Source organism: Pseudonaja textilis, chromosome 1 (assembly GCF_049901715.1).
Source record: "Pseudonaja textilis isolate UNSWEBS1 chromosome 1, rPseTex1.2, whole genome shotgun sequence".
Classification (NCBI taxonomy): Eukaryota; Metazoa; Chordata; class Lepidosauria; order Squamata; family Elapidae; genus Pseudonaja; species Pseudonaja textilis.
Window position 1 is genome coordinate 17,236,511 of NC_141990.1, and position 72,089 is coordinate 17,308,599.

The 72,089-nt window shown below is 41.9% G+C and overlaps 1 protein-coding gene across 2 annotated transcripts; it reads left to right on the forward strand.

The window, feature by feature from the left end:
* Positions 1-427: 427 nt before the first annotated feature.
* MYL10 (myosin light chain 10) lies at positions 428-46,297 on the forward strand. Of its 2 annotated transcripts, none has more exons than XM_087926837.1 (7): positions 428-560; positions 20,730-20,814; positions 24,002-24,079; positions 24,748-24,852; positions 34,226-34,304; positions 43,328-43,376; positions 45,483-46,297. In XM_087926837.1, the coding sequence occupies exons 1-7, from the start codon at positions 558-560 to the stop codon at positions 45,579-45,581; spliced, it is 498 nt and encodes a 165-aa protein (XP_087782963.1). In that variant the 5' UTR covers positions 428-557; the 3' UTR covers positions 45,582-46,297. The 2 variants fall into 2 exon arrangements, with proteins under 2 accessions (XP_087782963.1, XP_026564343.2); XM_026708558.2 differs by having other exon boundaries at positions 434-560; positions 20,730-20,819; positions 24,004-24,079.
* The last annotated feature ends 25,792 nt before the right edge of the window (positions 46,298-72,089 follow it).

Sequence of the window (72,089 nt, forward strand, 5' to 3'; positions counted from 1 at the left end):
CAGAACCGGTAGTTATTTTTTTTGAATTGCACCACTGCTGCGGCTAGTCCATCGCAGTCATGATTGACTTGACAGAGAGTTTAATTTTTGTCTCTTTAGTTTAATAGCAGGAAAATATGATTAATCCTAGATCCAATCGACCAGCCGGAATGTATAGATTCATGGTTGAAAATAATCCAGTTTCACTTAGTGTCCTCTGTTATTTTATTTTAGTGTCCTGTGATAATCCTTCTGTTCTGGAAATCCGGGTGGTTAAAAAAAATACCAGAAGGATTGATGCACCTGGAAAAGATTTTCAGCCTCTCTCTCTCCCCCTGTGGTCTCAGCTTTCCTGTTCTACTTACATGCTGAGTTAATTTGAGGAAAACAAAGCTCCCAACAAGTGGGATATGTGTGGAATGATGCTGAGATCCAATTGCAACCGTCTCTAATCTTGCATCTATTGTCTAAACTTGGAGTGGGCATATTTTTACTCCAGAATAATGCTATATATAAAAACACAATAGGCATTTGGTGGGTTGGTTGTCAAGTTGTCAGAGAAAGGGAAGACATTCATTATGGTAAGATCCTTGTTTCCTTCCCCTTCCCTTCTGCATGATCTTCTTTTTCCCACAAGCAATTTCCTTCCTTCCTTCCTTCCTTCCTTCCTTCCTTCCTTCCTTCCTTCCTTCCTTCCTTCCTTCCTTCCTTCCTTATGGAATCATATAGGGGTACTTCAGGCTACCTTCTGGACTTTTCAGCTTCCTGGATGAGTTAGAAATCACCAGGATTTCAATTCATGTAGGCAGGATTTTTACTTGTTCCTTGCTGTGAATTTCACTTTTCACTATGACAGCCAAAGTATGTATATTTATTTATTTAGTATATGGAAAATACATGGACTTGTAGTGGTTCAAATGTTAATGTCCAGTCCACCCAGCCTATTCAAGGACATTCAAGTATGTATGCATAGATCCTGGGATGATAGACAAGTTCTAGGCATTGCTTTTGAATTAAAGAGGGTAAAGAATTTCTTTTATTGAATGAATTACAATGATCCTAAATATGAAAACGGCTTTATTAATATGAGTGCACTGCAATCATTCTAAATATATTAGCTACAGCTGTAATGTAAAGATAGTATTTAGTAATGCTAATTTTAATTGAAAGAAGAATGCAATCTATTTCATCTTAGTGCAAGAATGTGCTTTTAAGCAGCATGCCACATTGGTAGGAACCATTTAAGGGTTGGAAGGGACAGGCTTCAGAATTCTTTCGTGGTTGGTGTGAAGGGAATATTGGTGGTTTGTTCTTTGTATTTCCCATTGTTCACTCCCATCATTGATCTACTTGCTTGACCTCTATCCAGAATTCAGATGGCTGTAATTTAGTGCATTACAATATTACCTGAATGCTTTTGGGGAAGGAGGTTAAAAGAAAAATGGAAAATGGTAAGCTTGAAGAAAGAATTTACAGAAGGTCATGAAGATGCTTGCCTAATGATTGTGAGAACTAGGATTAATAGTGCCCTGCTGAACACATCTCCAGCAGAGGTGGTATTCAGCAGGTTCTGACCAGTTCTTGAGAACAGGTAGCGGAAATTTTGAGTAGTTCAGAGAACCAGCAAATATCACCTCTGACTGGAGATTTTACAGTATCCACCAAGCCATGGCCACAGAACTGGTAGTAAAAATATTTGAATCCCACCACTGCTCCCCAGGCTCCAGAGGTTTTCCTCAAGCCTCCGGGAGGGTGAAAATGGCCTCCCCCGGGCTCCAGAGGCCCTCTGGAGGCTGGAAATGCCCATTTCCATTCTTCTGGAGCCTCTGGGAGGCCCGTTTTTCACCCTCCCCGAGCCTCTGTGTGGGGCCTGTACTTACCCGGCATCCAAAACAAGCTGTGTGGGGACTCCTTGGCAGGGTGGGGTTGAACAGGACAGGGTTGGGTAGAGTGGGACGGGCCCAGCCAGGAGAGGGATTTGCTGGTTCATCGAACTGCATAGAATCTTAGCTAGAGGATTACGTGAACCTGTGCGAACCTTTAGCAGCCTATCCCTGGCAAGAATCCAAGGCTAATCTAAAATAGTTTTCTTATTTGAGCTTGAAGGAACAAAGTCTCCCCTCCCTTACAGTCCCCCAAATCACCTAACCTCTGATGTGGAGAAGCCCACAGACCTGTATATGACTTTCAACAATTCCATACTTAAAAGCAGGGGTGGGATTCTACCGGTTCAGCTCGGTTCAGCCAAACTGGTAACTTCAAGGATCATCTGTGAGCAAACTGGTTGGTTCCGATGATCAGCTGTTGGGCACGCCCATCTGCCCCAGCTCTATTCTGACCTTTATTTCCGGGTTTTCAAGCTCAGCTGCTTCGCGTGGCACAGCGGATTGCCACATGTCGACTGTTTAACACACAGGGAGGTTGCAGGATTTCAGGAGAAGGTCAGTAGCAAGCCCTCTGCACACATGCAAAGCACGTGTTTGGCGTGCACACGCACAAAATGCGCACTCACCAAACCAGTTGTTACACTGGTTGAATCACACCCCTGCTTAAAAGTAGTGTATTTTTCATGATATAGAAATCCGTCGCCTTCCACCTTATCCTGCATAATAGCAGGTCTTCTCCTGCAACTACAGTTTCCAATTACAATATGTTAAAAAGCACATTCTTTGTTCTGATTAGTTACAAGCAAACATTATGTACTTGCACCTGATAACCATGGCCTTGCTTCTGCATTTGGGTGATAAAAAATATGAACCTTCCAAGCCTGGGAGATTGGCATCAGCAGCTACTTCTTATCACATCATCACAGATGTCAGATGGGTGGAAATCAAAAGAAACCAGATCTGTTAACTATTGGCATCAAGGCTGTGCAATCTTGTTCCCTCTTGTGCTACCTTTGCTATTAATAGATATTCTACTTTTCTTCCAACAAGCTCAAAAAACATTCTTATAATAATGCTTAAAGAAAGAAAGCAACTTTCTCAGGAAGTCTCTTGATTGTTTGAATCTGGAATTCTGCATTACTTGCCAGGCAGGGCAATTACTATACCTTGCTAATCTTTTGCTTTAATCTAGAAGTCTCCAAACTCTACATCTTATTAACCCCCTTCGTGAAGTATAATATGAAATAATTTAGGGTCTCATACTTCATGAAATACTTCATGAAATATTATAGGGTCTCCTGCCTGAGAAGGGGGTTGGACTAGAAGACTTATATTTGAGGGGCTGCCACAGAGAGGAAAGGGGTCAAGCTATTTTCCAAGGCACCTGAAGGCCAGACAAGGAATAATGGGTAGAAATGAATCAAGGAGAGATTCAACCTGGAAATAAGGAGAAACTTTTTGACACAACAATCAACCAGTGGAACAGAAGTTTCCTTCAGAGGTTGTGGGAGCTTCATCACTGGAGGCTTTCAAGAAGAGATTGGACTGCCATCTGTCAGAAATGGTGTAGGGTTTCCTGCTTGGGCGGGGCGGGGGAGGGTTGGACTAGATGACCTACAAGGTCCCTTCCAACTCTGTTGATCTGTTAAATCTATTAAACTTCCAAGGTCCCCTCCTACTCAGATTCTATTCTGTTCTGTTTGTTTTAGTTTATTAACCCTCAAACCAGAGGTGGTATTCAGTAGGTTCTGACTTGCTCTGGAGAACCAATAGAAGAAATTTTGAGTAGTTTGGAGACCCGGTAAATCCCACCTTTGATTGGAGATTTTACAGTATCCCTTCCCTGCCATGCTCAGTTACCAGTAGTAAAAAAAAAATTGAATCCTATCACAACCTCAAATGTTTATTATATGCAAATAATTTAATAAATATTATTTTAATTAATGGTCTATGAATAATAATGATCAACCTCTTGGATGATCCCATCACCTCTGTTTTAAACATTCGTATCATTGCTTCATGTTTTATTTTCTTTCCAGTTTTACATTAAATTTCATCTTTGTTCCTTTGGCTTTGGAACCACTGTTACGGTTTTAATTAATATACGGACATCTATACATACAGGCAGTCCTTGCTTAACAACTACTTGATTAGTGACCAACTCAAGTTATGACATGGATTCAAAGTTCTGGTGGCTGCTGGCACCCACATCCCACATTCACACAATTGCATTCTGGGTATTTGGCAATCAGCCTGCATTTGGTGGCACAGTGATTAGAATGCAGTATTGCAGGCTGACTCTGCCCACTGCCAGGAGTTCAATCCTGACCGGCGCAAGCCCTCCATCCTTCCAAGGTCAGTAGAATGAGGACCCAGATTGTCGGGGGCAATAGGCTAACTCTATAAACCACTCAGGTCTGAAAAGCACTATGGAGTACTATATAAGTCTAAGTGCTATTGCTATTTACAGCCGTTTGCAGCATCCTTCAGTTATATGATCACGATTTATGACTTTTTTGCTGGAAATCAATGCTTAATTCTTGTTTCTGGCAAAAAAAAACCAACAGTGGACAGTAGGTTCATTTAATGACTATGGTGTTCACTTAACAACAATCGTGTTTACTTAATGACTCCTGTGGTTGTTTAATGATCACCGGTAAAAAATTGGTCATGTGATGATGACCCACTTAATGACTGGCATGATGTCCTGATTCCAGGCTCCAATACAATTATAAGTCTAGAACTAATTGTAGATGGAGAGGACAAGTCAAAAAAATCAAGACAGCGGATAAAAAAGAGGTGAGGCTTCAAATGCACCGTTGAATTCCTATCCTGACTTCTTCACATCCTCCACACACAACCTCCCTAGCTCTAATAGAAAGGTGGCATAGCAAAATTTTTAGACTTCTCAGTGGTTTAGCGCATCTTACTGTCAACCTTCACTTCCAAGTTGGTGGTATGTAGATAACAATATACTGGCTTGCATGGTTGTGTCTATATGAGAAATGCTAGCTTGCAACAGAAGAACTTGTCCAGTAAAACTGGGTTTTGGCCGCATTTGTGGCGTATTGGCCAAGCTGATGGGTCCTGTTCTCGCTGGTCGTGGAGAAGGTTGTGTGTGGCAGAGATACGCTTTCTCTATTCTACTGTGAAAACCTGAATGGGTCAAAGCCATGATGGACAGTGGAGGTCCATATCTCGGAGCCGATCTGATAAAGAATATACCAAATGGAAGAGTATGTCTTGGAATGTCAGAGAAGTCAGAATAACAGAATAACAGGGTTGGAAGGGAACTTGGAAGTTTTCTATCTAGTCCAACTCCCTGTTCAGGCAGGAAAACTCTACACTATTCCAGACAAATGATTGCCTAATCTCCTCTTAAAAACCTCCAGTGTTGGAGCACCCACAACCTTTGGAGGCAGGTTAATGATAAAGAACATGAATTCATAAAAAAAATGAAAAATAATATAGAGAGGAATGGTGCATGAAGATGGTGATTATGCTTCTTTTTCTTTTTTTAAATCGTATGCCTCTCATTCCCTCGCCTTATTTATCAGTCCTTTCTTGTACTCTGCAAAACATTCTAAAGAGAAATAACTATGTATATAGGTAAGTATGTTTGGATGATGACTGCCTAGATTGATGATGATGATCATCGTCTGAAATACCTCTGAGAAGCATTAGAAGGAATTTAAAATAGCGGAAGGGAAGGGGGTGGCTGGGTGGGTGGGAGCAAACAGACCTAACCTCAAATAATGATGGCAATATCCTTAATGAAAGCAACTGAGATTGTCTACACATAAGAAACCGTGCAATTATGCTAAATGAACTCTGCAGAAAAGCTGTGCCCCATCCCTTACCTTTTTATGATGTCTTTAAAAATGTATTAAAATTATGGAGGTTCAATAACAGTAGCATCATTAATGGTTTACTGGAGACAATGTGCTACAGTCAGGAATAATATAGCCATAATTACAAGGGAATAGTCACTCACAAGACAGAAAAGCGCATGGGAAAATAATAGCAGACTACATAAATACAGGTAGTCCTTCACTTACAGCCATTCATTTAGCAACCATTCAAAGTTACAAAGTCACTGAAAATAGTGACTTATGACTAGTCTTTCCGCTTAAGAGCTATGGTGTCACACATTGGTTAGAAGTAGTATTGCAAGCTAACTCTGCCCACAGCCTGGAGTTCGATCCTGATAGGCTTGAGGTTGACTCAGCCCTCTGTTCTTCTAAAGTGGGTAAAATGAAGAGCAGATTGTTGGGGGAAATATGCTGACATTGTAAACCACTGAGAGAGTGCTGTAAAATGGTGGCCCCCAAACCTTTTGGGCACCAGAGACCAGTTCTGTGGAGAGAGATTTTTCTGCAGACTGGAGGGAGTATGGTTTCATAGGCTGCCGGTTCATGGACCAGGGATTGGGGACCCCTGCGGTAAAGCACTATGAAATGGTATATAAATGTAAGTGCTATTGCTGTTAATGACTGCTACAGCATCCTCATGGTCAGGTGATCAAAATTTGGGTGCTTGGCAACCTGCAGGTATTTACAGCAGTTGCAGCATCCCAGGGTCACATTATCACCATTTGTGATTTTCTCAGATGGCTTTGAACAAGCAAAGTCAATGTGGGAGGCCCAATTTCTTAACAACCATGTGAATCTCTTAACAACAATGGTGATTTGCTTGGAATTGTGGCAAAAGAGTTGTAAAATTGGGCATGGATCACTTAACCTCCAGGCTTATCAATGGAGGTTCTGGTCTCAATTGCAGATGTAGGTTGAGAACTACCTGTTTTGGTATGTCAGGCTGAATGGTACAATACAGGCCTGGTCTTTCCCAAGAATATCTTCCTTTTCTTCTGGAAAAGTTCTGGAAGAAACCAGGATGTATACCTGTGCTTCTTCTTTCCAGGCTTAGAGTGAATTAAGGGTACCCTAATGGAATTTTAGCATTCCCACATCACACAGCTATTGCTTTTCGGATCATCCTTGCTGAAAGCTCTTTCCACTTTCATGCTGGGATAACTATTAGCTGAATATGCAGCTAAAGTAAGATGTCAAGAAATCATCTCAAGATGTCATGAGAATAAAACTCTCTGAACAGTGGTACCTCGTTATTCATCATTAATTGGTCCTGGGAGGCACAATGAGTACCAAAAATGATAAGTACCAAATGTACTCAAGGAAAAACTAAGTCCAGTTGCCTTTTGGAAAAGCACCTTTGGAACAACCTTGACCTGGGTGACTGAGAATCTCCATAGACGATAAGTACCAAACACATTTTTCTCATAAGGAATAATGTAGTGAGTCACAAGGCAGCCAACACCAACAAATTCTAGCTTGTGCATTGAGTACCAAACAAACAATCAGTACTGGGATAAAATGTTCATGTCAAAATGCATTGAGTATCAAATTTGATGAATTTCAAAGCTGTCAAATACCAAGGGACCACTGGATTAGCAATATTATGTAGGCCAGGTTCCTAACACCACTTTCTAGAGAACAGAGGTGTCTTAAGTGTTGTCCCTGCAATCAAAGTTCACAGCATGGCAGAACAAATTTATGGAGGAAGTTTGATTTATTACTGGCTACTAAATGTGTAACTTAATGGATTCACCATGTTCTGAGTATTTTAAGTAGTTTTTATATTTGTCTTTGTAACTGTATTCTGGACAACACACGCCGAGAGATCCAGTAGAGCAATGGTGAGATTCAAATAATTTAACAACCAGCTCACCCAGAGTCAGGTTGGTGGTTGTGGGAGGTGTAGCCCATCCCTGTTCTCCAGCTCCGCTGCACATGCGGGACAAGCCTCTTCCAATGGTCAACCTGACCCTGGGTGAACAGATTGTTAAATTATTATCCCCCATCAAAATGGATCCTGGATGCTGTGCTGCTATGGAGAAATGAGAAATGGAGCAGCTGGCATGAGGGAAGGAGGAGGAGCAGGGAGAAGAAAGAGGGAAAGCAGCCTTTTTCTTCCCTCAGGCTGGCCGCTCCATTGCCCGTTTCTCCATTGTAGTGCAGCAGCCAGGATCGACTTTGATAGTGGAGGGAGGGTAATTTAACAACCGGTTCATGTGAACCAGTGTGAACCAGCTGAATCCCACCACTGCAGTAGGGCCTACCTTATGGATCCTTGATTCTATTTTCTGAGAATTTCTGTAAAAATGAATCTTCATTCTAGTGAACAATTCCCTGGTTTCCAGCAAAACTGAAGGATTTTTTTTTCTTTCAGACATCCAAATACCCCCACTTCACCAAGTGCTTTGATGCTGAAAAAATGCTACAGAAATCCCAAAGCAAAACCTTTTTCCAGCCTTGAACACCCATCCGTCACTTCAGAGGAATCTGTTGTGACATCATAAACTGAGACACTCGGATTAGATTTATCATCTAATTATAGCAGGACTGGAAAAAAAAGAAGAACTTTTTTTTTTTCAAAAAATGATCAGAGGTATGGAATGCTGTCCATAAAAGGAAGGCATCAAAGCATGGCAGTGTATTGGATTAAAAAGGAATCCCGTGGGAGAGAAACTCCTAGGTACATTAATGGCATTTTTCTAAGCAGGCACAGAGAGTGCCTGCAAGCCACCAATTGCCTCCCAGAAATCTTGAATCTGGAGCTGCTGAGAATTGTAGTTTTCACAAGCCCCTGGAGAGCCACAAATTGAAAAGGAATACTTTTCAGTTCAGTTTATAAAATAAAATAGTGAAATGCTGGAAAAAAGATGTTGCAGCAGAGAAAAATGTCCACTGGATCAAACTCTAGATGTTATACTCTAGTCCAGTGTTTCTCAACCTTAGCAACTTTTAAGATATTTGGACTTCAACTCCCAGAATTCTTCAGTTAGCATGGCTTCTTCAGCCCGGTCTGGCTGAGGAAATCTGGGAGAAAGTCTTAACTCCCAGAATCTTAAAGTTGCTAAGGTTGAGAAACATTGCTGAGGTCCATCTTCTTCCCTGATGATGTTCTTCAGGAGTACTGAGTGTCGTTTCCCTGTCGCCCCCAGAAAGATGATCTAGTTATCATTTTGCTGCTTGCGGTTGCCAGCCAGATGCTTTCAAGAAATTGATCACCACAACAAGATGGCAAGAAACTCAGCTCTAATGTTCAGTCTTCCGAAATTATAGTTCAGAGATAGTTTCAAGTTTCTCTTGATGCAACCTAAAACTGCGTTTGCCTCCCCCCCAGCTGTATCATACTACATTTGGCTTGCAATTAATTACTAATCCATATATTTTTCATGAATACTCTGAATTGTCATTCATTCTACATACATATACATACATACATTAGCTTCTTAAGAGAAGTCTCTATTAAATATCATTCTTAAATTCCAGCCTTTTCAATATTGTTCCAGATTTTATTTCTGCCTTCTACCACATTTGGCTATACCATTCAAATTTTTTTAGCCATTGTGCCACTGAGACAATGAGCATTTGGCAGTCTCTTTATACAAGCTATTAATAAAAATATTGAAGGTTAAAGAATTCAGACCTGATCCTTGTGTCACCCCACTAAATACTTATTTCCAATTTGATAAGGAACCAATGTGTTGTAGAGCGGTGGAAGGAAGAGGCAAGAGCCAGAGTGAACAACTAACAGGCTTTATTACAGGGAATAAAGGGTTGCCGCCTGCCTTCTAACTAGCAGGTTAGCTGGCGCAACGGGCTGGCTCTGCTCGACAGCTGGCTTTTATAGCCGGCTGTCAAACGGAGCCAGCCAATGGGAGCGGCTGGTGCTCCCGCTCAAACAGCGGACCTGGTTGGGGACTCCAACCAGTTCCAAAGACATAACACCCTTTCCCCCAGCTGGGCACATGCGTAGTCCTTTAGGTAAGTCGGTTGTCTCTGCTGGCGACAAGAACTTCGCAACCCAGGTAAACTGCTGGCTGGCGCCAAGTCCTTGCCCCGGGAATTGCCTCAGAGGTTGTTGGGGAATGGGCTAGGTCAGGTGTGGTGTTCTGCAGGTTCGGTAAGTCCCCCTGTTCGGGCTGACCTTGGCGAGTCGTTAGGTCCGGCTGGCAAACAGGTTCGCTTGGCTGTTGGTTCGTTGTCTCTAGTTGGAAACTCGGGTCCTCCAGCAAACTCTCCTGGTCGACGGGGTAGACTGGGTCCTGCAGGGAGCTTCCGTCTGAGCAGACTGGTACCGGCAGGGAGTCCTTGGTGCTGGAAGGTTGGGCTGGGTCGGCATCAGTTGCACTTCTCCATCGCCTTCTGAGTTGGTCCACGTGTCTACGCCACAAGCGTCCATCCTCCAGGAGGACCCTGTAGGATCTAGGACCTGTGACTGACACAACTTGACCTGGTACCCACAAAGGATCCCTGCATAGTTCCTGGCGTACACCAGGTCATGCAGGACAAAGTCCCTGACCAGACTGTCAGACCCTAAAGGGGCGTCTGGGCAGTAGTGGGATGCAACCTGTCCAGGGTGGTCCTAAGGCGTCTCCTCATCAAGAGTTTGGCAGGGGATTTATTAGTAGCGGTGCATGGCGTCGTATGTTGGCTCAGAAGGTAACGTGACAGTTTAGTGTGCCAGTTTTCCTGGCCAAATCTGGCGAGTGCCTCCTTGGCTGACCTGACTGCCTCTCAGCCATCCCATTGCTAGCGGGTGAAAGGGGGCTGTAAGTATGTGTCTGATGCCCAAGTTAGCAACGCGTATACTGAACTCACATGACGTGAACTGCGGGCTATTGTCAGACACCAGCGTGTCAGGGAGTCCGTGGGTAGCGAATAAGCGGGTCAGAGCCTTAACTATTGCTTGAGTGGTTGTCGAGGGTAGCAGGGCCAAGTCTATCCATTTGGAGTAGAGTCCACTACCACCAAGAAGGTCCTGCCATGCACCGGTCCAGCCAGGTCGATGTGCAGGCGAGACCAAGGGCACTCAGCACTCTCCCACTTGGTGGGCGTGGCAGCTGGTGGGGCAGCCCTGGTTTCTTGGCAAGGTTGGCATGAGCTTACCCAGCTGGCGATTTGGGCATCCATGCCGGGCCACCAAACGTAGCTGCGGGCCAGAGCCTTCATCCTTACGATGCCCGGGTGGCCCTCGTGAAGCACCTTCAGGATGGGTACACGAAGAGTGGCTGGAATGACTACCCTTGTACCCCACAACAGACATCCTTGTAGCTTCGATAGTTCCTGCTTACGGGTTTTAAAAAGGAGCAAAGTCAACGGTACATTGAGTTTCCGGCCACCCCTTCCCACCCAGTCCAGTACCTGGGCAATTATCTTGTCTTTTTTTGAGTGCGCAGCAATGTCCTCGGCTGTAACCGGTAATTTAAGTTCATTAACTTCAAAATGGCGTGAACCAGTGCTGGGTCTTCGACTGGGACTGGTAGGGGGCAGCGACTAAGGGCATCGGGCGTGACTCAAGTTTTTGCCAGGTCGATGCACCAACTTGAATGAGTAAGCGGCCAGGAACAAAGTCCATCTGGTCATTCTAGGTGATAGTACCTGCGGGGTTTGCTTATCCCCTGATAAGAGTCCCAGGAGAGGTTTATGGTCAGTTACAAGTTCAAAATGGTGCCCAAACAAAAATTCGTGAAACTTTTTAACTGCAGCCACCGCAGCCAGGGCCTCTTTATCTATTTGACTGTAGTTCCTTTCTGCCGTAGAGAAGGTCCTAGAGAAGAAGGCAATTGGTGCCTCGGAACCGTTGGGAAGTCTGTGGCTTAGGACAGCCCCAATCCCAAAAGGGGATGCATCAGCCGCTAGGACCAGGGGAAGTCGTTGATCAAATTGAATTAAAACTGCATCCGATGTGAGTAAGGATTTGACTGACTTGAAAGCATGGGCTTCTTTGGGTCCCCAATGCCAGGGGGATTCTTTGTCTAACAGCCTGTGTAAGGGTTCAGCGATAGATGCTTTGTGCAGGAGAAATGAAGCGTAAAAGTTTAGTAGCCCCAGAAAAGCTTGAAGCTCCGTCTTGTTAGTTGGTGTGGCGCCTCATGGATGGCCTTTACCTTGGATTCGATTGGGTGGATGCCAGAGGCGTCTATCCTATAACCCAGAAAGTCCACTTGCCTAGTGGCGATGGCGCACTTCTCCTTTTTTAAGTTTGAGGCCATGCTGCCTAAACTTCTCTAGAACCGCTCTGACCCTCTGTATGAGCTGAGGTCTGTCAATTGCTGAGACTAAGATGTCATCGAAATAAGGGACAACCCTGGGAGACCTTGGAGAATCCTTTCCATGAGTGATTGGAATATACCCGGGCTACACTTACACCGAATTGAAGGCGTTTACACTTGAATGCCCCTCTATGTGTGACTATGGTTTGTAATTCAGCTGTCTGATCATCAACAGGGAACTGTTGGTATGCCTGGGACATATCTAACTTGGCGAAAATGGTGCCGGGTTCAAGGTGTGTAACAGGTGCTGAATAACAGGGACAGGGTATGCGCTGACTTGCAGGTAACGGTTGAGGGTGGTTTTATAGTCTGCGCAGATTCTTAAACTGCCATCTTTCTTGAGTGGGGTGACTATGGGGTCTCCCATTTGGCAAAATCAGTTGGTTCTAACACCCTTGCTTTAGTAATTTATCTAATTCTGCGTCTAACTTGGGACGGATGGCGAAAGGCACCCTGCGCGGCTTAAGGCAAAGAGGAATTGCCTGGGGTCCACAGAGAAGGAGATGGGGGTGCCAGAATAGCAACCCAGCTCGCTGCTAAACACATCAGAGTAATCTGAAAATAGTGCATCTACGTCAGAAGTTGAGACAGCATGGATCCCAGTTACACTAAGCCCGAGGGAGGGGAACCAATCTAGCCCCAACAGACTGGGGAGGGCACCATTAACAACCACTAAAGGCAAATGGCCCTTAAAGGCTTGGAATTGAACTAAAACTTGCCTTTCCCGAGGACAGGGATGTTCTTGCCCTGGTAGTCCCGCAGTGTCAGGTGGCATCTCTGTAGCTGCTTCTTCGACAGTCTGGGCTGGATCTTCTTTAGGGTCTCCCAGGAGATGATTGAAAGTGCAGATCCGTGTCTACCTCCATCCTGCAGGGTTTACCTTCTAAGGAGACAGAAATTTTGATTTTATTAGGAGTCTGGGAAGTATGGTTAGCGTGGTAGCAGGTGTATAGCAGTCCTCCACTTGCCTTTGGGAATTAGAAGGTGGTGGAGGTCTTTGAGGCAAAGTGCGCCCTGCTTGGCAGACTCTAGCGAGGTGACCCTTCTTTTGGCAATTCAGGCAGGTGGCATTCTTAAACCTGCAGGATGCCCTAGAGTGGGAGCCTCGGCAAGTTAGGCAAATGGGAGGTTGAGGGCGAAGTTGTTTCTCTGCCCCGCTCCTACCTGTGAAGGCTTCTGTTGCTTAAGGCGGTTAATATCTGATGAGTCTGTGGGGTCTTCTTCACTGAGCACTTCCTCTGAATGGATGGTGGAACTGCTGGGTTATAACGGAGTACCTTGAATTTCAGCTGCTGATTGGGCAGAGAGCTCAGCAGCTTGGGCTTCCTCCATGGCTAAGGCTAGGTTCAAGTCCTTTTTTGCGAGCAAACGTCTTTGGAGCCTCAGGTCTCTAACCCCACAGACGATCTGGTCCAATAACATGTCTTCTAAGTAGTCTTTGAACCCACACTGCAAGGCAGCTGTCCTCAGAGCTGCCATATACTCGTTGATTGACTCTCCCTCCACCTGTTTTCTAATTCTGAAGGCGTATCTCCTGGCTATCTGAGATGGTTTTGGTGAGTAGTGGTTGGAGAGGATTTCTTGGAGTTCATCCCATGGTACGCTTCTGATAGTGCGAGGGGCGACTAGTGCTGTAGCGGTGTCAAAAACTGCAGCTCCACAATAGCTGAGGAAGTAGGATTTCTTCCTGTGTTCAGCATCGTCTGCTAAACCGATGGCATCGAGGAAATAGCTGAAATGATTTTTGTATGAGTCCCACGTTTCCTCGGTTGGTTTGAATGGTGGGAATGCTGGATTAGCATTCATTTTGAAGATGCAGGGTTCGTCCTCTTCAGTCGATTTAAATTCGCGCTCTTAGAAGAACGCTGACGGTTTGCGCTGACAGGCGGTGACTGTCTCTCTAGGCTACAGAGGCTCTTTGTGAGCGTCGGCGGCTGCGGCTTCAGCGCCCGTGGCTTCGCTCTTCAGTGATCACAGCTCTTTTGAAAAATACGTCTGGCTAGCCTTCGACCATATCCCACCTCGTCGCCAGTGTTGTAGAGCGGTGGAAGGAAGAGGCAAGAGCCAGAGTGAACAACGAACAGGCTTTATTACAGGGAATAAAGGGTTGCCGCGTCTGCCTTCTAACTAGCAGGTTAGCTGGCGGCAACGGGCTGGCTCTGCTCGACAGCCGGCTTTTTATAGCCGGCTGTCAAACGGAGCCAGCCAATGGGAGCGGCTGGTGCTCCCGCTCAAACAGCGGACCTGGTTGGGGACTCCAACCAGTTCCAAAGACATAACACAATGGTTTGTAATTAACCATTTGTGCATGATTTTAAACCTGCTATGATTTTGAAAGTGCTATGTACTTGCACAGAGCCAGTTTAGTGTAGTAGTGAAGGCACTGGCTAGAGGAGTTCTAGTTCTGCCTTAGGCTCAAACCCAACTGGATGACTTTGAATCAGTCATTCCTTTGTAACCCCAAGAATCACTTCTGAAAATCTTGCCAGGAAAACCAAAGGGACTAGTCCAGTGGTGGGATTCAATTTTTTTTACTACCAGTTCTGTGGGCATGGCTTGGTGGGTGTGGTGTGGCTTGGTGGGTGTGGCTTGGTGGGCATGGCAGGGGAAGGGTACTGCAAAATCCCATTCCCTCCCACCCCACTAACCTGCTTTCCAGCTCCGTTCTCCTGTGCAGGGCAACAAAAGAAGAACCAGCCAATCTGCTGGGACTCGGGAGGCAGAGAATAGATGGGGGTGGGGCCAATCAGAGGTGGTATTTCGTACTACTCAAAATTTCCGCTACCGGTTCTCCAGAACTGGTCAGAACCTGCTGAATACCACCTCTGGCCTAGTCCAGGCAGTCTCCAAGAGTCAACAGTGGCTTTAAAGCATTAAAAAAAGTATTGCAGCTACACATAATTGTCATGCCATCCAGTCCTAGCATACTAATTAGAGTGTCATGGAGGGTTTTTTTAAAAAAAAAAATCAAATACACTGCTCAAAATCAAGTTTTATTATGCTTACCATGTTCCCATAATTGTTTAGAATTTATAAGTTCTGTAAATGAGAAAAGGTTAATCTGGCAAGATATGTTCTTGATTAATACAGCCTAGTAATTACTGTATTATTTTTAAGGAGCTTATAGATCATGAAATTTCACTAATTGGCTTCCAGGTTCTAAATCAAAATTAAAAACAAAGATGGAAATCTTGCAGATTTCAAATTCAGTCCATGACATTGTCAGGTAGGACTGGGAAAGTTCTGCTTTGAAAGCTTGCAAAGCCATGGGTGATACTGACTTCGTGTGAAACAGCTCTAACCTATATTCCTCTTTTCTAGATTCTTTCGTAATCCTGATCTTTGAGATATATGTTTAGTCTTGGTAATCAGACCTCTTCTTGTTGTGTCATGAATGACACCTACATGATAAACCTTTGGGGCAAAGTCCCAAAGGTGCTTTTTCAAGAGGCAACTGGACTTTCTGGTTTGTCTTTCAAGACAAATTGAAGAAGCTATTTGGATGAGAAGCAAAATGTCTTCAAAAAAAAACCAAGGAAAGTCCAGTTGCTTCTTGCAAAAGCACCTTTGGGACAACCATGACCTGGATGACTGAGAATCTCCATAGACACTTTGGGGCAAAGGTCAAAATCAGTGGTGGGATTCAATTTTTTTTACTACCGGTTCTGTGGGCATGACTTGATGGGTGTGGTGTGGCTTGGTGGGCGTGGCAGGGGGAGGATACTGCAAAATCTCCATTCCTTTCCCACTCCAGGGGAAGGATACTGTAAAATCCCCATTTTTTCCCCACCTCATTAACCTGCTTTCCAGGCCCATTCTCCTGTGCAGGGTAACAAAAGAAAACCCAGTCGATCAGCTGGGACTCGGGAGGCAGAGAATAGATGGATATGGGGCCAGTCAGAGGTGGTATTCCAAACTACTTAAAATTTCCGCTACCAGTTCTCTGAACTACTCAAAATTTCCGCTACCAGTTCTCCAGAGCTGGTCAGAACCTGTTGAATACCACCTCTGGTCAAAATGGGTTCAGAGCAGTGGCATCCACATGGGGTAGGAGTGGTTATGTCAAATGAGTCAGTCTGACAAAAGCAGTTTTATGCCATCACATTCACAAAGATTTTTGTGCCTCTCTCGTGATTTCACAAGCTCGTGGTCCACCAGTAGAAATCAGAGGTTCTTTGCTTAGAAGGACCATTCTCTTCTAAGCCTTCAGACAACTGGACTCTTTTATAACGGAGTCCTCCTGTATTGTATCTTGGTCTCCAGTGACAGAAAAGTGTGTCCAGCACATTTACTTTTGATCCTTTTTTCTTTCGTACTTGTTCTCACCCAATTTGAAGGCCAGGAACTTGATGGCAAGGGGCATCTCTCTTTCAAAGGAGCAAAGAATTTCAGAGGAATTCTTATGGCAGATGGCATTCTTGTATTTGTTGGGATGTGGTGGCTCAGTGGCTAAGACACTGAGCTTCAGTGGCTAAGACACTGAGCTTGTCAATCAGAAAAGTTGGCAGTTTGGTGGTTCGAATCCCTAGCACTGCGTAATGGAGTGAGCTCCCGTTATTTGTCCCAGCTTCTGCCAACCTAACAGTTCAAAAGCATGTAAAAATACAAATTAGAAAAATAGGGACCACTTTGGTGGGAAGGTAACAGCGTTCCGTGCACCTTTGGCATTTAGTGATGCCATCCACATGACCATGGAAACATCTTTGGACAGCGCTGGCTCTTCGGCTTTGAAACAGAGATGAGCACGGCCCCCTCAACGACTAGCACGTATGTATGTGGGGAACCTTTACCTTCATTCTTGTATTTAGTTCTGTCCACCTCCAAGAACATTATGGGAATGTTCAACCACCTACAGCCTCTGTCACTTCCCATATTTTCATTACAGGTAGTCTTCCTCAACAGTCCATTAAGTGACCATTCAAAGTTACTTTATGACTGTTTTTCACATTTACAACCATTGCAGATCCCCATGGTCACATGACCCAATTCCGATGCTTGGTAACTGACTCCTATTTATGGCGATGGCAGTGTCCCAGGCTCACATGGTCACCTTTTGTGATCTTCTGATAAGTAACATCAGTGGGGAGCCCAGATTCACTTAACAGCCATGTTGCTAACTTAACAACTGCAATGATTCACTTAACAACTACAGTAAGAAAGGTCATAACAATGGGGCAAAACTCACTTAACAAACGTTTCACTTAGCAATGGAAATTTTGGGCTCAATTGTCATAAATCGAGGACTACCTGTAATTCCCCCGCAAAAGACAGGGCAAGACAACTCCTTCAATGAGCTATTCTAACCGTAGTGCTTTTCCTTTGAGAAGTTGTTGGAGAATTCCTTCTTCTCCCCCAAAGTAATTGGGAGAAAGCATTCTAACTTAGTGGAGAATTTTGAAATGCTATTTTTGCTTCTCTCTGAATAACTTTACAAAGGACCCAAACTTTTTTTTGACTGGCAGAAAAATACGTACTGGAGCTTAATTTTAGATATTTAAAGAAATGTCTGCAAAGTGAGCTGGAGGCTAATAGGTCATCATATAAAGGAAATAAAGTTTTGTCTTTTAATGAACTTTTTAAAAAACAATTGTCCGCCTCATTTGGAACCAACTTTGCATTGTGAGAGATGAAATTAAATCCTCCTTTTCTCCTAACTGGAATTAAAGATCTTTTAAAAAATATTCTTTTTGCATAACAAAAAAAGAGAGTAATTAAAAAAAATGGACATCAGAGGGAAAAATGCATCAGAAAAAATAAAATATACAAATGTTCAAAGATATGTTTGTAAATGCATATGAGATCTTGAGAAATACATTTTTATCATCCATGATCAATGTTTCTGTCCAGAATTACATTTAGATCAAAATCATATATTATCAAAACATTTTAATATGCCCAAAATTTATCCTTAGATGGTAGATTTTCCTGAAACAATGCCTTGTTTCAATTTTTCATTCAAAGAACTTTCCACATTTTTAAATGCCAAAGTATAATAAAATATTATTTTATTTTTCCAATGTTATATAATAAATAACCTGGCAGCTGAAAACAGTAACTGTATATATATATATATATATATATATATATATATATATATATAAAATTTAGTTCTGTCTGATGTCACCCATGGATCATCTTCATGACTTGTTGAATTACATTTTTAAAAATTTCTATGGTAAGAAGAGTTCTTGTGAGATTCACACTGAAATCTCACAGATCCCCTTCAAAGTTTTAGACTTTCAGGAGAATCTGTCATGGCTTATTTAAGAAATGTTTCTGATATACTGAATTCCTTGCTATTCATTGAAGAAGACAATGTACCATTATAGATCAAACCAAAACATTTTCTAAAATAATTGATTCAACCTGACTTGAAACAATTTCCATTGCAAATAAGTTCAGTCATTTACATTTGTAATTCTGCCTTTCCTTTCCTTGTAGCGAAAAAATTGACTTTGTGTTTATAAAGATAATAATAATAATAAAAAGATGGGGAGAAGAAAGATCATGAGCCAAGGCTTTTTAGATACTTTCCAAATTGCTGATGTCTGCAACAGAGCAGAACAAGGACTGGCACCATTCTGGAAGTTCTTTATGTGCCTGCAAGTCACAGCATGTTGGAGCATGGCTACCAATATTAGTTGTAACATTGAACGGTCACTAAATGAACTGTTGTAAGTCGAGGACTGCCTGTACTGTATGTTTGTGTGTGTGCGCGCGCTTCTCTATTCAGCATCTGAGTTCTGAACTAATCCTGACTTTCCATGGCTCTGAATGGTAGCCCTGATTTACATTTAGTGCTTCTAGAAGTTCCTCTTTTTTCCTTGACTTCCTGACCTGGAAAAAATGTAAAGAATTCTTGCAAGGAAAACCTAGCCTAAACTTTAAAGGAAAACAAAACAAAACCTTTGGCCAAGATAGTACAGCTTGACTCAGCCTCTGGTTTTATCTTTGCAGGTTGATTTATTATTTTGGTGAGTGGAAATTAAACGCACTCTTAGAGACACATTTAATTTTGAAAAGGAGGCAAGAATTCCAGGGCTGATTCCACCCACAAGAACGGGAAATTCCAGGCTTCATCCATTCTGATGAGGAGGACAATGAATTTGCATTTCACAAATAATCAACCGAGGATAACCTGGTAGTTTCCCTTCTTTATTTGTCTCTAAGAGTTGTGAGGCAGTTCTCAGATCAAACTGAGTATTTGCTCTCCGAAACTGACATAATGTATATATTAATGTTAACAAAAATTATTAATAAAATAATATTTAAAATGCACTCAGATAGAGAAAATTACTTGTTAACCTTCATGCAGATCAAATGGTGCAGAAAATAATGTGTACTGGAGAATATGCCCCTATTGACTTTCATGCATGTTACATTACATTGTTATTTGTAAACCATCCAGAGTTATTTAGGTGAGATAGGCAACGTAGAAATTTGATAAATAAATAAATTAAATAAACTGCTGAAAACAAATTCAGCCTTGGAGAATGAGAAACTGAAAAGACATTAATCATCATTTCTAGACTTCTGCCATCTAATGACTAAACAATGTTATCCGCATCAAGGAGTTTTTAAAATCACTACTACTAGCAATGGAACAGTGTAATGACAACAATAATACATTAATTATGTTGCACTTAAAAACTAATTGTGCAAACAGAAATAGATATCAATAGAAGACAAAACATGTAAAATAGACATTAAAAAGCTAGACTTTTCCAACTCTAATGGCAAAATGGAATCTCAACTAGGTAATTGCTTTATACTAAAATAAATAAATAAAAGAGAACTTATAAAAACTACTAACAATAGATTAACTGTTAGTAATGGTGCTAATTATATCAAGTTATTAAGCAATGTGCTTTATCACTGATAATAACTACCAGGACGTTTGGATTTATGGAAAGTGCTTTTGAGTTGCATTATATTTGATCATAGTTCTGGTTACTGTACATGCTGTTAATTTTGTATTTTCTTATTTAGAATAGAATAACAGAGTTGGAAGGGACCTTGGAGGTCTAGCAGTCCAACCCCCTGCCTAGGCAGAAAACCCTACTTCACTTCAGACAAATGGTTATCCAACATCTTTTTAAAAACTTTCAGTGTTGGAGGATTCACAACTTCTGGGGGCAAGTTGTTCCACTGATTAATTGTTCTAACTGTCAGGAAATTTCTCCTTGGTTCTAAGTTGCTTCTCTCCTTGATTAGTTTCCATCCATTGCTTCTTGTCTTGGAGAATTTAACCTCTTCTATATGGCACGTCAGAGGTAAAAGTAGGGTTGAACTCTGATTTCATGACTACGTCCACAATCTTAACTTTTTTTATTCCTTGCCCCTTAAGCATTGACCTGGTTGAAACAAAATCACACCAATGTAGCAGGGACCTGTTAGTCCTTCTAGACTAGGAAACTAAAGTCATGAATGCTAATAGTTTTGTTATAGGACTACAATAACAGAATCTTGCAAGCCTGAATGTGCCTCCCTCCTCCCTCTCTTTATCTTTATGAGGACTAAGAGGGGTCTGGTCTGAGATGCTTTTTCATGTTACAGTTCTGTCCTCAACTCAAATCCCTTTTATCTGACCAAGGTTGTGGCTCTTCCTCCGGTTCTTCAAGGTGATTCCTTCTGTCCATTACAAGATTATGGCAGGCATTAAGAGCTCCTCAGAAACTTCGAAGGTGGTTTCTGCCTAATGTGGTTCTTCTTGTTTTAATTCATAGGCTCCCAAAATGGCAAAGCAGAGGAAAGAAGAGGGCAGCGCCAATGTTTTGTCCATGTTTGAACAAAGCCAGATTCAGGAATTTAAGGAAGTATATTCCATTTACTGCTTCATTTACTGTTTTAAATTAATTGATTGGAAAGACAAATTAATATGGAGCTTTTTCTTTCTTAAATGGTCCTGTGCAGGGGTGAAATGCTACCGGTTCGGCTGAACCGGTAATAAAAACCAGCTCCAACAATTGGCTGAGAAGAGAAAGAAGAGAAAAGTGCAGGGTCGGCCCTCCCACCTTCCCCCGAGCTTTTCTGTTCTTTATCCTCTCAGCTGATTGATGTGGCAGAGCCTCAGCTGGTGTTTGGAAAGCTGCATGGCAGAGGTGGTATTCAGTAGGTTCTGATCAGCTCTGGAGAACCAGTAGCGGAAATTTTGAGTAGTTCGGAGAACCAGCAAATCCCATCTCTGACTGGAGATTTTATAGTATCCTTCCCCTGCCACGCCCACCAAGCCACGCCCACAGAACCGGTAGTAAAAAAAATTGAATCCAATCATTGCTGCGCATGTGCGAATTAGGTGCATGGGCGCATGCATGAAGTGTGCGATCAGCGAACCAGTAGTGAAACTGGAAGAATCCCACCACTGGTCCTGTGAAGTGGAAATTGTATTATGGAGGACAAAAAAGTTGGAGGAAGATCTGGCATCTAATGGGGTCATTTCCATTTTTGATTTGAGAATGGTGGGGATAAGGGCTTATAAGCAGTCCTCATTTAATGTCCACTTGTTCAGCAGTTCAAAGTTACAACAGCATTGGACAAATGGTACTTACAACAGGTCCTTGTAGTTCTGTCCATTGCGACATCCCCACAGTGACACAATCGTGATTTCTGATATTCTCTGCCAACTTCCCGCACGCAAAGTCGATGCCCTCAGGAAGTCAGAAGTTGCGATCACGTGAGATTCTTACTTAACAATCTGTGTAGTCCTCACTTAAGGATGTCAAACTGAGTCTGACAGAGTTGTAGTTGCTAAGTGATACAATCATGGGCCAGTGTCCTTTATGACTGTGTTGCTTAGCTGTGGCAGTTCTGGTCCTAATTGCCATCATAATCTTACTTGTAATGTTATTTATCCTGGAAAGCAAGATGTCTTCTACTAACACTCCGGAGGGACAGCAGTACACAAAGAAGTCAAGGCTGTGTCCACAATCACACAGTGCAAACCTTGACCTGTGTACTTGTGATGTCTTTGCTTGTACAAAAAGACAAAACTTGGATCACGTGGTTGCTACCACCAAGGGCCCTTGAAAACCAACCTAGCTGTGGAATAATAAACTTAAAATCCAGTAGATTGTAGGAAGGAAGAGACAATCTGATGCTGTAAGTACATCTTATTTATGAAGCAGAGCAGATGGTTTACAGATAACTTGCAATTTTAAAAGAGCAGCAATTAAAGCTTTATTTGCTAAATCAAAGGGGTTTGATTGAAATTTGAAGTCTGCCATTCATATGTGATGGACTGCAATTCCCAGCATATCCAGCCACCATGGATAATGACCATGCTAGCTGGGGATAATATGAGCTGCAGTGCAACACACCTGGGAAGCATCAAGTGGGATTGGTTAAGATTGTGTTGAGATAATTGAAAAGGATTAAAAATCATTCCTGCTTGTGATGGTGGAAATTCTTAATATCATCCATGATCATCCATTATTATCATCATCATCATCCTATTTATTCTGGCTAGACAATTCAATAGTTATTTAACCGCTCAGGATATTCATTTTAAAAACTAAAAATTAAGCAAAGGAGTCTTTATTTATTTATCATACAGTTTAGAAGGAGGATTATAAACAGAAGGCCAAACTGAAAGAAATTAAACTATTGGGCAGTAATCTTTATGTAAAATATTTGAGGGCACTGTGGCAAGCATTTTTCACAGTTTCTACACCTGATCTCAAGTAAGCTTTGGGGTCCTATCAGATTGCCTATTCCTGCAGGGCTACTTTGAAAAGTGGAGCTGTAACTAAGTTTCAGTGTGAAATACTTTATACATGGAGTCAGAGTTTGTTACACCTGTTGTAATGACTGGGGTGCTTTACAGTTAGTTGTCGAATTATGTCCACCCTGGAATTCTGGTCATGTCACTGCAGTCATAATTCAAGATACCATATGACTGAACTCAATTCTATGACTCATAAAGCAAGACACCATGGTTCTTAAGTGACCCTCATGGTGTTTTTTGCCATTTTTTTCCTCGAACATAAATTGTTGTAAATCACAGTGACATGTCTGGACAGCACTGTAACCAGTTGTAACTGTGAGTCAGTTGCCAAGCGCCTGAAATGTGATCACAGGACTGGGGGTGTGTGGGTGTTAGTTAAGTATTGCGGTGGCACAGTGGTTAGAATGCAGTACTACAGGCTACTTCTGCTGACTGCTGGCTGCCTGAAATTTGGCAATTCGAATCTCACCAGGTTCAAGGTTGTCTCAGCCTTCCATCCTTCTGAGGTAAAATGAGGACTCACATTGTTGGGGACAATATGTTGACTCTGTAAACGGCTTAGAGAGGGCTGTAAAGCACTGTGAAGTGGCATATAAGTCTAACTACTACTGCTATTAACAGAATAACAGAATTGGAAGTCTTCTAGTCCAACCCTTTGCTCATGCAGGAAACTCTATAATATTTCAGACAAATGGTTGTCCAATCTGTTCTTAAAAACCTCCAGTGTTGGAGCATTTACAACTTCTGGAGGCAACTCAGGGGCTGCCACAAAGAAGAGGGAGCCAAGCTATTCTCCAAAGCACCTGAAGGCAGGACAAGAAGCAGTGGGTGGAAACTAATCAAGGAGAGAAGCAACTTAGAACTAAGGAGAAATTTCCTGACAGTTTAGATCAATTAATCAGTGGAACATCTTGCCTCCAGAAGTTGCCTCCAAGGTCTCCTTTTAACTCTGTTATTCTATTCTATTAATCTAACATTTCTGTTTATTAAGTCATTCTACTGATTAATTGTTCTAACTATCAGGAAATGTCTCCTTAGTTCTAGGTTGGTTCTCTCCTTGATTAGTTTCTATCCATTGCTTCTTGTCCTGCCTTCAGATTGGAAGCCGTAACTTGGAGGACGTGTCATAAGAAGCTTTTTAAAAGTCTGTCGTAACAATGAATGGTCATTAAACTACAAAAGGTCCCATCTTCTGAAACAAAAGTTTGACAAGCATTCAGGATCTGCTAGTTCTTTGCAGGATTCCAAATGTTGATAGACGTTTTGTTCCTCAATAGGCATTCACTATCATGGATCAGAACCGAGATGGCTTCATTGACAAGGCTGACCTGAGAGACACTTTTGCTGCACTGGGTAAAGACAAAGAATCACAGAAAAATGTGTCATTTGCTGTAATACTCTTTTATTTATTAAAAAGTCTCTTTTGAGGAGGGATTACCCTGAGTGTGTATCAGTACACTGCAAGTACTTCTTAGTTGACATAAGGGCAACAGAACATTGGCCAATAAAGACAACTCTTGGTTAGAGATCCTACATAGAACAGCATACACATGGATGGGGAAAATTGGACTTTAACTGACTTTGTACAATAGTGGCCAAACATACTAAAATTGATTGACATTGTCCTCATTATTAGCAGGGAATTTTGCATGTAGCACAGGGGTGGCTACAGCTGATAGCCAAGAGTTGCCAGCTTATTCCCCAAGAAGAATCAGTTTATGTAGTTAGTCTAATAACTTCAGTGAAATTAGATAAAGTCAAATTGAAATATCAGAATATAGAACATATATAGAAGTGATAGAGGAAAATATCTGTAGCTCAGAGTTGGAATGAGGGGCCCTTGGTGCTCTCTGAACTTGGTTGTTTTCTTGCAGACGTTTCACTACCAAATTAGGTAACATCTTCAGTGTGGTAATATTAGTAATCATCTTCTGTTCTCCCAGACCATAGTGACTTTATTCATTACTGCATTTGATATTTCCTTGGCTTTCATAGTACATAATCAGCATATTACATCACAGGGCGTATGAATGTTAAAATGGAAGAGTTGGAAGCAATGATCAAGGAAGCTCCAGGTGCCATCAACTTTACTGTCTTCCTTACGATGTTTGGTGAGAAACTGAAAGGTAAGGAGGAATAAGTTGTGAATGGCATATGCAGAATATGGGTCTATTTTCCTCACCCACATTAGTTGTCCTTTTGTCTCTGTGTTCATTTGTCCTGGCGTATAGTATCTTTCTCACTGCAAAATCATGGGCTAACTTAGGCTGTAGTCAAATTTTGAGCGAGTCCACTTCCATAATGAAGATTATTTTAATGAAGAAAAGCACAATTAAGATGGGAGGTTGGGCTGCTATAGAGCACAGTAACCTATTTTATCTTTATTGCCAAGAGTGCTTCTGGTTATCATATGAGTTCCTATGTACTTGTGGACAACAGGATTTTGGATGGTTGTACCCCGATGCCTTGTTGAAAAGGTAACTTCTCAATCAGAAACAAAAACAGAAACCCCAGAACAGTCTGTTGCAAGTGGTGGGATTCAACTTTTTTTAATACCGGTTCTGTCGGCATGGCTTGGTGGGCATGGCAGGGGAAGGATACTGCAAAATCCCCATTCCCTCCCCACCCCACTAACCTGCTTTCCAGCTCCATTCTCCTGTGCAGGGCAACAAAAGAAGACCCAGCCAATCATTTGGGATTCAGGAGGCAGAGAATAGATGAGAGCGGGGCCAGTCAGAGGTGGTATTTGCCAGTTCTCTGAACTACTCAAAATTTCCACCACTGGTTCTCCAGAACTGGTCAGAACCCACTGAATACCACCTCTTGGGTATGTAGAGAATACTCTGAATGTCCAGAGATGATGTTGGAGAGTAGCCTTATTGTTTGCCTTCCAATGTCAAGGGCCATTCCTAGCACAGAAGCCACTTTACGAGCAAGAGTAGCTTACCACCTGTGTCTGCCACTTTACGAGCAAGAGTAGCTTACCACCTGTGTCTGCACAATGCAAGCTTTACATCAGATGCTAAAGCAAAATTAGAGGAGAGGAGAAATTAGCATCTTGTATGGAAAAAGACTATCCCATTCAGTCATAATGTGGTTTATGTCAACCTGCAAAACTACCTCAGCTGAAGCCATACTTATTTCTGCTTCGTTTCTTGGTTGCCTTTCATGGGGGGAGTGGGAAGAGCAGGAGGGGAACTCAGGATTACGGTACCTTAGCCAGATAGTCATAATATCTACCAGCCGGTATGAGAACCAAGGTCATATCAATGGACACCTGTTGAAGTTGAGCAGGAACCCACATCTGGACTGATTGGCCCATGTGGCTTGAGGGACGATAGTGGGTGGGGAGGTCTTATACTTTTAACTATCCCTATATGTGGAAATAATTTAGAGCTAGCTTCACCTTTCTCAGTGCCACTATGATGTACTCAATGAAGGATCTCTTGAGCCTGAACAAAGCATCAGAGTGAGGATTTCCTGGAATGAAAATTCATTACTCAGAATGATGACCGTTTATTTGTTTGGCTGCAGCATTTCCCTTTTTTCCTAGCTGGAATCTTCCACTCCTGTTCTTTGCCTGACAACCCTGAATGGGGGTTATTTGGGGACTACAGATCATGTCCACAAAGAACATAACTCAAGGTGGGAATATTATGGGATGGGACCACATCATTTGAAGAGAGGCCTTTCCCTATGTAAACTTTTAGATTTTCTTTGTAGATTTCCTCCAGCTGCTTTCCAGTAATAAGATTCAGTAAAACATTACTTGCTATTCAATTAATTGTTCAACTAATAGAATCCGATCTTTTCATATTTGCCTGAATTTTGGGGCAAAGTTTGTGTCTCAAAGTGTGTGTGTGTGTATGTACAAAAATTAATCAACTAAATTTCAATTTACTGGCTGAAAAAGCAAAATTTGGCTTCAATCCTCTATGTAGGGTGATTGAGCTCAATAATGGTTATTTCAGAGTACTTTGTTAGGGTAGAAATTGTTAATTTTTCTCTGCCAAGGCCATCATGTGAGGAAGCATTCAAAGCCCTTTGTTTATCTCAGACACATCTGTATCCCTAAGGAACTACTTTGTTTCAAAATGAAATATTTACTAAGGCAAATATTCTGGCAATCAGTCCTAATTCAGATTGGCTTGCAGAATGCGAATTAATAGCCTGTTAGTTTAGCATTCCAAATATGGTTATTGTAGGTATGGGGGTGGGATGAGGGATGGACTAAATACGATAAATCAGCATTGACATTAATTTAAAGGTAATCCAATAAGATTTAGGTCAGTGTGTATCTCGTGAGAGCAGAGGAATAGGCAGGCATCTCTTGCCCTCCTCATTATAAGAGCTGGACCAGATCAAAGTTTTGACAGACAGAAGAGGGATGTCTGTTGGGCTGGCAGGAGACATGTCCTTCCTGCTTCATCCTTTAGAGATGCCTCACTGTTTATTTATGATGGATGATTCAGGGAACTGTGTATGTCTACCTATCAAAGAGAGGAAGCGGGGGTAACGCGATAACTGCTTTCCAGTATTGAGGGACAGTCACAGAGATGAGTGAGTCAATTTATTCTCCAAAGCACTTGTGGGGTCGGCCAAGAAGCACAGGATGGGAAACAAATGAAGGAGAAAAGCAACCTGGAACTAAACAGAAATTTCCTGACAGTTAGAACAATTAATCAATAGTACAGTTTGCTTCCCAGAGTTGGGAGTGCTGTTTCACTGGAGGTTTTCAAGAAAAAATTGGACAGCCATTTGTCCAGGGTGGTATAAAGCCGTGATGGCAAACCTATGGCATGCATGCTGGAAGTGGCACGCAGAGTCATCTCTCTGGACATGCCAGCCATCGCCCATTGCTCTTCTGGGTTCGGGTGCACGCATGTGCACTGGCCAGCTGGTCTTTGTGCGCAGGAGCATCAGAAACCAGAAGAGTAGCTCCCCAGCACACAGCTGGTCTTTGTGCATGCATGCATGTCAGAAACCAGAAGACCAGGTGGCATGCATACCGGGGAGCTGGTCTTCCAGTTTCCAGAGCTCCCTCCCTCACGCAGACTCCTGTTTTGGCACTTGGTGCTAAAAAGGTTTGCCAACACCGGTACAGGGGGTTGGAATAGTAGACTTCCAAGGTCCCTTCCCAGTTCTATGATTCTACAATTTCCTGCAACTCTGGCCTGGTTTGGATGCCTTCCTTACCTAGATGACTTCTTCTGACCTGTTTCAGACCAATAGCTTGGCCTCTTTGGTTGAGTGAAGAGACATGTAGATAGTTTGTCAAGCCATCCACATGATGACTGCAGCGTTTCTATGAATAGGTGTTCCAATATCTCGGGGGCTGCCACAAGAAAAGGGAGTCAAGCTATTCTCCAAAGCACCTGAGGGCAATTTCCTGACAGTTAGAACAATTAATCAGTGGAACAACTTGCCACTAGAAGTTCTAAATGCTCCAACATTGGACATTTTTAAGAAGAGGTTGGGTAACCCTTTGTCTGAAGTGGTATAGCGTTTCCTGATTAAGCAGGGGGTTGGACTAGAAGACCTCCAAGGACCCTTCCAACTCTGCTATTATTCTATTCTATTCAGATAGATGGCAGGAGTGGTGAAGCAGCTTTAGCCATATGGGGCAAGACAGGTATATGAATTCCTGCATCCTCCAAGCTGGGAGATTCTTCCTCCGTCAAGGACCAGTGACCTTCAGAAAGAATCTGTTGGCAGCTGCAGAGCAGTAGTTCACGGAGATGAAACCAGGAATGAGTGGAGACAAAACTAAAAGTGTGGGGGGCAACAAGCCTCTCTCTTTCTCAGGCACTTCTTCTTTCTCTCCCAAGCAATAAGATACTAAAGATCCTCAGACACGATTATCAAAATCTGAGCTTGCAGAGGGTGATTAGGCTGAGGAACTGCAGGTTGTTCTTCTCTGCATAGAATCTGTCCTACAGCTTTCTGTTGCGGCGGATAGTCTAAGATGCCAGCTTGTTCTGCACTCAAGAGCAAAACAGTTTTGGCCAACCCAGTTGAGATCAACTCCCGTAGAAGTTGTCTCTTTCACGACTGGGCTTATATCCATGAAAGATTTTTAAAAGTCTCCAGCACGGGAGAGTTTTCCTACCCTCTCTGATGGGGGGGAAAAAAAAGAGAGAGAGAGATGGAGAGAGAGAGAGACAGAGAGAGAAAAAACAAGAGAAGACAAGACAAGACATGCCTTGTGTACTTTGCCATCTTCCTGGACTTTTTGCTTTGAAGTGGAACTTCGCGGCCAGCATTCTCTATTGATTAGCTGGTGCATAAAGTGGTTTCTTTGATGAAGTGAAGCATCTCTGTGTGGTATACAAATTGCATTTCTTCCAACCCTTTGTAGAGAGGAGACCCATGTGGTTGGCATTAACACAAAATGCTTTTTCGTTTTTCCTTAACTACTCATCTGGCGTCAGAATATGTATCTCCCTGTTCAAAATTCCCAGAAACCCAACCCACCCCTCTGCTCCTGCTTTGACCAACCTTTGATGAATTTAATTGATTTCTAGAACAGCTAATTTTTTTTTTTTTTTTGAACAGGGAAATTGTCCAAGTTATACCATGGCATTGGGTTCTGAAGGAAAAGGAGTGCAAACCTGCCATTGTGGTTTCCTTCACAGTTTCGCTCTTTGTTGCATAATTGCTTTTAAAAAAATCTGTACTTTCAGGCCAGTTTGAGAACCTGGGGAAAAAGATGGGTTTATTTTGTTCAACAAAATCCTTTGTGAGGGCTTGACTAGCAAGTATTTTCTTTTGTTCAGGGACACACAACAGTCAAAATGTTGTATTGTCCTGTTAGCATAAATGAACTTACTTTCCCTTATTTTCAAGTAAGCAATAACATTTTTACCCAACTTTACTGATTTCCCTTCCAAAAGTTATGATCACCTTGGTTGCATTGTTCTTTCTTGTGCTGGTTTTATTCTGCCAATATGTAATGTATTAATTTTATATTATATACTAGCTCTATGCCCGTGCTTCGCTATGAAACTACGTGATCAGACTTAGTTTTGGGGGAGAAAAATAAGGGGGAAAAATTGTGCCTCTGCCTACCAGCATCCATCGGTATTCATCTGGCTAGTGTCCTGTCAATGTGTGAGAGTAGAGGGCTGTTTGGAAACTGAAACCTGGAAAGTGAAACAGTATTTGCTGTATGAGCAAGGAGACAGCAAGGAGCCTGTGCGTGGCTTAGCTCAACTGTTCTGTACTAAAGCTGGTTGCTGCTGTGAAACTAAAACGGAAACTCCTCTCCTCTGCTTGTGTTTTGCATTTGGAACAGATTTCTTTTCAGGTGGGGAGGGGGAGTAGAACTCCTTAGCACCAGAGCATGTAAATAATAATATATGAAATACTAATGCTCTGATAGTCATTTCGAAAAATCCTTTCTTAGTGAGTACCTAGAAGTCAAGAGGAACATACGTGCCAAATTTCAAGTTTGTAGGCTTTACGGTTCTGGAGATTTTGTGATGATGCGTGAGTATCCAGATTTTTGCTGCCAGATAGGGTGAATGCCATTTTTCTACAGGTAGGGGGGCAAAAGTGACCTTTTCACCTTTTCACCTTGAAGCCAAGAATCAGGAACATCAAACACATGTATTTGTGTGTAATACTTTCTGAGGAATGTGCTATAGAGATTAAAAGGAGACTATCGGACGAAACAGTCTGTTTATTTTTTCAAGGCATTAATCCAGCGGGCACTGATGTTGGCAACCAGTTTCTAGAACAAGTCCCTCTGTCCTGTGAACACATAGAGTTATTTTGCAGCTGTTACTTTGAAGCTATTATTACTTTTGCAAAGGATAGCCTGTTTTGCTTTCACAAATTTTTATTCTGAAAAATATAAAAAAGATAATCGTTAAATACAAATGGAATAATAATGGAAACTATATTTAATTCATTTCAATTAAATCATTTTTAACTTTTATATAGTCAATGCCACCTTTCTCTCCTGGGCTGGAACACTTTCTGGAGGTCAAAAAAAAATTACAGTCAAGTAGTTTTATTCATTCATTCACCTATCTGGTCCAATCTCATGCAAGGGATGAGCTATTATCTGTCAAATGCTGCTTGCATGCATCATATCACAAAATGCTGGTAGCATCTATTTCTTTTTTTTTTAAATAAAGTTTTATTTGGGTTTTCACACACAAAATACAAGTAAAACATCATTTTAAAAAATAGCTTGGTCCCGGGTTGAACTTCTTTATACAGACACAAAACTCAATTTCATGCTCCTTTTTGTATTCTGTTCTATATCTTATACTATTTTACATTTTCTATATAGTTTTTCCCCTCTTTTAATTTTCTCAATTTTATTTTGATTATCTCATCTCAATTCAAATCATTATATTTATACTTTTGCCTGTTCTGTTTCAATTTCATATTATCTTTTCTCATTAAACAAATTTTCTCCTGTAGTTACTAATTGGAGTATGACACCTTTATATCTTTTAATTACATCCATTCAACTCTTATTTAAACTTCAATATATACCTTAAGTTTATGACCTTCAATATAATACATAATACATAACTTCCAATTGAATTCTGCTTGGCACATTCTTATAATACACACCATATTCTTTAAAAAAGAAAGAAAGATTGTAAATATATGTAGTTATAATCCCGCATTCCATTCCAGTTCAGTTCTATCATTAATAATCATTAAAACCATAACATCTTTAACACTTCTTTTCAATTAAATATCATACTTCCTTAAAAACACATATAATCTCCATAATTAATTTTTCCCTTATTTCTCTTCACATATGTTTTATAAATCATTAAATATACCTTTTCTTACATTTATTTATTGACAAGCATTCCACTGAATTACGATAGCTATTTTATCAGACATTTTAATCATATATTGTTTCATATTTTCTAAAATTATTTATGCTTCTAATATAACCATACTATCTTATGTACCTTTGCAGAATCCCTTTTTCCATTAAGTTTTCACCCATTATCTCTAAATAGACTCTGTTTCTCTATATTTTGCTACTGTCCTTTATAATTTCTTTTCATTTCTTTCTTCCCTCTCATCTTCTCCCTCCCACTTTTACCCCCTTGGCTCTCTAGTTCTAATTCTCTCTTCTGCATTTCCCTCTTCTGTTGCTTTCTGATTTTATACTTATTTTTCACTCTATTTTTTTTTTGGAGTTGTTTTTCCCAGTCTTAAACTTTCCATTCTCTTTCTCCCCTTTCCTTCCCCCCCCCCACATCTAAGATTACTTGTTCATTAAAGATGGCTTCTTCTTTGTCACAATCTTCTTGTTCTGCAGGCATTTCTTGTTGTTTCTCATAATTCCAAATCTCCATTTCTAAAAACTGAAATACGAAGCCAAAAGAACCTCTCCCTTCTTGCGCATCTTCTTTGTACTTTTTAAGTTCCATTTTCAGTTCTTCTAAAAGTGGAGCCATTTTAAACAGTTTTAAACAACCACCCAATTGATTTTAGTCATTCAAAACAATAACCAAGAATCCAGAAATCATCAAGAAATCCAGATAGTCCCGAGTTATATCTTCTTCTTTTTTTCCGACTTTCTCTTCCTGGGGTTTTTGTTGCGATATTTCAGTTAGAATGTATCTTTTGGAAGTCTTGTTGAGATTTTGCTGTAAGTTCTTTTTTAATTCCAGGCAGTCTCCTCCCTTCCAGATCCTGCCCTTTTATTCTTCCTCTCTCCTTTCCTGTTTTCAAAAGCTTTTAATTATCCAGAAATCTTTATTATCCCTTTGACTTTATTTTCAGCATTAAATGCTTATTAATGTCAAAGTGGATTTTTTTCCCAATTTCTTGCTTAAGTCTCTTAGCTGTCAGTATAGGAAAAGGAGAAAACCAAATCTTTTCCCTTTTCTCTCTCCTTCGCAGCTTAAAAATCTTCTTAGGGAACAATGTTATTTTTTTTTTTAACAGTTTCAATTCCAGGGTACCTTATTTGTTGCTTCTGCTGTTTGACCCGGTCAACCAAATTTTTCTCTTCTTATCTTCCTCCTGCACATTCTTTTCTGGTCGAGTTCTTCTTTGTGGTGGCCATTTCTGACCACCGCTGCAACCACCTTCGGGAAAGGGAGTAATGGCCAGCTGGGGAGGAAAGATGCAGCTCTCCTCAACCCTGCTGGCAGTCTCCCCCCTCTTCACCACCTCTACAGGGTGGCTTAGCCCTGAAACCAGCTGGCTCAGGGCGCTCCAGCGGCGAGCACAGATTGAAGCCTTGCAGAGATGAGATTTCAGTCTGTCATTGAAGAAGCTCAAACTGGAAGTCGGTAGCATCTATTTCTAAGACATTTGTAGAAGTGGAACAATAGCTAGGAATCTTGGTTCCCTAGTTAGTTGTTGACATTATACAACAGGGCTGATCCTTACCTTCTTCATTCTTCATTCAGTCACTGGAGTTTAGTTTAGTTTACCTTGTACAATGAAATTAAATGCCATCTTCAATGTACATTATACATAAAAAAATAAAACAAGACATCCTTCACATTCTATATACATTGAATTGAAAACCCCTGATATTGCATTAATATTGCACTATACAGTAGAATTCAATAGAGTTACTGCCCTGTGCTAGAAGCTGTTTTTCAGCCTATTTGTCCTTGTTTTTATTGTCCTGTACCATCTGCTAGATGGTAATAGTTCAAAAAAAGGGTGCCCAGGATGGGAGGGATCTTTAGGAATGTTTTGAACTTTCTTATAAAGCTCTTCCAAAGAGAGGAGAGGGCAACCAATGATCCTTTGGGCAATGATGCTAACCCTCTGGAGTGCTTTCCTATCTGCCACTGTGCAATTGGCAAACCATACAGAGGTGCAATAAGTTAAAATACTCTCTATGGTGCAGAATGACAAGAAGATGCTGTTAAGTCTGGGCGGTGGGTCCCAAGGAGAGACGAGACTTGAAATAGTGACAACAACTCTTTATTAGGAAACCAGATACTGAGACAAGACTCCCAGCTGAGGCAGCTCCTTTTATAGAGCTGGCTGCGGCTAGGCAGCCTATGACATGCATTTGAGCTTGCCGCACTTGGTTTTACCCAATCGCGGCAGCCGAATAAGAACCAATCAGAACACTTAGTTTTGTCCAATCATGGCCCGGCTTTTCCGGACCAATAGGAATGCAGGCCTACAAGCCTACTAGTATGGAACAGATGCTTTCAAAACTAACTCAAGATACGAGAGAATATGGCGTCTCATGCCTGAGTGGTAACACCGCTGCAGAAAATTGGAATTGTTTCCTTTTAGATATATCCCAAATAATTGAAAAATGCAGAAGAAGTACCCGCAAACACCTGCCTTAGCAGAATTGGGTGAATTACCTTAGATGGCATTGTTCAGTGGAATTTATTCATGCTTTCAGTTGCCGGACCTCAAAGACATACGAATCAAAAAATAATCAAACATTGCACATTCAATATGTCTGCCGTTAACGTCTGTGTAGAAAGTATTCAGAGTATAAAGAATCTGATTGTTCTTTTTTTTTTTTTTTAGGCACTGATCCAGAAGAAATCATTTTGAATGCTTTTAGAGTTTTTGATCGAGAAGGAAAAGGTTACATAAAAGCCGATTAGTAAGTAGAGTTTTGATTTTGTTTGTTTTTTTAAAAAAAAATCCCTTTCCTTCCCATTGTTGTTTCTGTTGTCTGCATTTTGTCTGTAGTATGGTGCCTTGTTCCAATGAGATCTCCAACAGATCAAATCTATCACCACAGATAACAAATCAGCTTTCAGTCCAATTTCTATGAGGCCACTGAAAGTTTTCAGTGCATTGAGATTAAGGTCCACATGAAAATGCTAAATATAGAGCTTAAAGCAGTGGAGCACTCAAAGATTATTTAATGCTCAGTACATTCAGATTATTACAGAATCCTGGCTTTCCAAAGGTGATTCAGCTAACTAAAAGCTAGAGGAAAATCAACCAATGGAATAAGCTTTCAAGAAGAGACTAGACTTCCATCTGTCAGAAATGGTGCAAGGTCTCCTGCTAGGATGGGGGGGTTGGATTAGATGACCTACCAGGTCCCTTCCCACTCTGTTATTCTGTTAAAATCTGCCCCGGTATTGTTTGCTGTTATTTATTGTCTTGTTATTTTGTTGCATCTTGTAGTATGTTTTGAATTTGTGCAGTGCACAGAGCTTTCAGAGTAAGGTGGTTTAATGCATATTTTATGTTTATTTTTATTGCTTTTTAATTAATAACAAAAGAGAACAAAACATAAACAAAAAATAGTTACAACTATCATTTTTAACTTACTGTATTCTTTTATAAATGGAATCCATATTTCATCATACTTATCCATAAAAGTCTACATTTATAGACAATATGCACATAGGTAGTTTAGTGCATGTTTAAAATAAATAAATAAGGACTTCTTTCTCGTTATGCTACCCTCCAGGTGGTGTTAGGCACAATGAATCAGGACCATACATTAGATTCTAGTTAAGATGATTTACTGCTCAAGCCTATACAGAAAAATCTAGGCAACTAATGATCGGCACTAAATTGGCACTAAATGAAGTCAGTGGAATTCAAGAGCGGTTGGACTTAAATCATTTGTGGGAATGTAATGATTCTAGGCTTACTACTCACTCGGCTCCACCCCCAAGCTCTGCCTGCTCTTCTTCAACAGGTGGACTGGGAGCACAGCTTCTATAATTCCCAACCACATGCCAGTGGAGAATGATTGGGGTTATCATGCCAGAATATCTTGAAAGCATCAGGTTGGGAAAAGCTACATTAATATGAGACCCAAATGGGATATTAGCATATAATATATAAACTCGGGGTTTGTATTGCTGTGAATGATCACACTAGCAGCAACCAGTCCCTTGTAAACCAGTTAGATTTGCTAAGAACTTCATTCATTCATCACCATAAGAGAACTTTGTATTACTTGTTAGACCTAAGGGTAACATGGATCTTTACAAATCTATTCCATTACTATATTTTGACATTCAGCACCATTTATACACTCCCATCATTTAGACGTTGAAATCTAATTGCTATTTATTTATTAGAGACTCTCATTCATCTCTTGGAGAATTTGTCCTGTTCATGAGAAGGTTGCTATTAATTAATAGCATTTTTCTCCATATTAATTTTTTTTTAAAGGAGCGAGAAATGGCAATACCAAAATAACTCCCCTCACCCTCAAACTGGCCACACTTGACCTTTTAACAGGAACATTCATTTTATTAACCTCCTTTTGGGGAGCATTTCATTTTTTCCACTGGAGATATTTTTACTTCTTACTCGGGAAGCTATGATTCATTTGGAAGATTTGAAACAGATTATATGTATGCACACACCACACACCCACACATAGATGCATATATGCATGTACCATCCTCCTAGGGCATCCACACTTGTTAGCCCCCCAAAACAGGTACAAAGCATACTTGAACATCAGCAGCTACAAAACTGCAATTATTGTTTTCTGCTTTTCTTGAATAAATAATAGTATGGTTGCCGTAAGAACAGTCCCACATATCTGAATCCAATCAGAATTGGTTGGAAATTTAATTGTACTCAAAATTTAGCCATCAACCTGCCTATTTCTAGGACCTAGAATAGTTGAGGTTTTCCCCTCTGAACTATGGGGCGGGTGGGGGGGGGGGAGAAATTCTCCTTTATCTTGCTTCCTGCCTTATCTAATTAGCTAAAGGGATGCTCAGTTTTCTGTCTAGCAGGAAATCAATGCAGAGGGTAGTAATTTCTAGCACTGGGAATTCAGTCTTCATCTTCCTACCCAGGGCTAGTTTCTTAATCCTTTAACTGGAATAGTTGCAACATTTTCTGACAATTTATTTTACAGGAGTTTTCTGTCTTGTTAAACAAGGTCAGCAACTGTCTAAGACAGTTGTTGTTTTAGGGTGGGACAAAGGACTTGGAGCTCACACATAACAGGGGAAACCATCAAACAAATGAGGTTTTTTTTAAAAAAAACTAATTAATTGGTACTTTTCACTCAGACAATTAAAAAGAATAAATTAAACTATAATCCCAAGAGTTATTTTACAATCTAGGGTTTTCCCCACACCCTTCTCTGTACTGATTTCATTGGATAAAAAATAACAGGGGAAACAAGCACTCATTTAGCATAAAAACAGAAGAAAGTGTTAGGAGTGACACAATGGAAAGAACTTTTTAAGTATTTTCTATGTGTCAGGAGGGGAGGTCCATATCAAAACCAAATATATTTTGGTTTCGCTTGTTGATTTTTCTTGAATTGGCTTCTTTGTTTACTTTTCCTTCATGGCAGCTCTGACCCACTTCAATAATAAGAGTAATTTCATTAAAGATTTTTAAAAAAATATTTAGGAAAAAAAACATTCCGAGGAAGATTCTCCCCTGCCACCTACACACATAACGGTTCATCTATTTATCAGAGGTTTTTCTCACTTTTATTATTTTTATAAATAACTCAAGGGGGCAAACTGTTCATTCCTCGAACTGTTCAAGGAAACAAAGGCATTCAAAGATTCAGAATGAGGGCTGGTTTTTCAGGAAATGTTGATAAAACAAGGAGTGGAATAGAAGATGCCTCAATTTATGAGGCTCAGTTTAGGAGATGTGGTGGTGCAGTGGTTAGAATGATATTGTTAGCGCGAATTGGATCAATATGAATGATACTAGAATTAATTTTGTTTAAATATATAAAGAAATGTTTAGATAGAGCAAGAAAGGCATAGATGAAGATAGAGACAAAGATGAGGATTTAGGGGCTTTTTAAAGTTAATGTATGCTTAAACAATATAATGAGGATTATTTAAATTCAACAGATGTGATAGAGATTACTAATATTTTTATGATGAACCGGATTAATATGAACCAACTCTGTCCACATACAATATGCATGTATATTGGAAAAAATAATAAAAAATAAATCTTTTTTAAAAATGCAGTACTGCGGGCTAATTCTGCTGACTGCCGGCTGTCAACAGTTTGGTAGTTCGGGTCTCACCGGCTCAAGGTTGACTCATCCTTCCATCCTTCTGAGGTCGGTAAAATGAGGACCCAGATTGTTGGGGGAAATATGATGACTCTGTAAATCGCTTAGGGAAGATTGTAAAACAATGTGAAGCAGTATATAAGTCTAAGTGTCATTGCTATAGCTATGGCTGGTCATTTAGTTACCATTCAAAGTTACAATTGTCCCCCACCTCTCCTCCAACATATTTATGAACTGGTTTTGATGTTCTGATGGCCACCTCCCCTCCCACAGTCATGTGACTTGGCAACCAGCCAGTGGTGGGATTCAAATTTTTTTACTACCGGTTCTATGTGCGTGGCTTGGTGGGCATGGCAGGCAATAGTGTAAAATCTCCAGTCAGAGGTGGTATTTGCCGGTTCTCCGAATTACTCAAAATTTCCGCTACCGGTTCTCCAGAACTGGTCAGAACATGCTGAATACCACCTCTACAACCACCCCACATTTATGGCCATTTGCAGTGTCTTTATTTATTTATTTATTTATTTATTTGTCAATTGCTTACAAGATAATAGGCGTAAGAAAAAACATAGTTACGAATACATGGATACATATAAGAAAAATAAATATATATATAAAAAAAACAATAGGACAGGGACGGTAGGCATGTTGGTGCGCTTATGCACACCCCCTACAGACCTCTTAGGAAAGGGGTGAGGTCAATAGTAGAAAGTCTAAATTTAAAGTTTTTGGGGTTTGGGCAAGAAACCACAGAGTCAAGTAGAGTATTCCAGACATTGACCACTCTTGCTGAAGTTGTATTTCCTGCAATCAAGTTTGGTGCGATTAACATTGAGTTTGTATCTATTGTTTGCTCTTGTGTTGTTATGGTTGAAGCTGAAATATTCATTGACAGGTAGGACATTGCAATGTATGATTTTATATACTATACTTAGATTGGACCAAAGGCGGCTTAGTTCTAGATTTTCTAGGTCTAGAATTTCAAGTCTGGTGGCATAAAGTATTCTGCAATGAGTAGAGGAGTGGAGAACTCTTCTTGTGAAATATTTCTGGACTTTCTCAACTGTGTTAATATCAGATACATAATGTGGGTTCCAGACTGATGAGCTGTATTCGAATATTGGTCTAGCAAATATTTTGTATGCTCTAGTTAGTAGTGTAATATTACCAGAGAAAAAGCTATGTAAGATTAGGTTAACAACTTTTAATGCCTTTTTGACTATGTAGTTACAGTGGGCTCTAGCACTTAGGTCATTTGAGATGAGTACTCCAAAATCCTTGACAGAGTTTGGATCCTCAACAAGGTCTTGACTATTTAGCTTGTATTTTATTTTCTGATTTTTTTCTGCCAATATGTAAGACAGAGCATTTATTTGTTGAGATTTAAAGTTGTCATTTGATTGACCATTCTGATACAAAGTCAGGGTCTTTTTGAAGGGTAGCAGTATTGTCTGTGGTATTGAATAGCTTTATATCATCAGCGAAGAGAACACAGTTGCTCTTGATATGATCACAAAGGTCATTTATGTAGAGTATGAAGAAAGTGGGTCCTAAAACACTGCCTTGGGGGACACCACTGTTGACAGGTACAGAATTTGATAGGACGCTCCCAATTTTGACCATTTGTTGTCTGTTTGACAGGAATGCTCTATCCAGTTATGGAGGTGTCCAGAGCTACTGTAAGATTTTAGTTTTAGGAGTAGTTTGTCATGTACCACTGAATCAAAGGCTTTACAGAAGTCTATGTAGATTGCGTCTATTGCTTTGCCCTGATTGAGTTGTGTAGTCCATATGTTTTTGCAGTGTAAGTGTTGCAGATTACAGGATAGTTTTTTCCTGAAACCAAATTGTTTATTGGAGAGTAGGTTGTTTGTCTCTAAGTGGAGGATAATGGATTGGTTAATAATTGATTCCATGATTTTACAGGTGATGCAGCATAAGGAGATTGGTCTGTAATTTTCAACTAGGCTGGGGTCTCCCTTTTTGAAGATGGGGATAACCGTGGCTTGTGACCATAGATTAGGCAAGGAGCTGGTCCTGAAAGATTTTTCAAAGATTATGCTTAGAGGTTCAGCTATGGCAGTGGATAGCTTTTTTAAGAAGTAGGCACCTATTCCATCCAGTCCAATAGATAGAGATGGTTTTAGATTACGTAGTGCTTTTTTAACATTGTCTTCTGTAAAATCGATATGTATTAGATCATTGTAGTTGTCTGTGGTTCGACTAGGAAATACTGGGCATGATACATTGCTGTATACAAATACTGAGCCAAAGAATGTGTTAAAGAGGTTGTGTCATCATTGTAGTCTTTACCATGTCATCATTGTCATCATAGTGTCATCATTGTAGTCTTTACCATTAGGTCCTTCCAGGGGTGGGATGGACCTTGAGTCTTTTAGTTTGTTGTTTACAAAATTGTAGAAAGCACGGGTGGAATTGGTGTGTAGAAGGTTTTTGTCTTGCAGTGATATAACCACAATTTGCAATATTTTTGCTGACAACTAGTGTTTACTTCTAGTTTTCAGCAAAAATACCTTATAAGGAACAATGGGTTCACTTAATCACCATGGATTCACTTGACCATGGTGTTTTGCTTAATGACCACTGCAAAAAATAAATTGTAAAACCATTTTGCTTCACAGCCATTATGAGTTTATGACTATCACAACTTACAACCGTAATGAATAGGCTCCAGTGTGATCATAAGTTGAGGACTACGTATAGTATACCATGGGAAAGAATATTTCTCCAATTTATATATGACTGAAATAGGAGTTTTTTATTTTATAACATATGGTTGATGCCCTCATTTGTAAAAACAATTAACAAAAATGAATTAATATTCACAAGAAGGTTTGGATTTATTTGACCAACAAACTCTGTTTGATTCTTGGAATGGTGAAAAGGTATGAACAGTATATTACTTTTTGATGCTATTTTGAAGAATGGGAGTGTCTATGGAGATTATCAGTCATCCAGGTCATGGTTGTCCCCAAAATGCTTTTTCAAAAGGCAAGTGGAGTTTGTCATTCCTTGAATATATTTTGCTAAAGAATGGTTGCTGGAATTGGCTATGTCTAATTTAATGAAAAGAAAAACTAGGGTGACACAAAAGCAGTGTTCCGATATCTAAGGGGTTGCCACAAAGAAGAGGGAGCCAACCTATTCTCCAAAGCGGGATAAGAAGCGGTGGATGTAAACAAATCAAGGAAAGAACTAACTTAGAACTAAGGAGAAGTTTTCTGACAGAACAATTAATCAGTAGACTGGTTTGCCTCCAGAAGTTGCTCCAACACTGGAGGTTTTTAAGAAGAATTTGGAGAACCATTTGTTTGAAATGGTGTAGGATTTCCTGCCTGAGCAAGGGGTTGGACTAGAAGACCTCCAAGGTCCCTTCCAACTCTGTTATTCTGCTTCTCATCGAAGAACTGAAGAAACTTCTTGGATGAGAAGTGAAATGTCTTCGAGAAAAAGCAAAGTCCATTGTCTTTTGAAAAAGCACTTTTGAGGCATGAAGAATGGGAAGTTTGTTTCTGAAGAATGGGAGAATGTTATGCCCCAGTCCAGATTTGTTTCAATGTTAGGCAGTCTGATTTATATTATATCATCTATTTAGGCCTTAAGAAGTTGGAAGGCCTCTGATGGAACCCTAAATGCTTTAGAGTCTTTCTGGGCACATATCCAGAGAATGAAATACCATGTCATTGGCCCCATGAAATTCTTCTCGAAGCAGCATCCCCAATTAATATAACACAATTGTTTCCACTTCTATTTAAGTAGCCCTGTAGGATTTACCAATCTTGTTTTAATACTGGAACTGGGTGAGTCTGGGACTGCAGACCCTGTCTGGTGTGCCACATCAAGGACATTGGGCAGGCACTCATTTATGAAAATCTTATGAAGATCTGTGATCTTGTCCTTGTTGGACATTTTTTTTCTTTTTCATACCCCTGGGGAAACAAATACTACGGAAAACAACAACTGCAGAAAGTTCTCTGTTTGGAAAATCTGCATCTTTGTTTCTCTATAAAATAAATAATGGAAATGTGCAAGGATTCTCCCCCCTAGACCTCTTTATATGTCAAGATGTGAATGTTTACGATTGTATCTGAAAGACATTTATTCATCCTTGCCTTGCCCTTTCCCATCCTACCTACCTCTTTCCTCAGAAGTTTTTTTTAAAAAAATATTGCTTATTTGTGACTAAAAGGGGCACAAACTTTCTGAAAAAGAAATTGAAATAAAAATATCAATCTGGTGGCCCCTCAAGGATTAATAAATTGACTATGGAGAATGAGAATTTCATGGACTCAATACATTTCACTGTATTATCCTTACTGATATATTTATTTGAGTATAGAGATGTAGAGAAGAGAAAGGGTAGAGAGTGGAGCCAAAAGTCCACAAGGAAGCAACAAACAAGATATTATTCTCGTTCAATGTTTTTCAGCCTTGGGAACTTTGAGTGTAGACTTTAACTTCCCAGACAGCATTATCCTGCCCCATTCAGTGTGGAGGAGAGGGAAGGAGTGGGACCTTATAATATATGACACATAGAATATAACAAGAACAATTCCTTTTTCACCTTTCAATAATATATATAGGTAGTTCTCAGCTTACAGCAGTTTATTTAATGACCATTCAAAGTTACAATGGCACTGAAAAAAGTGACCATTTTTCACACAACTGTTGAAACATCCCTGTAGCCATGTGATCAAAATTCAGGTGCTAACTCATATTTATGATGGTGGCAGTGTCCCGGGTGTCAACCCCAAAACTGTTCTGCCACTTTAAGGCAGGCCTGGACTGCACATTATGCCAGGCCTGTGTTTACTGAGGCCTTTCTCATTGGCTTAATGACTGGTACTAGACTGCCATGGAGTTGGATACTGAAACCCGTGGAAGGGTCCGAGGCCTAGTCTATGCCACGGCCTGCACCCGGGCCTATCACAGTGGGGAGGGAGACCAAGCTGGCCAACGATCAGCTAATCAAGGCTGCAAGCCAGTCAACAAACAACTGTTTGTGGCTGCCTGCAGGCTGGCTGATGAACAGCTGATTGGTGGTGCTGGATTTTCAGCTGCTCCAGCAGAGGAAGGGTGCGGCTCCAGCCTTCATAGGGCACTGGGAAGTGGAAGCGCCCAGCACTAACTTTTTTCCCTCACTGTGTACTGGGATTCCAGTGAAATAAACCATTGGAAAATCACAGCGAGTGGCATCCTGCTTTGGTTTTGACCTGAACCTTGGACCTTTGAGACCAGGATCAAGTGATCCCCTTCTGCAACCTTCTGACAGGCCAAGTTATTGGGGAAATCAAATTCACTTATCAGCCATGTTACTAAAAATAACAACTACAGTGATTTTCTTGACAACTGTGGCAAGAAAGGTCGTAAAATTGGACAAAATTCACTTAGCAAGTGTTTTGCTTAGCAACATAAATTTTGGGCTCAGTTGTGGTCATAAGTCGACAGCTACCTGTACTACTTACAGCTATCAATTTCCTTTTAGTATCAGAGACAACATTGCATTGATAAAGTGACTTTGCCAGTGACTTTTGTGCTATTATTTTATTTTTATTTATGTATTTTATTTTTTATTCCATTTTGCTTCATTTTATTTACCTTATGTATTTTATTTGATACAGTATGAAAGAGGTGCTCATGACGCAGGCAGACCGGTTCACTGAGGAAGAGGTAAGATTTATTTTATCATGCAAGCTGCATGCAACCAACATTTTTTTTTTCTGTTTGGCTAAGAATAATTTTCGTGGCAGGAAGTGCTGGGAAGGATTTTATGGTCAGAACTTGATGTAAAGAATCGTAATTTTCCGTGAGAATTTGATAATTCCAGAATATATGGGTAGAGCTACTTCTGGTTTATATAAAATCTCTGTCAAAGGCTGTTATTCCCTCCACCCTGAATTCGGGCCGTTGCATATCCAGACTGTGGTAAGAGTGATTGTTCTTATTTTCTCTGCCACAGTCCTGTGGCTCCAGTGTCTGTGCTGAACACTGCAAAAAGGAATCCATTGATTTCAAGCGGTCCACTTTACAATGAGCCGCACTTGTGACTAAACCAATTATGCCCTCTGTAAGGTTCCAGTCCAGCATCTCCTCCACTCAGGAATTTAGTGGAAGGAGAGGATAAAAGGAATGGGAGGAGGAGGGGAGAGGAAAGGAAAGGAAAGGAAAGAAGGAAAGGAAAGGGAAGGGAAGGGAAGGGAAGAAGGAAAGGAGAGGAGAAGAGATAAAAGGAAAGGAAAGGATCAAGATCCATCTCTCACTCATGCTCCCATTCAGTATTTTTCAAAATTCAGCTGCTTTAAGATGTGTGGAGTTTAATTTATTTATTTTAATTTATTTATTTGTTGAGCATGTATTAGATAACAGATATAAGTGTAAACATGATTATTAATACATGAAATGGATAAGAATAAAAGGGAGCATTAGGACAGGGACAGTAGGCACGTTGGTGCGCTTATGCACACCCCTTACAGACCTCTTAGAAATGGGGTGAGGTCGACAGTAGACAGTCGAAGGTTAAAGTTTTTGGGGTTTTGGGAAGAAACCACAGAGTCAGGTAGTGTATTCCAGGCATTGACCAGTCTGTTGCTGAAGTCGTATTTCCTGCAATCGAGTTTGGTATGGTTTACCTTGAGTTTGTACTTATTATGTGCTCGTGTGTTGTTGTGGTTGAAGTTGAAGTTGTCACTGACGGGTAGGACATTGCAATGGATAATTTTGTGCGCTAATTTTGTTTAAGATGAAAATTTGGGTTTTCCTGGCTAAAATCTCATGAGATTTCAGAATGCCTACCTTTTGCAAGATTTGAAACTGAAAAAGAAGTGCACCATTTAAAAATGTTAATTCCCACTATTAAAATTTAATATAGGAATACTGCAGATTCCAGCATCTTGCTAATATCTATAATATGCAAGAGGTTAAGAGTAATCACATTGTACATTCATATAAGGATCCCCCCCAATAATACAGATTTGAAATTTGTCCCATTATTAGAGCATATTGTGTTTGACTGGATTGTCCACCTTAATCAAAATACTCTTTTTTCATCGCAATTACAACCAGTGTTCATGCGAAAACCAGATTTATTGCCTGTATATGATCATTCTTAATAATGTAAAGATAGTCCTCAACTTACAATTGTAACAGCTTGGAATTTCCATCACAAGTCATTGCTGCCATAAATCAAAGCACATGTCTAACCTAATTTTATGATATTTTTTCCGGTGATCATTAAGAAAACCCTATGGTTGTTAAGTGAGTCAATGCATTATACGGGTGTTTTTTGCTGGAAATTGCCTAAATCCCCCAGTTTCTAGCATAATACATTGTAAATTGTAGCAGGTGAATGTACAACATTGCAACCAGCTGTAAAAGTGAGTTGATTGACAAGCAATTGAAATACGGTTCTGTGGGTTCTGTGTGTGCCACTGTCAGAACTCCAGAATCAAGTCATAAGTTCCTTTGGGGGGGGGGGGTTCATTGTAACTTTGAATAGTTGCTAAATCTTTTCAATTCAAAGCAAAAGAAATCAAAATGGCGGGCATGCTTTTTCTTGCAAAATCACATTTGTCAAATTGTCTAATTCCTTGAACCTCCTGCAGTAAACTCTTATTCAATGGTTTTGCTGTCAACACTTCATTCTTCCAAGTGGGAACAATGAATTATGTCCCTAAGGACTAGAAACCTGGTTAGGATTTGTTTTGTCTATGTGGAAACTGCAATTGTTAACTCTCTGCATATGTCCTTTCTAACTTTTATTCTGTACTTCTTTTTCAGGTGAAGCAGACCTTCAGTGCTTTTCCTCCAGATCCCTCTGGTTATCTTGATTACAAGAATCTTGTTTACGTTATTACCCACGGGGAAGAGAACGATTAACAAGATGTTGAACTGATCCATCAAGAAAACACAATTCACCCATGTTTCTTTGGTACTGACATATTGTTCAGTGGAAGCCAGATTAAAACATTATTCTAAATTACCTTGGGTTTTTTTTTTAATTTGATAAAACTACATATACTATTTTTGTATGTTTTTCCCCTGTCTCCCTATTCTTCTTCTCATATTTTCATTTTCTGCTGTTATTCTTGTCAGCAATATATAAATGGAATGTTCTTGATGAAGTGGCTTTTTTATGACTTGCTGACACTTCTAATATTCACCAGATGCCTTTACTGGCCATCATGATGGTTTTTAACCTCTTCCATTTCCTTTATTAAACACTTGGGGCTCTTTTTTTTCCTTACTGAGGAAAAGCCTTTGTTAAACAGTCATGATTATATATAAATGTTTGACTGGGCTTAATCTGATCCAAGGTTAACCTCAGGGCCTGTTTTAAATTTGAAGGCCCAGCTGCAAAACTTGTAAATTGGAATAATATTAATATATATACTTTCCACATGCATTTTTCCAACTACCATTTTAGAATTAGCTGGGTGCGCTACAAAGAATCTTTAGAAAGTAGTAAAAATGTTCCTCGTTCAATGGTTGTATTCTTGGCAACTACTGGAGATCTCTTTCTCTCAATCTGAGGACTATACCTACACCCTGTTTTTAAAAGTATATCTCTGGCAGGCAACAAAATTCTCCATAAATCATTCCTTGTGTGCTTTATTATTCTGTAGTCCATCTTTCTATCCCTGGGGTCAGTAACTTTTACAAGCTAGATAACTTTTACAGTTATCTGACACATTTCAAGCTAGATGACGTGCAAGATATCAGCCTTTAATTTTTTTAAAGGTAAAAATTTAGTATGGAGTTTGTTTTGTGGGAAGTTGGTAGGCCTGCATCTGTAGTTGTCATACTGTACCGCACAATGCCTGGTTCTCTTCAGAAGAGTTGGCTTGTTAGTCTGTGTTACCCCTAAAGCAGGATTAAATGTTGTAGAACTAAATTGCAAGATAGGGGATTCAAAATGAGCATTAGAAGCTTCTTGAGAGTAGAGCAAGGACCAATGAATGGAAGCTTTGCGGAGGGAGAGCCAAACTCAAAACCGAAAGCAATTTCCTGATTGTGAGAGCTATTAAGCAGTGGTACAGCTTGGCTCCGAGAGCTGAGGACATTCCATCACTGGAGGATTTCACACAAAGTTTGGACAGCCATTTGTCTGGAAAGGCATAAGGAGATCTTCCCAGGACAAGATGGTTGGACACGAAGATCTCCAAGATCTCTTTCCTTCCCATAGAATCTCTAAGATTCTATTTTAGACATTGCAGAAAGAAAACCATGCTAATCTATGCTATCAAAACAATCAGAAAGAGAAAGCGTATGTTATGAAGTAGCCTGCAATTCATGACAGCTTATTCCTTTTAATGACATTTGTTAATCGGAAAAGTTGTTGTTGTTGGGTTTTTTGTTTTTTGTTTTTGCTATAATTCTATTATTCTTAGCAAAAGCAATTCAAGAAAGGTGTAGAGTTTCTCAAACTCTACAGCATGGTGCTAGAGTGAATCACAAGGACAACATAGGACATTTTACTACAGGTAGTTCTCCACTTACGACCACAAACTGAGCCCAAAATTTATGTTGCTAAGCGAGACAATTTTAAGTGAGCTTTGCCTCATTTTATGACCTTTCTTGCCACAGTTGCTAAGTGAATCACTCCAGTTGTTAACTCTGCAGTTGTCTCACTGCTTTGAGAAGGTCACAAAAAGGGATCTCACAATAGTGAGATACTGCAACAGTCATTAATATGACTCAATTGCCAAGTGTCCAAATTTTGTTCATGTAACCCAGAGGTCTCTAAACTTGGCAACTTTAAGACTTCTGGACTTCATCTCCCAGAATTCTCCAGCCAGCATAGCTTAAGTTTGGCGACCCCTGATGTAGCCATTTGGATGCTGTAATGGTCATAAGTCATTTTTTTCAGTGCCATTATAACTTCAAACAGTTATTAAATGAACGGTTATAAGTTGAGGACCACCTGTAAATTTAATAAATAGAATAGTTAATGAGTTCACTGCAGCATTTTGGGGTGCTGTGATGCACAGGTTAGGAACCAAGGAAATGTAGGACTCTCTTATGTAGAGGAAAAGTAGGTTGCTTTTCATTGGAAGTCTTTAAACAATGATTAAACAACTATTCAGGGATACTTTAATTCTGGAATTTGTGCATCAAGCAGGGATTAAACTGCACACACATACAAGTCTTCTTCCATTTTTACCAGTTTCTTACTGTTTTATGTATCATCTTTCTCAAGGTCACTTAAAAATCAAATAACTACGTTTATACAAGATGCTAGACTTGATTAGTGTTAAACACACTTTTTGTGACTTATTGTTAGGCAAACTCAGCTTGTTTGGTTAGCTTATGATTCAATCTTTGTATGAACCCAGGAAATGAATTTGTCTGGTAATCAGATTGGGCACACAGTGTGAACAAATTTCTGCAGTCTATTTTGTGTGAAAATATTGCCACAATTATCAAGGGGGCTGGATTTACATAATGTAGTAAACCATTAAGCAGAGTTATCTGCAGACCCAGGACCTGAAAGAAATTCCCCCCAAATTCTTTGAAAGTTTCCTTACCAAACACGTCAGAAGGATAAATCATTAAAATATATGACTGGAAGACAATATGGCCTATTCCAGTGGTGGGATTCAAATTTTTTTGCTACCAGTTCTGTGGGAGTGGCTTGGTGGGCATGGTTAGGTGAGCATGTGACTGGATAGGTGTGGCTTTTTTTTGGCTTTTTTGAAGCCACCTCCCCACCCATTTTGGGCTTTCTGGGCCTCAGGTAAGCCTCCTGGGGGGTGTTTTTGCTCCCAGAAGGCTCCCCTGGGGCTCAGGAAGAAAAAAAATGGAGCCTGGAGGGGACACGCAGCACCACCCTCACTCCGTTTTGGGGCTTTGTGGGCCTCAGGGGAGCTTCCTGGGGGGGGGGGAATTTTTGCTCCCAGATGGCTCCTCTGGGGCTCAGAAAGGCAAAAAATGCAGGGCGGGGGCTGTGCTCCTCCCTCCATTTTTTGCCTTCTTGGGCCTCGGCAAGGGGAATCCCGGCACAGCTGATTGTATGAACAGCTGATTGTTGGGAGGGAAAAAAATAATACCTTAGTGGGCGCGCGTCAGGCAGGCAGGGTGAGGGAGCATTGGGCGGATGGGGCAAGTGAGCCAGCAGCTACCGGGCAACCAGGTCAGGGACATGGCCAGCCAGCACTTAATACCGGTTCGGCGACCCATGCCAAATCCTTGCTACCGGTTCGTGTGAACCAGTGTGAACCGGCTGAGTAGCACCACTGGCTTATTCTTTACTTTTTTGTGTGTTTTTGTTCTAGTATCCCACTCTAAGTTTAAACTCTATTCATAAAAATACACCTGAGTTGACACAATGCTGCAACTTCAAATTAAATAAATCACATAGGAGAATGTGGGCATCGAGGCAGACTCTATAGAGAAAAATGACACACGGCTAGAATTTATACGTATGTCCTAAACATCCTGATGCTGTGCTGGAACCCTCCTTGACTGACTAAAATCCTTGTTTTGCTGATAATAGACTCCCTCATTTCATTTTATGTCATTTTGGGCCCACAAGCCCTCTTCCATCTGGTTTGGTTCACAAAACACTCCAACCCATGGATTGGTTAACCTCAGTTGGCTGAGTATAGCACAAATGCGGCACGATGCACTGAGCCATAACCATGATTTACAAGCTGAATGGTTGCTGGTTCACACAACATCCTAAGCCACAAACAACAACTCCTATTTTGGCTTCCCAGTGTATATGAAGCCAACCACTGTTTTGCAGAAGCCGGGAAGCTGGAAGAGATATTTAAAAGCAAACTGAAGACCAAATAAAATTCTGCTGCAATACTCAAGTTACAACCACAACTGGGATCATTGCTAAGCAAGGCAGTTACTGTATATCAGTCACAACCAATTTCATGTCCTTTTTTGCCATAGTTGTTAAACAATTCACTGCATTTCGTTAAGTGAATTATGCAATCATTAAGTGAATCTGGCTCCCACCATTGACTTTGCTTGCCAGAAGCCAGCTGGGTTGCTCACAAATGGTGATCATGTGACCCAGGGACACTCCAACAGTGGTGGGAGTCAATTTTTTTTACTACTGTGGGCATGGCTTGGTGGTCATGGCAGGGGAAGGATACTATAAAATCCCCATTCCCTCCCCACCCCACTAACCCGCTTTCCAACTCCATTCTCCTGTGCAGGGCAACGAAAGAAGACCCAGCTGATCAATTGCGACTCAGGAGGCAGAGAATAGATGGGGGAGGGGCCAATCAGAGGTGGTATTTGACGGTTCTGCTAATTACTCAAAATTTGCGCTACCGATTCTTCAGAACCTGTCAGAACCTGCTGAATACCATCTCTGTACTCCAACCATTGCAAAAATATACTGCTTGCCAAGTGCCCAAATTTTGTTCACCTCAGTATTGGGATGTTGTGACAGTCATAAGTACAAGGAATAATTACAAGTCACTTTTTTTTCAGTGGCGTTGTAACTTTGAACTTTGTATGTCAAGGATGACTTGTGCAAATAGAGCTCCAAAATGTGGAAGAATCTGAACACCATGTTCGCCATACTTCTAAACTGATTTAAATTTCTACTGTAGATTTGCCATGGCAGTTTGTTATCCTGCTGGCTGTTGAAGAGGAGAGTGTATGGAATCTATGACCCTTTGCTATTTATAAATTGATCTCTATCTGCACAACCTTCGTTAATAAAGCTTTTAAGTAAATATTGCAGCATCCACTTCCCACCCAAACCACAGTTGGAACTGTAACTCCAGAATAGAAGGCTGATGAATAGTCACTCACAGTCAAGATTTAGGGCCAGGTAGTGAGAGATAATTGATCATACAAGAGCCAGTTTGGCCTAGTGGTTAAGACACCAGGCTAGAAAGAAGGCGACCAGGAGTTCTAGTCCTACCTTAGCCATAAAAGCAGCTAGGGGGATCATGGGCCAGTCACTCTCTCTCAGCCTAACATACCTCAGAGGATTGTTGTTATGGGGAAAATAGGAAGAGGAAAGCATGTTGGATCTGTTGGCCTTGAGTTGTCAAAGTAATAAAGAGGAGACAAGATAAATCAATATGTACTTTACTGTTTTCAGAACTATTATCCAATTAAAGGTATTGTAGGGGATCCAAAAGCATGTAAAAATGCAAGTGGAAAAATAGGGATCACTTTGGTGGGAAGCTAACAGCATTCCATGAGCCTCCAGTGTTTAGTCATGCTGGTCACATGACCACAGAGATGTCTTTGGACAGTGCTGGCTCTTCAGCTTTGTAACGGAGATGAGCACCGCCTCCTAGAGCTGGAAATGACTAGCACATACATGCGAGGTTGTTGTGGTTAGCCGGCAGCAGGTGCGGACAGCTGAGAAGAGTGAGGACTTAGATGAGATACCAGGACCATTAGGGAGTGGACTGCTGCCTTCAGAGATTGTGGGGGCTGGCAGCAGCAATGGGGTTTCCAAAGAGCCTGTGCCAAGTGCACATGCGCGCAGTGTTGCTCGCAGGAAAGAACAGCTGCAGCAGCACGGTGGACTTGGGAGTAAGGCTGCAAGGTAATGGCCCCTCCTTCAAGAAGATAAAGGCTGCTGTGAAGCAAACGTTCTTTGCAGGAAGCAAAAATGTTTTGAAACTCCAACCTCATGGACATTGCAGTCTTTTGGTATTTGAAGACTCTTGTGTTGTAAATTATTTCTTATCTGTTATTCTTGGCAGTCTCTCACAGTTTTGGCGAGGCTTGGGCTTATCAAAGTTAATTAGTTTGCAGAAGCCTTTTAACTGGGGATTCATAAGAATCATTAAAAGGTTTCTGTTTCCTTTGGTTCGTGTTTGTTTTATTGGAAAAGGATGTGAGTCAGAACAGAGGGGAAACTTTACCTTTACCTTTACCTAGGGCTGTGATGGCAAACCTATGGCACGCTTCTGCCAGCAAGCAAGAGGTCGCCAGGAAGAGCCTCACTGTGCATGTGCACGCCCCCGTGCCAGTTGATTGTCGGGTATCTGCTGCACATGCACAGGGGGTGGGGCACGTGTGGGAAATGTGCACACATGAGCAGAGGCATGTGGCGTGTGGGGGCACATGCTCATGTGCAGAGGTGCATGGGCGCACATACTTTTGGCACACAATGTGGAAAAGGTTAGCCGTCACTGACCTAGGGAATCAAGTATACTATTTTATAAGTATCATTTCTATTTTCCCACGAAATGTGATACCAATCCTGAGTTTCATCTTTAAACATGAATGCCTTTTTAAAAAAATGTATAACAGTAACTAGGATCAGTTCCTTATGTGCATAATAATGTTCTTTTTTCAGTTAGACTGAAAAATCACAACTGGGCATCCCCTGTGAGGGACATCTGAGTGGTGTCCCAAAGGCTTCTGGGATACTCCCTGCAACCTTGGGCTATACAACCCTGGGTTAGATCAACCACAGCCCCAACTTCATATTGCGCAGCTGGCAAATTTGGAAGCGCAGACTTTCCTTCCCATAGGGAGCCATTTTTCCTCCCCTTTGCAGGCATGAATGTAAACTTTCCTACAACTCTTTCATAAACACTGGCTGGGTGGTGGGAAATAATTAAGCACCAATAATGAAAACACTGACATGAGGCTATAATATAACAGCTTGAGAAGTGGGGATCATCCTTCCATGTGCTCCCCCCCGCCCCCCCGTTGCTTTTTTGGAACAGACCAGTGTTATAAATTGCCTGGATTTAATTGGCTAACTTCAAAAGCATCTGAGATATCCACCTGCCAGTCTTCAGACTTTCAAGTGGGGTGGTCAAGGCAAGGGAGAATTTGGTGGTGGTATGGCTTATATCCACCTGTCAAATTCTGCAGGCAGTTCACCCGTATGACATAAATACCAAATGTTCTGGGCTGTTTCAGATGATTTAGTGAAAGGACAAGATGGCTGCCCTATTGGTCTACTTACAAACAAAGATTACTTGCTGAGGACCTATGGGGAACACTTTTTTTTCTACAGTACGTGGGGAAATAATAATCTAATAGATTATAAAAATGCAACAACCCGGGAGCCAAATGAGTTTCTGTTTGCAAGAATACTAGGAATTCTTTCCCAGGAGCAATGATGGTATCCATCACACCCCATAGCTGAGATGAGAGTTTTCCCTCAGTTCCACTTATATTCTCCTACTTGGTTCAATAAGGCATTTTTTTGGCCAGCACTTTTTAAAAAGATATTTTTAATACAATAAAATATTGGCAATAGTGGATCAGACAAAGATTGTACATATCTTTATGTCATGTTGAAAGTGGTTCCATTTTTTAAGCTATAATAAGGTTCCTTGCAGAGACATCTGTTTTTTCTCTATGCTTCCTGGAATGGACTTCAACCACTGTGTATATGCTCCTCCCAATATTCGGGTGATTATGGTGTTGATTTGAGAATAGAACAAGGGTAAATGGGAGGTTGGACTTGTTCCATACTAAGCAGGCTTGTAGACCTGCATTCCTATTGGTCCGGAATAGCCGGGCCGTGATTGGACGATATAAGCATTCCTGATTGGTTCGTACGGGGTTTGCCGCGATTGGGTGAAACCAAGCGCGGCAAGCTTAAAAGACTGTCATAGGCTGCCTGGCTGCAGCCAGCTCTATATAAAGGGCTGTCGTGGCTAGGCTTGTTGTCTCAGAATCTGCCTCCTTAATAAAGAGCTGTTGTTCACTACTCGAGCCTCGTGTCTCAATGGGACCCACCGACCATACTTAACAGGACTAACATTCATCTGGTTATAGATTTCATTGGGACAAATCTCCGAATCCTTTCCTACAAATAGCAGCAAATCAGTTCTTCTCCATTTTGCTCGCATACAAACACCGTTCCAGACAAATGTCTGCCAGTCTTTTCTTAAAAGCCTCCAGTGATGGAGGACTCACAACTTCTGAAGGCAAGCCATTCCACTGGTTGATCATTTTCACTGTCAGGACATGTCTCCCAGAGGTGGTATTCAGCAGGTTCTGACCAGTTCTGGAGAACCGGTAGCGGAAATTTTGAGTAGTTTGGAGAACCGGCAAATCCCACCTCTGAAGGGAGATTTTACAGTATCCTTCCCCTGCCACGCCCACCAAGCCACATCCACAGAACTGGTAGTAAAAAAAAATTGAATCCCACCACTGATGTCTCCTTAATTCCAGGTTGCTTCTCTCCTTGATTAGTTTCCATCCATTGTTTCTGGTCTTGCTTTCTGGTGCTTTGGAAAATAGCTTGACTCTCTCTTCTTTCTGGCAGCCCCTCAAATATCACTGCAAATCAGTGCAGTTGCACTTGATGCAATCATTAAGCCAGTCCTGCTTCCCCCATTGATTTTTCTTGTCAGAAGTTGCCTGGGAAGATTGCAAATGGCAATTACATGACCTAAGGAGTTTGCAAATGTCATAAATGGGGCAACTTGCCAGTTGCCAAGTGCCTGAGTTTTGATAACATGATTACTATGGTCAGGAGTCTGGAAGATTCCATCATCTGCTGGATTTATTCTGCAACTACTCCCCACTTGCTGGGTTTCTCTGCCTCCAGGAGAAGAAGCAAAGTACTCTGCTTTTATTAGCAATGAAGTATCATTGAAACCGAGGGAGAGTTAATCTAGTCATTGCTTATTGAGTCCTGTAGTTTTTAATCTTACTTTTTTTTAAAAAAAAATCTTGTAATACACCACAGTGGGGACAATATACAGGGAGGAACTGAGAGGCAGAAAAAGTGCTACATCAGCCAACCGATGATTTCTTGCATATGTCTGCTGTCAGTATAAAATTCTCTCTGGTATTCACATTTTGGACAGTCAGCAAATCATTTCAACAGAAGTTTGATGAGTGCAGGACGAGTTGTCATAATTTATGCAAGTAGGAACTGCAGCAAAATGTTACAATGGAGAGGCACAATCATTCTCATTTTAATTTTGTCTCAAGTTGTGGCCGCTCAGCATGCCATTGTGAATATAGGATGTTTTCTGGAGGCAGTGCTCCAATTTAGCTAAAATAAGACCCAATGTATAATAATCAGAATAGAGCTGGCAGAGACCTTGGAGATCCTCTAGTCCAACCCCTTCTCTAGATCCTATACAATTTCAGACAAGGGACTGTCCAGTCTCTTCTTAAAAGCCGCCAATGATGGAGCACCCACAACTTCTGATCCACCGGTTAATTGTCCCTCACGGTTAGGAAGTTTCTCCTTAATTCTAGGTTGCTTCTCTCCTTGATTAGTTTCCACCCATTGTTTCTTGTCTTGCTGCAGAGGTGGTATTCAGCAGTTCTGACCAGTTCTGGAGAATCCGTAGCGGAAATTTTGAGTAGTTCGGAGAACCAGCAAATCCCACCTCTGACTGGAGATTTTACAGTATCCTTCCCCAGCCACACCCATCAAGCCACGCCCATAGAACTGGTAACCAAAAAAAAAAATGAATTCCACCACTGTCTTGCTGTGTGTGTGTGTGTGTGTGTAAGAGATGGCATTCAGCAGTTCTGACCAGTTCTGGAGAATCAGTAGCAGAAATTTTGAGTAGTTCAGAGAACGGGCAAATCCCACCTCTGACTGGAGATTTTACAGTATCCTTCCCCAGCCACACCCATCAAGCCACGCCCATAGAACTGGTAACCCCGCAAAAATGAATTCCACCACTGTCTTGCTGTATGTATGTGTGTGTGTGTGTGTGTGTGTGTGTGTGTGTGTGTGTGTGTGTGTAAGAGATGGCATTCAGCAGTTCTGACCAGTTCTGGAGAATCAGTAGCAGAAATTTTGAGTAGTTCAGAGAACGGGCAAATCCCACCTCTGAAGGGAGATTTTACAGTATCCTTCCCCTGCCACGCCCACCAAGCCACATCCACAGAACTGGTAGCAAAAAAAAATTGAATTCCACCACTGTCTTGCTGTATGTATGTATGTATGTATGTATGTATGTATGTATGTATGTATGTGTATGTATGTATGTATGTATAAGAGATGGTATTCAGCAAGTTCTGACCAGTTCTGAAGAACCTATAGCAGAAATTTTGAATAGTTCGGAGAACCGGCAAATACCACCTCTGACTGGCCCCGCTCCCATCTATTTTTTGCCTCCTGAGTCCTAGCTGATCAGCTGGGTCTTCTTTTGTTGCCCTGCACAGGAGAACGGAGCTGGAAAGCAGGTTAGTGGGGTGAGGAGGGAATGGGGATTTTACAGTATCCTTCCCCTGCCATGCCCACCAAGCCACACCAGGCTCACCAAGCCACGCCCACAGAACTGGTAGTAAAAAAAAATTGAATCCCACCACTGATATGTATGTGTGCATGCATGTATGTATGCATGTATGTTCTCCTACTCCCCATCCCCAAGTCAATAATTGTATCTTTCTAAGGGATGGGACAAAGAAGGATCCTTAAAGAAAAAAAAATAGATTGATGAACCTATCCTATATATGAACCTATCCTATAATCAAAATCCATCCTTGGAGAATAAACAAAACTCAAATCTGAACATCTTACATTAAAAAAAAAGCCAATTCTACTAAGTAAGTAAAGTCTCCAGAAAATTTCCAGAGAGCTACTTTTGCAATCAAAGCAACTCACACATCTGGAATCAGTTGCTGAGGATTCAAAAACCATCAAAGCAAATGGCATTTAATAAATGCAAAAAGACATTAGGCAGGGAAAGAGGAGTGAGAACTACCAAGGACACAGAGATGTGTGTGTGTGTGTGTGTGTGTGTGTGTGTGTGTGTGTATGTGACATGAATTCTCCATGCAAATGGCCTCATTAGCTGCAGAGGAGTTTGTCTCCTGTCTTCTCTTAATTCCTTTTCATCACTTTCTGCCATTGGTAATAAGAAGTTTTTCTTGTGTGTTGTGTTGCATGTGTGTGTGTGTGTGTGAGGGAGGGAGGATTGTTGCTGTTTGAAAAGGATCAAGACTGTATTTTAGGTAGAGACAGAGATGGCATCCAGACAGCACATCCTATTTGATTAACTCTCCCCCAAAGTTTTAAGTAGAACCAGAAAATGCAAAAGCATTTCAGAACTTAGTCAGAAAGAGGCTGCCTGTGTTCACCCAGGATTCTTAACCTGGTTACTGAATGAATCCATTTTCTAGGTTGCACAGAATATTTTATTGTAAACTAAATAGGCTAGCTTTATGCAAGATGTTAAACTATTGATCGATATAAGCCCCACGTCAAAATTAAAGTTAACCAAATTTATGGAAATTTCTTGACAGTTAGAACAATTAATCAGTAGAATAACTTGCCTCCAGAAGTTATAAATGCTCCAACACTGGAGGTTTTAAAGAAGAGATTGGATAACCATTTGTTTGAAATGGCATAGGGTTTCCTGCCTAAGCAGGAGGTTGGACTAGAAGACCTCCAAGGTCCCTTCCAACTATTCTCTTCTATTCTATTCTAAAATGCTGCTGCAGTGTTTAACTTCATTTCATTAGGCAGCTTGTGCCTCTGATGCCCACCTTTGCAATGCTAGACATATAGCACATTTGATCATACATTCAAACATTGAAAATACTGTCTGTAAGAAAGGGGCACAGATAGTGGCTATTAGTGAAGCAGGTGTTATACCTACAATAGTAAGGAAACTTATTTACAGGTGGACCTCCTCCAGCAATTGCTTGGACATAACTGCTTGCGGTTATAGCTGTGATTCATAAACTTCAGAGCACTTTTCTTAGTTATGAGTCATCAGTTAGTACATGTTGCCCAGTGCTTGACCCATTTTTATTATTATTTTTCTCCCCCTGGCAGGGAGGAGAGATTGCCTAAATAAGCAATCTACTCCTGAACGGCTTTTCTCTATACTTAGCACTTCCCTAAAAGTATGAGCTGCAAATTAACAAGCTCAGCTCTGCAATCTTCATTAATTGATTAGAAACCTCATTTGTCTCTTGCTACTGCCTGACACTGACAAGATTCTAATCAGTTTTACACTAATCGGGGGTTGGTATGTAAACTGGAGGTTACCACCACATTACTTTAGTTGTGTCCCCTCCCATGTCTACTTGCTCTCTTGTAATCCTTTCCTCTCCATGAATATAAATGCAAACATTAATTATCTTCTTGCTAACTAACCATTGTTGGGGTGAGCATCTAAAGGGTGGGGAAATGAGGGGAAAGTGCTATAAGAATTATTCTTTAAATCATTTTTCACGGGAGTCAAATTCTGAAAACCTTCTCTACTTATCGCCCCTGTGGTCAGTAGGTCATGAAGTGCTAAAGCAAGGGTGTCAAACTCTCGATGACATGTTGTCATCATGTGATGTATCACAACTTTCCCCCCTTCACTAAAAGAGGGTGGGCGTGGCCAGCATGTGACACATCTGGCCCATGGGCTGCGAGTTTGACACCGTTGTGCTAAAGAGTTTAGCAATTAACTGGTATCCTGCCCTAATTTCTTTTAATGGCATTTTATTTTATATATTTACTATATTCTGTTAAATGATTGCTGTTAATTGCTTTGAGCATCATTTGGCTCCAATAGTCAGTCCTATTGGCTTCATAATATACACAGTTCAAAATAATATTTTATGTCTTGGAAAAGTTGGAGAAGTGAAGGCCGGATATCACTGCCTTTCAGAAAACTAGGATCAAGCTGGCTAAGGAACTATGGTGGTGCAGAGGGTAGAATGCAGTATTGCAGGTGTTGTGTAGTCGTTGGGATGACACACGAGGCAGACACGGAGCTGAAGGCTAACACAATTTATTCAAACATAGTAGGTTGATGAGGCGGTCCGGGAGGCGTTAGCTGCCTCGGCTCGGCAGGCAGTCCGGGAAGCGTTAGCTGCCTCGACTCGGCAGGCAGTCCGGGTGACGTTAGCTGCCTCGGCTCGGCAGGCAGTCCGGAAGGTCTGTAGCCGCCCGGCTGGGCGGGCGGTCCAGAGGGCGATAGCTGCCTTGGCTGGGCGGGCAGCCCAGATGGTGAGAGCTGCCCGGCCGGGCAGGCAGCCCGGGGGCGAGGGCTCTTGCGAGCGCTCCTCGTTGGTCCGCACCCGCTCGCTTCGCTTGGCTGGCTCGGCCCGACAGCCAGCTTTTATAGCCGACTGTCAACGGAGCCAGCCAATGGCAACGGCTGGAGTTCCCGCTCAAACAGCGGACCTGATTGGGAAACCCCAACCAGTTCAAAAGGACATAACGGAAACTGTCGGGGACACAACACCCCTTCCCCCTAAGTTAGGAACATGGTAGACCAGACTGGGAACTGTGTCTAGGCGGGAGTTCTAAAGATATAACAGAAACTGTCGGGGACATAACACCCCTTCCCCCTTGCTAGAGATATGGTAGCCCAGGCTGGGGACTTTGGTTGGGGGGGACATAACACCCCTTCCCCCTAGCTAGGGATATGGTAGCCCAGGCTGGGGAATGTGGTTAGGCGGGGACACGACACCCCTTCCCTCTTGCTAGGGATATGGCAGCCCTGGCTGGGGGCTGTGGTTGGGCAGGACACCCCCTTCCCCCTTGCCAGGGACTAGGTAGACCTAAAATTAGACCCCCAATCCCAGGGGATTCCCAGCTGGGGTAGAGACCTTTTGCCGGTAGACCGGGTCCGGCTGAGGAGTGTTCAGTGTCTCTTGAGTTGATCGGGGCCCTTCAGGGAACGGTCGGCGTTGGTTCGGTAGACCAGGTCCTGCAGGGAGCTCACGTAGTCGGCAAGGTGGATCTGGCCTTGCAGGAAACTCTAGGCTTAGTAGACCAGGCTCTCCGCGTTGGTTGAGTAGACCGGAACCTGCAGGGGCTCTTGGCGTCAGTGAGGTGGCTCGGGTCCTGTAGGGAACTCGTCGTCGTTGGCGAGGTAGACCGGGGCCTTCAGGGAACTCGGCGGGTTGACCAGGCTCTCGGTGTTTGACAGGTAGACCGGGCCCTTGAGGCTGGGGATCGCTGTCGATGGTTGCTGAGTAGATCGGGCTCTCGGGATTTGACGAGTAGACCAGGCCCGTCTCGGCCTTCAGCGGTTAAGGTCGGCTCTCAGGGGTAGGCCGACTCGTTTCTGCGTTCAGCAGATAGATCGACTTTTCACATGGTAGACCGGCTCGTCTCGGCGGCCTTCGGAAATGGCGGCAGTGGTGCCTGTGGGTGGCGTTCGTCTCCTCAGCGAGGGAGGTTTGAACTTCGCACTCTCAGTAGTGCCAGTGGCAACGCCCGGTGGGGACGTTTTCTCCTCAGCAAACGGAGGTTCTTGAGCATTGTGCTCTCGGTAACGCTGGCGGCAATGCCCGGCGGGGGGCGTGTTTCTTCCTCAGCAAACGGAGGCTCTGAGCGTTGTGCTCTCGGCGGCGCCAGCAACAATGCCTGGCAGGGGGTTTCTTCCTCAGCAAACGGAGGTTCTGAGCTTTGCGCTCTTGGTAGCGCCAGCGGCAATGCCTGGCGGGAGGAGGTTTCTTCCTCAGCAAACGGAGGCTTGAGCTCCGTGCTTTCAGTAGCGCCGGCGGCAGCGCCCGGCGGGGGGGCGTTTCTCCTCAGCAGACGGAGGTTCAGAGCTTCGTGTTTTCAGTAGCGCCGGCGGCAGCGCCCGGCGGGGGGGGCGTTTCTCCTCGGCAGACGGAGGTTCAGAGCTTCGTGCTCTCAGCAGTATCAGTCACCATCAGTAGTTGTGACTTTCGAAAATCGCGCTCTGAGAAGAGCGTTTTTTTGCAATTGTGGTGGCTGAGGCTCTCAGCGCCGTAACTTTGCTCCAGTGACTTCAGCTTAGTGACAGCTGTTTGAAATTCGCGCCCCTTTTAGCGCGCGCGGGCGGCTGCGGCTTCAGCGCCCGATTTTCAGCTCCAAACGCAGCGGTTTGGGCTCTCGCTCTCTGTGAGTGAGTCGAATGCCTGTGGTTTCAGCTTTTTGGCTGTTGTGCTCCTCGTGAGCAGATTTTCAGCTCCAAACGCAGCGGTTTGGGCTCTCGCTCTCTGTGAGCGAGTCGAATGCCTGTGGCTTCAGCTTTTTCGGCTGTTGTGCTCCTCGTGAGCGCGGGCAATGGCGCTTTCATCGATTTCGCCTTCGGTGGTTAGCTCTGCTGATCCAGTCCGGTTGCCTCTTCTTCGTGTGATCCCACCCTCGTCGCCAGTGTTGTGTAGTCGTTGGGATGACACACGAGGCAGACACGGAGCTGAAGGCTAACACAATTTATTCAAACATAGTAGGTTGATGAGGCGGTCCGGGAGGCGTTAGCTGCCTCGGCTCGGCAGGCAGTCCGGGAAGCGTTAGCTGCCTCGACTCGGCAGGCAGTCCGGGTGACGTTAGCTGCCTCGGCTCGGCAGGCAGTCCGGAAGGTCTGTAGCCGCCCCGGCTGGGCGGGCGGTCCAGAGGGCGATAGCTGCCTTGGCTGGGCGGGCAGCCCAGATGGTGAGAGCTGCCCCGGCCGGGCAGGCAGCCCGGGGGGCGAGGGCTCTTGCGAGCGCTCCCTCGTTGGTCCGCACCCCGCTCGCTTCGCTTGGCTGGCTCGGCCCGACAGCCGGCTTTTATAGCCGACTGTCAACGGAGCCAGCCAATGGGAACGGCTGGAGTTCCCGCTCAAACAGCGGACCTGATTGGGAAACCCCAACCAGTTCAAAAGGACATAACGGAAACTGTCGGGGACACAACACCCCTTCCCCCTAAGTTAGGAACATGGTAGACCAGACTGGGAACTGTGTCTAGGCGGGAGTTCTAAAGATATAACAGAAACTGTCGGGGACATAACACCCCTTCCCCCTTGCTAGGGATATGGTAGCCCAGGCTGGGGACTTTGGTTGGGGGGGACATAACAGCAGGCTAATTCTACCCGCAGCCAGGACTTCGATCCTGACCAGCTCAAGGTTGGCTCAGCCTTCCATCCTTTTGAGGTCATTGAATGAGGGCCTAGATTGTTGGGAGGAAATGCTGACATTGTAAATCACTGAGAGAGTGCTATAAAGGAGTGGTATAAAAGTCTAATTCCTATTGCTATTGCTAAACTCTGCCTTAATTAGTTATGGACCTGTGTACAGCAAAGGTCTCCAGAAAAATCCTGCATTTCTATTTCTCCAGGATGTGGTGAGACTTCTTTTAAGGCATTTTCAACCTATGGGACACACTCCTTGCAAACCAAACCAAATTGGTTCCTTTCCTTCTCTCTACCTTCAGTCAACAAGTTAAGACTGACAAACCATTTGAACTGTTTTTATGATAATACTTTTATGGTTTGGTGCAATGTGTGGAGTGGACCCAGTCAGAGCAAGAGTTTCAAGTGTTCAACTAGAAACCTAGTTTAATAAGAACAGAATCACACACAGTAGATTATTTTCATAACAGAAGAGAACAGCCTTGACATGGACTGACATGCTTAAAAGGTGCGATTAACTGGTATCCTGCCCTAATTTTTTTTAATGGCATTTTATTCTACTGTTTATATATTTACTATGTTCTGCGAAATGATAGCTGTTAATTGCTTTGAGCATCATTCGACTTGAAAAATAGGATGCAAAGGTGAGCTATCAAATTAAGCAATAGGATATATCAGAGGTGGTATTAAGCGGGTTCTGACCAGTTCTGGTAGTGGAAATTTTGAGTGGTTCAGAGAACTGGCAAATACCACCTCTGACTGGCCCTGCCCCCATCTGTTCTCTGCCTCCTGAGTCCCAGCTGATTGGCTGGATCTTCTTTGGTTGCCCTACACAGGAGAACGGAGCTGGAAAGCAGGTTAGTGGGGTAGGGAGGGAATAGGATTTTGCAGTACCCTTCCCCTGCCACCCCCACCAAGCCACCCCCACCAAGCCATGCCCACAGAACTGGTAGTAAAAAATTTTTGAATCCCATCACTGGGATATATAGTAAAAATCCAAGTAGCATAAATCATGGATGGTATTCCAGAAGTGTAACTTGGAAATATCTCTGCATCCCTGTTTTCAGCATGAACAAGGAAATTCACAGGGGCCTGGAGTGTGTCATCACTTCCACCTAAGTATAGCTTCCTGAATGGAAGAGCAGATGATGTCGCCTCCATCATCCCACTCATCAAAAATGCTCCCAGCCTGTGTTTTCTGACTGCGATTCAACTTTTCCAACCAGATCTACCTGATGCCCTTCAAAGTGGATCATTTCTGGCACTTTCTTCCGATTCAATTAAGCCGCCATTGGCTACCGGGCTTGGTATACTTTCTCCCCTCTAGTGGCACCTGTTCCACACAAGATCAACATCAAAGGTCCATCTCTCTTGCACCTTCGTGCACATAAAAAAAAGGAGAGGGGGTTCAGTTGTGATGCCACACCTGCCATCTTGCTGATTTTAGAAGAGAAGAGAAGAAAAGAGAGGAGAACAGGGAAGAGAAGAGAAGAGAAGAGAAGAGAAGAGAAGAGAAGAGAACAGGGAAGAGAAGAGAAGAGAAGAGAAGAGAAGAGAAGAGAAGAGAAGAGAAGAGAAGAGAAGAGAAGAGAAGAGAAGAGGGAATAGAATAGAATAGAATAGAATAGAATAGAATAGAATAGAATAGAATAGAATAGAATAGAGGAGAGGAGAGGAGAGGAGAGGAGAGAAGAGAAGAGAAGAGAAGAGAAGAGAAGAGAAGAGAAGAGAAGAGAAGAGAAGAGAAGAGAAGAGAAGAGAAGAGTTGGAAGGGACCTTGGAGGTCTTCTAGTCCAACCCCCTGCCTAGGCAGGAAACCTTACACTACTTCAGACAAGTGGTTATCCAACATCTTTTTAAAAAACCCAGTGTTGGAGCATTCACAATTCTGGAAGCAAGTTGTTCCACTGGTTAATTGCTCCAACTGTCGGGTAATTTCTCCTTGGTTCTAAGTTGCTTCTCTCCTTGACTAGTTTCCACCCATGGCTTCTTGTCCTGCCCTTCAGGTGCTTTGGAGAATAGGTTGACCCCGTCTTCTTTGTGGCAACCCCTGAGATATTGGAACACTGCTATCATGTCACCCCTAGTCCTTCTTTTCACTAGACTAGACATACCCAGTCCCAGTCACCGTTCTTTATATGTTTTAGCCTCCAGTCCCCTAATCATCTTTATTGCTCTTCTCGGCACTCTTTCTAGAGTCTCAACATCATTTTTACATCATGGCGACCAAAACTGGATGCAGTATTCCAAGCGTTTCGACACACCCTGGTGTGTGTCCCATAGAGGGAACCCCTTACGCCCTTCTGTTTTACCTCCAAGACACCTCGTAGGCTCTTTTCCTGTAAAGTGGAGGAATGGGTGGCATGGAGTTAGGCACTGCCAAAGAGAAGAGGTGTGTGTGGATGTCCTTCTCCCCTACACAGATCGTCCTTGAATTACAGCGATTCGTTGGGTGACTATTCAAAGTTACAATGGCAGTGAAAAAAGTAACTTACATTCAGGAGTGAGCTTCAAAAATTTTAGCAATGGGTTCTCTGCTTGGTTGCTGGGCGGGTGTGGCCATGGTGGGAGTGGCCTAGTCACCCTCCTGCACCATGGCGGGGGGGGGCATTTTTTTCCCTCCCCAGGATCTGAAAGCTTTCCTTGAGCCTCCAGGAGGGCAAAAACGGTCTCCCCGGGCTCCGGAGGCTCTCTGGAAGCTGGAAATGGGCCCATTTCTGCCCTTCCTGATCTTCTAGGTGGCCCATTTTATGCCCTCCCTGAGCTTCCACGTGTGCCCTGCACTTACTTGTATCCAAAATGGGCCATGTGGGGGGGGGACTCTTGGGAGGGGAGGGGAGGGGTGGGTGGGGCTAGCCAGGGGTGGGATTTGCGGGTTCTCCAGACTGCACAGAATCTTAGCAAGGGGCTCTCCAGAACTCCTCCAAACCCCCAGCAGCCCACCCCTGCTTACAACCAGTCTTCACACTTATGACTATTGCATCGTCTCCAAGATCATGTGATCAACGTTTGGGCACTTGGCAACTGGCATTTGTTTACAATGGTTGCAGCATCCTTGGCTCATGCGTTTGCCAGCCAGCTTCTGGAGAGCAAGAGCAGAAGCCCGATTCACTTAACAACAGCATAATTCACTTTTACAACCGTAGTGATTCACTTAACAACCATGGCAAAAAAAAGTCATAAAATTGGGTGCAACTCATGGAACAGCCAACTTGCTTTGCAATGGAAATTCTGGTCTCAATTCTGTATGATAAGTCAAGGACTATCTGTATTAACACAGAAAGATCCATTCTATACAATGACCCATTGCAGATGATTTTTTTTTTTTTTGGCAAAGGAAAATGGTCTTTATTCTTTAAACCTTTAAACCTTCGCTTAAACTTTCTTCTTGATGAGGCTGGAAGGGGTGGCTTTGTTGTCTGATTGCTGAACTTCAAGGTTTCCTCTGGCCTTTTTTAAAACATTGTGTGTTAATGCAAACTGATCTATGATGACCCTCTCCATGTTTTCCTTGAGTTGGTTGGTGGAATACAAGTGCCTGGCCATACTGTAGAATTTCTTCTCCTGTTCGGCCACTTTCCGACGGAGCTTGTAGACCTCGGACTTCAGACTTTCATCCTGAAGTGAGTAAGCAGCAGCATGGACCACTTTCATTGGCAAGGAGACCCTCCAGAGGAGGTTCAAGAGGCGGGCAGCTTCTTCCAGGTTCTGTTGGACCGCCTTGAAGGTGGCAGGCAAACTGCTCAGAGGAACTGTCACTGCAGAATCCAGGCCTTCTCCCTCTTTCAGGAGAAGCTCCGGTTTACCCAGTCGCTTCCGCCCTTCTGTGATTTGCTTCCGGAGACAGTTGTAATCTTCGATCAAGCCGAGGATATGTTGGCCATTCTTGTCTGCCCAGACACAGTGACTGGATACAGGGCAAATCTCCTTGTTGGTCAATAGGTTGCAATGGGATGAAATTGGTCAACAAGTTGCAGATGAAATTTCCATTAGGGGTAATAACACAAATTGACTGTACTGCCAACCTACACCCTAGCTGAAAGTTCCTAGTCGCCCACAGTAACTTATGGTAAACGATCTTTTTATTGAAAGAACAGCTTCTTTAATGAAACGCTGACTTGTAATATCTGCTGCAGGATGCAAAAAATGGAGAATGTTCTGTTCACTCCTGTTTGCTTTGGCCTATGTGCCCCCTGCTTAACGGGCTAATTTAATTAACTTTGCAAGTTCTGTATCATTTGCTGGCCTCTCTTTTCTTTTTCCTTTAGACTAGCTGAATTGGTGAAGGCAAGGATACACTTTCAAAGCTTTCCTGTACGAAGATTGTGAAATAAAATACCACACACTGGACTGCCTCCTGATTCTGGGTACCCTCTCTGTGTGCATTGGATAAAGAGCAGGATTGGACTGATTTGTATAATTAAAACATCTGGGTAGGGCAGGATTTCTTCCTTTGGATGGTTCCACCCACTCCCGAATACATCTTGGCTTTGATGGGGGGAAAGAAAGCAAACATTTTTGTGGAGCTAACAGGAGCCCCAGTTTTCATTTAAAAATGTTTCTGATTCTAAGACTGTGGGACAAATAAGCAATCTTCAGATGAGGCTTTTGTAAATTGCAAAGGCTTCTGTTTCTCTCCCAAACTAAGAGCTCCTCTCCCTTCCTTGTCTGGATATTTGGGCTTCTTCCTCTGCCTTTGTCTTTTGCATTTCTGCGACATTAGAATACAGAATAACACAGTTGGAAGGGACCTTGGAGGTCTTCTAGTCCAACCCCCTGCTAAGGCAGGAAACCCTACATTATAAAGCAGGAATATGCAACCTTAGCAATTTTAAGACTTGTGGACTTTAATTGCCAGCAATTAAAGCAATAAGTAATGTTTTTACTTATATATGTTATCTTGTAAGCAATTGACAAAAATAAATAAATAAAAATAAAAAAGATTTTGTGCAGCGCTTTTTAAGCTTGGCAACTTAAAGATGAGCAGACTTCAACTCATTTCTTTTAACTTTCTGGAAGTCCCTCAAAATCTAGTTGTGTCATCAGACCTGAGGGCCCTGGGGGACCTGCAAAATATTGAAATGGCTTCAAGTTAATTAAGACCTGCTCTTTGATATATGTGTGTGTGTGTGTGTTTGTGTGTGTACATGTACATATTGGCAGGTATTCGGCAGGCTAAGCATAAGTTCCAAGAACAACCTCTCCTACACCTGAAAAGAAAACTTTTTGATCAGCATGTGCTACCTGTTCTAACATGTACATTGTATATGTATATATGCATATGTGTCTGTGAGTGGGTGTGTATTTATATGTATATATTTATCTACATGTGTGTGTGTGTGTGTAGATAGATAGATAGATAGATAGATAGATAGATAGATAGATAGATCTGTCTTTGGTTATTCGGGTTTTCTCCTGCGTAAAATTGGAAGTATGTAGGTGACATTTCGATGAAGTCTCATTCATCATCTTCAGGCTTGTGACTTCGGCTTTGTGCCTCTCAGAGTAATGTGAGCTTGCAGCTGCTTCTTCCTTTTAACTGCTAGTAGGGGTGTGACTTGATTGGGTGGGGGCTTGGCTGTGTTCTGATTGGTAGGGGGTTGGCTGTGTTCTGATTGGCTGGGGGTGTGTTCTGTTCAGGTGGGGGCTTGGTTGTGCTCAGGTTAGTCTTAGTTGCTGGGGGATTTGAGCTGGTGAGCTGTGATCCTGCTGTTTGGCTTCGCATTTGTGGTCGTGCCACATCTTCATGGTGGGCGTCAGTTCGCTTCATGTATGGGTCAGAGGGGTTTGAAGTGAGTAGTGATGCAGCTGCGGTATGGCTTCTGGTCCGTGGTCATGTCTCATCTTCTGTGTGGGTGTGAGTCTGCTTTCTACGTGGAAGTGTGGTGGTAGCATCTTGTGTGGCCCTCATGGGTGTGGGTCTGGTGTCATTCTTCATGTTAGGTACTTGTTTGTTATAACACCATCCAGGGTCAATTGCCTCTGAGATGAGAGGCCATATAAATATGATACAATAAAAATAAACAAATGTTAGATAGAACTTTACAGAAGACTCTATAGTAGGAATTGTGTTTAGAATAATCTAATAACTAGAATGTGTCCAAAAATACGTACAAAGAATGGGGATGCAACCTTTATTTTGGCTGAATTTGTAAACAGCGATGAACAGAAGATAGATTGAGATATATAGATTAACATAGTTGGAAGGGACCTTGTAGGTCATCTAGTCCAACCCCCCACCCAAGCAGGACACCTTACACCATTTCTGACAGATGACAGTCCAATCTCTTAAAAGCTTCCAGTGATGGCACTCCCACAACTTCTGAATGCAAGCAGTTCCATTGGTTGATTGTTCTCACTGTCAGAAAATTTCTCCTTATTTCCATGTTGAATCTCTCCTTGTTCAGTTTCCATCAATTACTCCTTGTCTGGCCTTCAGGTGCTTTAGAAAATAGTTTGACCCCTTCCTCTCTGTGGCAGCCCCTCAAATATTGGAAGACTGCTATCATGTCTCCCCTGGTCCTCCTCTTTACTAGACAAGACAAGCCCAGCTCCTGTAACCATTCATTGTATGTTTTAGTCTCCAGTCCCCTAATCATCCTGGTTGTTCTTCTCTGCACTCTTTCTTGAGTCTCAACATATTTTTCATGGTCAGAAACCAAAACTGGATGCAGAACTTGAATGAGACATTTGAAGAAACAAAATTGATTGCACCACCAATCCCTACAATAGCAAGTTGAAATACTGAATAAAATTGAAATATTATTTAGTGTTTTGCAAAAGCCATACAGGAGCTCAAGGCATAAAGTAAAGGAGGAAGACCAAGTGAAGTACAGTGACCCAAAGGTCTTGTAAGCTGCTGTTACATCTGAAAAAGAACGTGAAAAAAATATAATACATTTTTAGCAAATGGATACTATTGTTTTGGACTTTGCCATTTTACATCTGTTCATTTATAAGTATTCACTCCGTTCTTGTGTTTTGCATTTTTGCAACATGAAAATGAGAGTATCTAATGCAAGTTTTGGAGATAGATTGTACTATTTCTGTCCAGACCAGCTTTGCATCTGTTCGTTTATAAGCATTCAATCTGGTTGTTGTTTTGCGTTTGTGTGTGTGTGTGTGTGTCTCTCTCTCTGTGTATGTATGTGTGTTTGCATTAATGTACAATTGAAGAAGCAAACCAAAATGCCAAGCACAAAATAATGTTTATAAAGAAATATTGAAATTACAAAATTTTAAAGGTGTTTTGTTACAAAATTCCTGTTTCAAAATGCAATTTAATTTCTAATCATCTGTAAGAGATATCTGGCCTTAAAACTGTGTTTTAAATCTATAACTGGGTATGCTTTGGAGTGAAAAACTGCACTACAAATTCTGAGACACACAATAGCTGAAGAATAAGCACACTGTGATCCACACCCCACTTAGAAAGATGTAGACACCCTTGTGTTTCCTCAGAGCACCTGACAGCAACATGTGGTCTTAAAAGAGTTGCTTCCTTAAAATTAAATGCATAGTTGGCAGAAATTCAGGTCTTTTGAAATCTAATTCAATTGCAGATCCTGAGAATTTTTTTTTTGTTAAAGTCACATTCTGTTGGAATATCTGTGTTGTGTCCCTCACAAACTTTCATTTTAGTCTTTGATTTGACAAGAGACCTCAGAACTTCGCAGTGGCTCAGGACCGAGTCAGGTGGGCTGGATCATTCAGGAAACTGACGAAAGTATATATGTAAATGGTGTGTACACAGTGAAGCTGTGTATTCTGCAAGCTCTAGCTGTATTCTCACTTATCAGCACTCTGACAAAACAACATGTGTTCCTGCACACCACATAGACAGAGCTCACGTGTTTAAAGAAGGGGGAAGTCATATATTAAATACTTATCTATTCTTCCCAAACAGCTTACCCAGAGGTGGGCTTCAAAAAAGTTAGCAAAGAGTTCTCTGCCCAATTGCTAAGTAGGCATAGCCATGGTGGGTGTGGCCTAGTCAGCCTCCTGCATCACAATGGGGGAGGGCGTTTTTGCTCTCCCTGGGCTCTGGAGGCTTTCCTCAAGCCTCTGGGAGGGTGAAAATGGCCTCCCGGACTCTGGAGGCTCTCTGGAAGCTGGAAACAGGACCATTTCTGGCCTTCCCGAACTTCTGGGAGGCCCATTTTTTGCCCTCCCCAAGCCTCTGCATGCACCCTGCACTTACCTGCATCCAAAACGGGCTGCGGGGGACTCCTGGGAGGGGAAGGGCAGGATGGGCAGGGCCAGCCAGGAGTAGGATTTGGGAGTTCTCCAAACTGCACAGAATCTTAGCTAGAGGTTCTCCCGAACCTCTGTTAATCCCCAGCAGCCCAGCCCCGAGCTTACCCCCGCTCTCTCTCCTTTCTCCTTTCATTCTTTTAACATTTAACATTTATAAGTAACAATACAGCAGAGAATTCAGCATAAAGTCCTAATCTCAAGGATCGAAACCTTTCTCATATTATAAAATAATTTGATGTGTTTTGCAACTGCTTATTAATGTAATACACAACATTAAGGGTATAATTTAAGCAACTTTTCAAAATCTTATTTGACACACACCTTTTCCTCACCTTTAAAGAATTAACTTACTTAAGTCACATGCTGACCATTTCTAGTTTATATCATATACCACTTATACTTAGTTTTGTCTGTATTTTATAATGTATTATCCACATTTTATAATGCAATTAAACAATGCATTTGGGAAAAATACATTTGGCACCCTCTGTTGGTGTCACTGTTGAACACAAATGATCTTCACCCTATTTACAGGAAAGAAATTTCACTGAATTCCTGGGGAAGAAAATTATTATTTTTTCTCTTGGAACAGGAGTCTGCATTAGCTGAAATGGCCAGACAGTATCTTTCTCTTTTGATTATTAATATTATTAATCATCGCACAGTCAGTCGGATGTTCAGACTGGAGCTGGCATTTTTGTCTACCTATTGAATCCTTACTAAGGACTTGGGATAGGCAAATCTAGATGTTTGATGGTATTACAGATATTGTCGCAGGCTGGTTTACTGGTTCCCAGTAAAGCTGCCTTCTGCAATTGACTGATGACAAATTTGTCAATGCTGATGGTGTTCAAGTGGTGCTCCAGTTGTTTTGGGATTGCACCCAAGGCGCCTATTACTGCTTGCCTTTGCCACAATCGTTCTATTTCTATGATTATGATTATTATAGATTTAATCTTCAATTTGATTCACAGTCTGGGATTGGTAAAAATGTAACAGTTCAAGTTCTAACCAAGTTCCTAAAAGCTACTAAGGTAAGCGTCTGAATATACAGGGAGTTCCAAGTAGGATGGGTTTTTTTGCAAAGTCAGAACATTCAAGTCTAATAAGTTAAAAATTTCTTTGTATCTAGACAGCCCTTTGGATTTTGTTCAAGGGCTCCTATTACTACAAGCATTGATTTCTTCCTCCATATTCACTCAACTTCAGTTTGCAAATTGCCATATTTCATTATTTTTTCTAGCTGTTTCTTTTCAATTCATGTAGCACCTGGTACTGTAATATCAATGAACCAGACTTTTCCTTTCCACAACAGTGATATCAGGTGTCTTGTGGGCCAGATATCTGTCTGGATCCAAAAGTCCCACAGGATCTTGACTTTCTCATTTTCATGGACTTTGTCAATTTGCTGTTACCAGTAATTTTTGCTGCTTTTGAACCCAAACTTCTGGCAAAGCTTCCAATGTACAATTTCAGCAACTCAATCATGATGTTGTAAATAATCAGCCTATGGAATTTTGCGGCAGCCACTGATAAGATGATCCACTGTTTCATCTTTCTCACTGCATAAGGCATTTGCTGTTGTTACTGATGTGTTGAATTTTTGCTTTCATGGAATTATTATTAGTGTTATTGTGCTGCTATTGCATGAGTAATAATAGTCTTGCCAACCTGGATACTATTTTGCATGATCTGCAATGATCGTGGCATGTAGAATTATTTAGAAATTTGGGGGGGGGGATGTTTTTAATTAGGTGGAAAATATTTGGGGTGGGGGAAATAAAGCTTTTTTTTTTTTACAAAGATGATAAAAAGAAAGAAAACCTCTCTCCCCTGCCAACACCTTTTAGGGGAAAAAACCAAGCCATCTAAAAAATTTCTGCTTAGCACTAGGTTGCATTTAAATAAATAATGCAAACCTAAAGGTATAGTTCAATTACTCTGTTTCCCTGGGACATTTTTCATTTTTCTCATCAGTTTATTTTGACAGTTCATTTTTAAAAATACGGTTAGAGTCAGACAAGAGTTTCTTCCTGAATATGTGTCAGTACTCTGCATATGTCTAAATGAAGGAAGAGTGGATGAGTTGGAAAAAAAAGACAGAAGAAATTTTGCTGGGAAGACATTGAAGAGTTCCTGAAAAAGAGAAGAAAAGAGAAATGTGAAGTATGAAGCCACAGGTAAATATGGTGGACTCAAGGATGGTTTGTGAGGACAGGAAGGTATGGAGAAGTATAATTAACAATTTTTAAAACTATATTTTTAATTAATTTTTTATGTTTTCTCTTTTTCTTATATTTAGTCTCCTCATTGTTTTTGTGTGCTATTTCCTTTTGTAAATGGGTATAATACTGGCTCGGGAATGCTGGGCAGGAGGTTAGCAAGCCAG

What these genes read in the sequence shown, in the direction of transcription:
- MYL10 (XM_026708558.2), top strand. An exon ending in AGATTCAGGAATTTAAGGAA is followed by an intron (nt 20,820 to 24,003) that starts GTATATTCCATT and finishes GTTCCTCAATAG; the next exon opens with GCATTCACTATCATGGATCA. An exon ending in GGTTACATAAAAGCCGATTA is followed by an intron (nt 34,305 to 43,327) that starts GTAAGTAGAGTT and finishes TATTTGATACAG; the next exon opens with TATGAAAGAGGTGCTCATGA.